Here is a 72,089-nt window from a genome sequence, read left to right as displayed (position 1 = left end):
GCTTTATTTTCTCCATTGTCAAATATCAAGTATTGATAGGTGTATGGGTTTATTTCCGGGTCTTTTATTCAATTCCATTGATCAATCTATCTGTTTCTATACCAAAACCATGAAGATTTTGTTATTTTTGCTCTGTAATACATCTGGAGGCCAGGGATGGTGATTCCTCCAGAAGTTCTTTCATTTTACAGGGCTGCTTTAAGTATCCTGTGTTTTCTGGTTTTTCCCCCATAGCATTGAGAATCATTATTTCAAGGTCTGTAAAAAACTGTGTTGAAATTTTGACAGAAATTATATTCAATCCTACTGATCAATGAGCATGGAATATCTTTCCATCCTCTGATATCATCTTTAATTTCTTTCTTCAGAGACATGAAGTTCTTGTCATACAAGTCTTTCACTTGCTTGGCTAGAATTACACCAAGATGCTTTATATTATTTATGTCTACTGTAAAATGTCTTGTCTCCCTAGCTTCTTTCTCAACTCCTTTATCATTGGTATAAAGGAGGACTAGTGATATTTTAAGTTAATTTTGTATCTAGCCACTTTGCTGAAGGTGTTTATCAACTATAGGGGTTTTCTTGTAGAGTTTTGGAGTGACTTATGTATACTATTTTATCATCTGCAAATAGTGATACCCTGACTCCTTCCTTTCCAATTTCTATTCACTTCATTTCCACAAGTTGTCTTATTGCTCTAGTTAGAACTTCAAGTACAGGATTGATAATAGATAAGGGAAAAGTGGACAGCGTTGTATTATCAAGGATTTTAGTAAGATTGCTTTAAGTTTTTCTTCATTTAATTTAATGTTGGCTATTGGCTTGCTATATGTTGCTTTCACTGTATTTAGGTATGTACGTTTCATCCGAGATCTCTGCAAGACTTTTAACATGAAGATCTGTTGGATTTTTGACAAAGGCTTTTCAACATGTAATGCGATGATTGTGTGATATTTTTTTTCCTTTCAGTTTGTTCATATGGTGGATTATATTGATGGGGAATGCTTCAGCATGGGCCTGCGGAGACACCCCTCCCCACAATCCCCCCTCCCCAGTACCTGACTACACCTCCACCAAATATTAATTCTATCCTTATCTTTTTATAAATACAACATTTGGTGCCATGACTCAGATTTCAAAACTCCGAAGGTTTGCATTCTCCCTTCTACAACATGGAGAACAAACATCTGCCCTTGTGCATGAAGGAGCTCTCTCTCTCTCTCTCTCGCTCACTCTGTTTGGGTCGCTGCCCCTGTACTCTGCCTGACATGGCTGCCACTGTCCCAGTGTGGCCACTGAAGCTCTGCCACAGCAAAGAAAAGTAGCTTTCCTGCGCTGTTTTCCTCTGCCCAACATGAGAAAACTCTCTCTCCTCCTGCACAAGACTGCTGTTCTCTCTTCCTGCACTTTACTCTCCTGACACAGCCAACTGCTCCAGTCTCAGCCCTGTACTGCCCCTGCCTTCTAACTCTTCCTTAAGTGGAGTTATTAGGATACAGAACGCTACTTGAGGTGTTTCCCTTCTCTGGTCCAATGTGGACTCCACCAGCAGTGTGGTGGCAAACCAGGCCCACAGCTGGAAGCACTGTCTTCCAGCTGCTAGGAGAAAACCTTGCCCCAGAACCCACCCTTGCTGCTCAGCAGTTCTGTGGTGTCACATTACCTAGGGCTCACACACTGTTCTGGCTCCTTAAGAGCTGTGCTCTTCAGGCACATCCCCCAGCCCCTTCCCTGCCAAGGTGCATGCCTGGTGCTTCAACCGCATGTGAGCACACTACTTTCCAAAAGCCCAAAGCCCATGTTCCATGTTCCCATGCCCCCAAGCCCCAAGGCCTCCCTGCCTGCTCACTTCCTGTAAGAGGCCTTTACCCACTTGGACACACTCACTTTCTGACACCACAGTCTAAAGCCACTACTGTCAAGTCTCTTATTTCTTCCATTTTGGTCCACACCAACTCTAAGCCAAGTATTTCTCTACTAATGTGAAATGCGTTTTTCTATACTATGCAATCTGTCAAAGTTACTTAACAATTAAGATTTTCATTCCTAGTATGCCTTGATAAATAATGAATTTTTGCTTATAGATATGACCAATAGATACAGCTTTTATTCTTGTCATCTCTTGTCATCTTGTCAGAAGTCTGTGTGTACAAACACACACACACACACACACACACACACACACACACATATATATATATATATATATATATATATATATATATATATACATACCTAATCTATATATATATATACCTAATCTAACCTAGCCCTCATATGTTTGAACAAGCCTTTGGGTTCCGGAGAATGGAATGTGGTGATTTGAGCATGTTTTTCCCAAGGAGTGCCAGACAAGTTTATGACAGACTGACATCCCCCTGTGGCTGGCTCTTCAGGGGAAAGGGATGCCTCAGCATGAGACCACAGAGGCAGAACCTTCCCCCATACCTGACTATACCTTCACCAAACATATTCCCTCTCTCCTTATCTTTTTATAAACAAAACATATAGCCAATTACTCGTATTGGAGTTTTACCTGTCCTAAAAGTGGAAGGTTGCTCAGAATATTAACAATTAAAGAGAGATTCCAGAAAACAAGAGGGTTGTGTTGGTAGTGGTGGTGGTTTTGTGTGTGTGTGTGTGTGTGTGTGTGTGTGTGTGTGTGTGTGTGTGTGTGTGTGCGTATTTGTGTGTGCCATCATACTGGATTCAAGGGAGCTTCAGCTCCTTCCTGTTGGTATCAGGACCTCTGAAACCTGTGATATCACATATGTGGGACAAGCACACCTGTTGCCAAGGCAACAGCCACCATATTCCCAAAATCCACTTGACTCACCTTCCACTCTTACCTGTGACTATGTCACCATCCATATATACAGGAAGACCCCGCTGATCTTTCTCTCTCTCTTTCCACCTTTTCTCTTTCCGTCACCACCTTGCCCTTGTCCTTCTCAATAAACCTCACGTGAAACTGTTTGGCCTGGTGTAATCTTTCTGGAATTGCCTGAAGATCACAATACTTCCCACCTGGTAGGTATGGAACAAGCCTGGGAGAAAAGCAGGAAACAGATGACAAACACTGTGTGGAGCACTAATGTTTGCTAGCACATCTTTCCTGTGGCAGGCAAGGAGATCATCAAAGTCATTTCCAAAGCAATGATTTCCTTAAAGAAATCACTGGGCTTTTAATGCTGGAATCTGGGTATATTCATATATAGGTTTTCCTTCTCCTATAAATGCTGAGTCAAATCCTCCCCTGAACATTGTAACAATTCTCACATATACAAAGGATAGGGAACACAAATTCAGAAAACATCAAGGAAAAGTCAGCTATCAAAACTCTGAAAACCTTTCTCAGAGGAACAGCTCTGCTGAGCTATTCTAACCTCACAGTAAAGCTACTTTGGCCTCTGAGCTGAGTGGTTCAGAAAAAGGACAACATAGCTGTTGACATGAAAGACTTGAAATATTTTAACTAGCTCTGAAAAGATCCAGGCCAGGCATGGTGGTGCAAGCCTTCAATCCCAGCAATTGGGAGGCAGAGACAGGCGGATTTCTGAGTTCAAGGCCAGCCTGGTCTACAAAGTGAGTTCCAGGACAGCCAGGGCTACACAGAGAAACCCTGTCTCAAAAAAAGGAAAAACCCAGAGAAAGAGAGAGAGAGAGAGAGAGAGAGAGAGAGAGAGAGAGAAAGAGAGAGAGAGAGATCCCAAGACCTAGGTGGCACAGGTCCTTCGAGTCGGAGAGACACGAACGACACAGACACCAAGTCGGGTTCATGCAATGGCTTCTTTACTTCAGGCTTTTTCCTTTACAGCTCTCTTCCCCAGCAGCTTCTTCTACTACCTCTGTCCTTCTCTTAGCAAGGGATAAACTCCTATTACAACAGCTTCTCTTACTACTACTTCTACTCACGGCAAGGGCTAAAAACTACTCTCCTCACTACTCATGCCGACTCACCTCCTTCTAGCTCCACCCCACCTCATCCAATCAGAATTCACACATGCTCCAGGCACGAGCTCAGGTCATTCACAGATAGGCTGACAGGTCCTGATCACGAGGAACAGTCCAGCCTGGCAGGCAGCCCACGAATGCAGCTTCACTGTGCTCAGGCAAAGCAGTAAACATCTTGGCCCATGTGGCCACACCCGCTTCCTGAACCTGTTACTGTCTCTGGCAAGCAGTTTCCCGGATTTGAGAAGGAGCTATGTTCCTTTTCCATACATGAGAGCTACATGGAAAGATTTGCTTGATTAGTGCAGCCCTAAAGACAACAGTGTTTTCAAATGGTTTACACCTGGTGTAGTCTTGTCCATGTGGCCGAACTTTGTTTTTCTCAAGAAGAAAATTGGAACTTTAGAGCACACCAAGCCTTAATATTGGTGGTTACCCTATAAAGTCCCATTGAGCATGTTGTTAGTGGCCTGCTCTTTGATATGAAGCTAGTGGCTACTTGTAAGTCAGAATTGCTACTTTGTTATGGCTCAGAGACAAGTTTCTGGTCTGCCTTGGTAAAAAAACATGTGTATCTCTGCTAGTATCCCAATCTCTAACAGAGTTATTAGCATACTACTTATCTGGCAGGTAATTCAGAGGCAGGCCTCACATAGCTACATTCTACTTGGGTATCACTTTCTATTTCCTAATCACTGATAAATCCTTTATCTCATCAGTTATACTCTTTTAGATGACATCTTAATATTGGATTTCTACCCAACACATGAGATGCCTTTTACATAATTTTGCCTCCACTAAATTAACTACAAATGGATCCTGCACCTATATGTTAAACGGTAAGAACAGAACTCATAGAAGACACTAGAGAAACAAGGACTCTCCAAGTTTGGTGTCTTTCCAAGTATGTTTCTACATACAAGCTCCTGCTCCAAATGACTTAGTCAGAAACAGGAACCATAGTAAGAAAAGCATAGTCCTGCTTAATCTCATTCATTTAAAATGTTTGAACTGTGTTTGTGTATATACACCTGTGCTATGGTGTCCATGTGCCAGAGAGAGGGCAACTTATTGCTGTCTAGTAGCTACTTCCCTTATGTGAGTTCGAGACATGAATCTCAGGGAATCATTTGGGTCAAGTGACCTCATTGACCCTTATTTGGTTTAAAAATCATGTTTGTGTGTGGTGGTGTGTGACTGTGCATATGCCACAGGCCAAGTGTTATAATCTAAAAAGAAGAAAAAATTCTGTACGAGTAAAATGGGTATCCTAGACATTAAGCTCAGATCATCAGGATTAGCAACAACAAACTTTCCCCACTGAGACAATTCTCTGGCCTTCATTTGTGGTTCTGAGAAATTGTTATGAACAAGTGTTTACTCCTGACAATAAACAAACACATTTCCCCCAAAAGATTGCACTATAGTGTTTTTTTTTAATTGTATTTTGTTTTTTTGGGTTTTTTTTTTGAAAATAGTATTTATTATTCAAATTGTCTTGTTTTCTCCATCCTTAGATGACAATGTTTATAATCTGAAAACAAGACAGTATTTTACTGATGTAATGATTCAACTAATCTTATTTGAGCATCAGTGAGATAGGTCAGTGGGATCTGTCTATTGTGTGCACAGCTGGTAATCTAACACTGATCATCATATAAAGAATCCAAAGTAGACCCCACAATGTTGTCTTCTAGCCATCAGATATCTGTTATGGCACTAAAAACCTACAATCAAGTTAAACACATAAACATAATAGATTTTTTTCCTTAAACTCTAGCTGCATATGTATCAAAAGATGGCCTAGTCAGTCATCACTGGAAAAAGAGGTCCATTGGACATGCAAACTTTATATGCCCCAGTACAGGGGAATGCCAGGGCCAAAAAGTGGGAGTGGGTCGGTAGGGGAGTGGGGGGGAGGGCATGGGGGACTTTTGGGCTAGCATTAGAAATGTAATTGAGGAAAATACGTAATAAAAAAAAAAAGAAGTCTCTCTGCTTTATATTGTGTAGCATTTCTAGGTATTTCACTTAGAAGGTAGGGCTTAAAAATGAAAGTCAATCATGGGTAAAAGCTGACAGCCATGTGTTCTGCTTCAGACAGCTTTCTAAAGATCACCATAAGAAAGCCAAGTCTTTTATTTGCATATAATATTGCCCACCCCAGGCTCCTTTTTGATTATCCTATGACCTTGGCCCCTTGAGTCTTAAAAAAAAAAAAGAAAAAAGAAAAAAAAAATAAACTACAAAAAGCATCAAGTAAGTTTTTAAACAAAGCTATTGAATTCAGAGCTCTGCCTGCCTTTACAAGTAGAGATAATTATATGTTCTGTGGGATGCCTCCAAAGATGATAATGGCATGCTTTACCATATTGGTTACATTCATAGGGTTTCTCTCCAGTATGTAAACTTGTATGTTCTGGTAGACAACTCATACTTACAAAGTCTTTGCCATACTGATTACCTCCATAGGGTTTCTCTTCACTATGTGTTCTTTTATGTTCTAGGAAATGATTCTGAATTACAAAGTCTTTACCTCATTGAGTATATCCATAGGGCTTTTGCCAATATAAGTTCTTTTATGTATTTGGAAACAGCTAAGACATGCAAAGACTTTACCACATTGGTTACAGTCATAGGATTTCTTTTAGTATGTCTTCTTTCATGTATTTGAAGATTACTATGGTATACAAAGGCTTTACCACAATGAGTACATTTATAGGGTTTTTCTCCAGTATGTATTCTTTTATATATTTTAATATTATTATACAAGGAGTGATAGAATCAAAATGAAGACTCCAACAACTTCATACATATAAAAACATACATGCAAATATACATATGTACAGACAGGCAGGCAGAACAATGGATGGATAGACATATACATATTCACCCACTGAATGGGTGGAGCAAAGTTCCAACAAACAGGATTGAAGCATTTCACAATACACATATATAGAGATATACAAATACACATATATATTCATATACACTCATGCCTTGTGGGTGGATGGAACAAAGTTCCAACTTGCACGCTCCAAGCATTTCACACACATGTATACACATATGTACTATGCACATTTACACACACACACACACACACACACACACACATATATATATACATATACATTTACATATACATATACATATTCACATATATATATATATATATATATACATATATATATATATATATATATATATATATGCATTCATACACAAGATGGTGGATGGAGCAAGTGCCAACAACCACAACTTCACATGTTCTACACATATACAAATATACATATTTGATGGATTGAACAAAGTTCAAATATTATTGTTTCTCCCATAGCTTATATGTCCAAGCAAAATCTTTCAAGCAGTGTGATATTACAATGTGATTATGTTTTAGCCTTCTTCTACTGCATGGCTATGAAAAAACAGTATGTTCCTTAATACTTTATGAGGTAAAGAAAACAAATTACTCCCAAGACTCGCATAGCTTCATAAATAGGTAACTTGTTATAGATTAACAAGGAATGAACAAGCAAAGTAGTTTTCTCAGCCAGTTTCCCTTTATGTTATAATTAAATAATATAAAATATATTAAAATATAATTATTTATCTTTAAAAGTAATCTTATAGGAGTCTTTCAAAAGGCACATATCTAAACTTTTATATAAAAAAATCAGTTATATCAACTTAAAATCCTCAGAATGCATATCTGCAATCAGCAATTCTTATTAAGTAATTTCAGGAAGATGAGGACAAAACTGGGTATAAGAAATCAGTCGTCCATAATACTACCAGAAGATCCAGTAATACGTTTCCTGGGCATATACCCAGAAGAAGTTCCAACTGGTAATAAGAAGAGATGCTCTACTATGTTCATAGCAGCCTTATTTATAATAGCCAGAAGCTGGAAAGAACCAAGATGTCATTCAACATAGGAATGGACACGGAAAATGTGGTACATTATAAAATGGAGTACTACTCAGCTATTAAAAACAATGAATTTATGAAATTCTTGGACAAATGGATGTATGTGGAAGATATCATCCTTAGTTAGGTAGCCCAATCACAAAAGAAGTTGTTAAATATGCATTCACTGGTAAGTGGATATTAGCCCAGAAACATAGCCAAGATGCAATTTGCATAACACAAGAAAATCAAGAATAGGGAAGACCAATGGGTGGATTCTTCATTCCTCCTTAGAATAGGGAACAAAATAACCCATGAAAGAAGTTATAGGACAAAGTTTGGAGCTAAGACAAAAGGATGGACTATTCAGAGACTACCACAACCGGGGATCCATCCCATAATCAGCCACCAAACCCAGACACTATTGCATATGCCAGAAAGATTTTGCTGAAGGGACCCTATTATAGCTGTCTCATATGAGGCTATGCCAGTCCCTGGGAAATACAGAAGTGGATGCTCACAGTCATCTATAAGATGGAACACAGGGTCCCCAATGGAGAAGCTAGAGAAAGCACACAAGCAGCTGAAGGGGTTTGTAATCCTATAGTTGGAACAACAATATGAACTAACTACTTCCCGCAGAGCTCGTGTATCTAACTGCATATGTAGCAGAAGATGGCCTAGTTGGCCATCACTTCTCGCCCGAGCTAGTTTCTCGCCGGCAAGAATTCACTCGGACATCGGGATCCTTCTACGGCAAAGCTTGTATTGCTTCAACATAAGGAAGACCCCGAACCCGGAAAATGGCGCTGCTTATATAGCCCGCAGCATGACGTTTCAACACCTGATGTCGCGTGACAGCACCTGATTAGTTGCTTGCCCATCACCCCATTACTACGCCCGGAGATGGGCAGTGACTGGGCGTGAATTCGCTCTTGCACTTACGCATAAGGCTTGTTTACTAGTTAGGTGCAGTGGAAGCCAGCGCCATCTTATAATAGTGATTGCTCACGGCACGGCTCTCCACATCTCCCCCTTTTTATTTTATTAAAATTTGAGGCTGGTCTAGGCCTCTGCAGTCAAGTCTTTCTGCTGTGGCTCCTGTCTTAGGTCATTCCTCCAATGTCACAGCCTTTTCTGTCATAGGGTAACCCTATCGCCACCGGGTCCCTTGTCTTAGGTTGGTCTGTACATGAGGAAAGTTGCCCATCTTTGGATACCACTGTACTGTGTGACAGTAACTGCCAGATGACCTAGGGCGAACTCTATAAAAGAGGTCAGCCAAAAAACGAATTAGTAAAACTCAGCGAAGTGCAAGTGCTGATCAATGAGCATTGAGTATCTTTCATCCCAGTGCAATGGATCCACAAATTCATGGGACGCAATAGCAGAGAACTCAGATGCCATTTAAGTCTTAAGCATGGATAGCCAAATTTCAGGGGAAGCCCCTTGTTCAATGGCTGCAAGTGCCTGAGTAACAACAACCTTGTCACGGTTTTGTTGGGTTCTGAGCTTACAAACCAACCAGAGCATGAACACAAGTCCACAGCAGATATCAGCAGCAAATAAAACTACCCCGACCCATTCCTTAAAATAAAAAAATGCAGATGAAATCCAGGAGGAGGGGCCCTCTCTAAATGACAGGTCCACTCGAGTTGAGTTGATCCTTAAAACTGCCACCCTCAGGGCCTCGAGAGTCTCATCGAACCCCTCGGACCAATTTCCTGCAAGATACAAGGAGAGCTATCTAGACAGATTAGCTGCATGAGTAAAATTTTCATATTGGACACTGGTAATGCACAGAGCACCCAATTTTCTTTCACAGCCCAACTGGGCCAACTGGTATAGAACTGGTATAGAACACTTATCTGTTCCTCAACCAGATCGAGGTGCTGATTCAAAATCATCAGCCCTCCCTTCAACTGTGTGCTAGCAGAAGTTTGAACATTGATGGCATCAGCCAGATCGACTGAAAGCTGATTTAATTTTGTGCCTGCTTGAACCGTATTAGCCATAGCGTACCCTGCAACTGTAGCAGCAGCAGCACTGGCTGAAATCGCTATGATCACAGTGGCAGTAATGCCAAAATCTCTTTTTTGTCTAACCAGGGATAAGGTGGAGGGTGTTTCCACCGGAATAGGGATCCAACATGGGATCCAGGCCACCATGGTGCGGGTGTCCTTTGCTACATCCCAACATTGAGAAATCCAACAAGAATCATTAGAACAGCCTTCAAATGAATCATTTGAAAGGATAAACAAGAAAGGGGGGTAAACACAGACTGGGGTAGGTGGATAATTAATCTGGTTTACCAAAGTTTTATTGAACCCAGTGATCTCTACACTGGTATTAGTATATCCATAAGAGTCCAGGGAGGCAGCATGCATTCCCCAATACTGAGCAGTTCTTGAGATGCCAGTAAAAGAAGCCTTTCCAACTCCTCCTCCCTGGATAAAGATCAAAGGATTGAGTTCTGTACAACTGCCATTGACTCCACAAAGCATCCACTTGTGAAAGGGATGCATTCTAATGTCCTGTATGAAAAGTCCCTTTTTCATAGCAAATTCCTTCTCTAGGTCAACCATCATGTTGGGAGAAAAGGAAAAGGTCTGATCTGCCCAACTAGTGATGGAGGATTGACAATCAGACCAGGGCAGGATCAGCCCTTCATCTTCCAAACTACAATGGGGGAATATTCTTGGTTGGTGGGGACGTTCTTTGTTTGAAAAGTTAGGTGGTAGAAATGTACAATTAACCCAAATTGCCTCCTGCCAGAAGGTCCAATTTGTAATGGTTATATCTGCATTGGAAGTATCTTGGGTTGTGCTCCCCAAGCCTCCTCGGTGCTTATTAAACATTCCAAAGGCTCAGGCTGTGAGGTTGATACATTTTCCTGGTCCATTAATTTGAAAACATAAAGAACCCTGTTGTAGTAAAGAGCGATTTTCTCCTAATGGTGCCCGGGTGGGATCATAGGGTAGATATGGCAAATCCACTGTTTTATTAGTAGTAAAGAATTTTGGAAAAACTGTAGCATCATGGCGAACTGGCATTGGTTTAGGGAAAGTCGAGAGAAGTCCCATCTCTTTTTGCTCATTATACTAGGAACCTGAGACAAGTTCAGCATTGTCAAGATCAGGAACAGTCCTCGGAAGGTCAGCATCTTCCACACCATCCTTGATGAATATCTTGCGGGTGAGTCGTTCCGGCAGCCAAAATGGGTTGTCTTCACTCTGTGGAAAAACACAAACAGCTCCCCTGGATCTTATCAAAATAGGATCCGGGCCTTTCCACAGACCAGTTAAAACATCCTTCCATTTGACCATTTCTTTTGTTGTATCAGGGTCTGTGCTATGTCGCTCAGCTGCAGAACGTCCTTGCTCGTCGAGATTCAAAAAATTAAGTGTGAAGAGTGCCATGGAGACAACTACTCTTGGCACTGAGGGCAGAGTCTCATCAACTCCCTCTTTTTTTTTTTTTTTATAAAATAAGACTTGAGTGTGCAGTGGGCACGTTCCACAATGCCTTGTCCTTGAGGATTATAAGGAAGGCCAGTCAGGTGAGCGACATCCATTTGATGATAACATTGTTGAAATTTAGCAGAAGTATACGCTGGCCCATTGTCCGTTTTTAGGATTGTGTGTTTGCCCCAAGCACTCCAGGCTTCTAGGCAATGCTGTATAACATGAGAGGCTTTTTCACCTGTTAAAGGTGTGGCAAACATTACACCAGAGCAGGTTTCAATAGAAACATGTAAATAATGATTTCTCCCAAAAGAGGAAATATTTGTGACATCCATTTGCCAGACTTGTAATGGCCTGACACCTTGGGGGTTTACCCCTATATGAGAGGTAGGTAAAAATTGACAACAGTTTTGACACTGGGTGACAGTATCACGAGCTTCTTTTCTGGTTAAAGTAAAACGGTGGCGTAAAGTTTCAGCCGTCACATGAAAGCGTTTATGAAATTCCCTTGCAGCTTCTGTCTGTGAGGACAGAGCAGCAGCCACGATTCTAGTGGCTTTATCTGCTAAGTCATTTCCATGAGACATAGGGCCAGGAAGGCCAGAATGAGCTCTGACATGAGTAATATAGACACGATGTCTTCTGTGTAACAAGGCTGACTGAATTTGTTGAAAAATGTGAGCAAGCTTACTAGATGATTTAATTAAGCCAGCAGCTTCAAGTGTATTCACTGCATTGACTACATATAAGGAATCAGATATAATATTAAGCGATCCTGGGAAAGTGTTAAGGACCTCTAGTACCACTAAACACTCTATAACCTGGGGTGATGTCTCATTTTATTGCTTGGATGTTACTTGGTCATTTATTACATATGCACCTATGCCAGATTTGGATCCGTCTGTATATACTACCACCCCGTCTGCAAGTGGGTGTTTGGCTGTAATTACTGGAAACACTATGGCTTGAGTTAAGGCAAAATGCAAAATTGGATGTTTAGGTAAATGATTATCAATTTTTCCTGAATAAGAGGTAACTAAGACTGCCCAATAATCAGTCGTTGCTGCCAGGGTTTGAACTTGAGCAGAGGTATAAGGCACAATTAGTATATGAGGTTCTTCTCCAAAATAAGTGATGGCAGCTTTTATTCCCCTAAGTGCAAGTTGAGCTACTGCATTAGGGTACCATTCAATGATTTTTGCAGGGGAAGCATTAGGGTGGACCCACAATAAGGGTCCATTTTGCCACAAGACTGCTGTTGGCAACTGTACGGTTTTTAATACGCACAATTCAAATGACTTCGACTTATCAATGCGTAATAATTGGGCACCTTGTAAGGCCTTTTCTATAGTTTGTAAAGCTTGACAGGCAGCTGGGATAAGTGCTCTATGGGAGGAGATGTGAGTATCTCCTTCTAAAATATCAAATAAAGGCTTTAACTCTGCTGATGGAATTTTCAAAAATGATCTCAGCCAATTAATATCTCCCAACAATTTTTGAAAATCATTTAAGGTATGTAATTGATCTTTGTGAATTTCTAATTTTTGAGGAAATATTTTGTCAGGATAAATGCGTGACCCAAGGAAGGTTCCCATTTGGATAACTTGCACCTTCTCGGTGGCTACCAGCAATCCCCATTGCCCTAATGTCTGTATTAATATAGGGTATGCATCTTGCAATAACTGTGGATCTCTATGGCAAATGAGAATGTCATCCATATAAAGAGCTAGCAGCAAGGATGGAAAATAATTTCTAACTGATTTAAGTGCCAATTGCACGTACAGTTGGCACATGGTAGGACTATTTGCCATCCCCTGAGGTAGAACCTTCCATTGGTACCGTTGATCAGGTTCCAAATGGTTAATGGCTGGGATGGTAAATGTGAATCTTTGCCTATCTTGAGGGCACAGAGGTATAGAGAAAAAAAAACAGTCTTTAATATTTATAATTATAATCTCCCAATTTTTTGGTAAGGCAGAAATCAATGGTAGCCCTTGCTGAACTGGCCCAAACAAGCATATTTGTGCATTAATTGCTCTGAGGTCATATAATAAGCACCATCTGCCAGATGTTTTCTTAATTACGAAAATAGGTGTATTCCAGGGTGAGGTAGAGGGTTCTAAATGACCTAAGCGTAGCTGTTCAGAAATGAAATTTGTGGCTGCTTCTAATTTTTCAGAGGAAAGAGGCCATTGAGGAACCCATACAGCTTACTCTGTAAGCCATGGTATGGGCATGGAACTCTCAACAGCCGCTTCTAGAAAAAACCCAAACCTTGTCTCCCAGTATTACCTTCTTGAGGGATAGGTTCAAGCTTACCCTGCTCTCCTTTCCCTAATTCTTTTCCTTCTGTATAGCCCATTTTTCTCATCATTTGAACAGCTTGTGGTGAGTATTCAATAGTCAAGGTCATTCTTATTGCCTGTAAAATATCTCTCCCCCAGAGATTAACTGGGAGTGGCAAGACATAAGGAGTGAATTGTCCCATTTGACCTTCAGGCGCTTGCCATCTCAAAGAACGGGAGCTAATAGCGGGGCAGGACTGGTAGCCTAACCCTTGTAAAGAGTGTGATGACTGAGTGACGGGCCAAGTTTTTAGCCACCAGTGGGAAGAAACAATACTTTTGTATGCTCCTGTATCTAAAATTCCCTTAAATTGTTCCCCTTCTATAACTAACTCCAAGGATGGCCTGGAATCTAAAGATATTATTAAGTAAGCAGAATCATTTCCAGTAGAACCAATCCCTCTGGGAGCTCGAGGAATACCAGAGGAGGGAAAACAGCCATGTGGGCTTGGCAAAATTATTAGTTGAGCTATTCTATCCCCTTTTGATATAGAAAAGACACCTTGAGGGCAGGAACAGAGAACCTGAAGTTCCCCTTTATAATCCTGATCTACAACTCCAGGGTGGACAATAAGGCCTTTTAAGGTGAGGGAAGCCCGACCCAAAGTTAGGCCGACACTTTCAGATGGCAAAGCCCCTTATAATCAGTAGGAATTGGCTGCACTCCCAGCTGAGGCATCAGCATGAATCGGGTGGAGGCACGGAGGTCCAATCTAGCCGAGCCTTCTGTTGCCCTGAGGACCGTTGTGTCCACTTGTTGCCCATCGGAGTCCCATATGCTTTGGGGCCCTGGGACTTGGGAGCCCGAAACTCGTTTTTTGAAACGCCTTCATTCTCATTTTCTACCACTTGAGGGGGCCCTGGCTGCAAGAGCCTGACTCGTATATCTCTAATTGAGCGACAATCTTTGGCCCAATGGTATCCTTTTCCACACTTAGTACACAACCCTGGTGCTGTCTTTTTTATGGGGGCTCTGCAGTCCTTTTTTAAATGCCCTGGTTTGCCACAATTAAAGCAAAGTTTGAGCTCCGCTGATTGTGAGTGCCTCCGCCCCTGCAGAATGGTGGCTGCCAATCCAGCATTAGTAAGTGGCCCTCCAAGCTCACGGCAAACCTTTAACCAGTCCTGTAACCACTTACTCTTTCTAGGAGTGATTGCTGATCTGCATTCCTGCGTAGCTTGTTCATAAACCAACTGTTCAATTAAAAGCATAGCTGCCTCTGGGTCTCAAAATATCCTCCCAGCTGCCTCCGTCATTCTGTCCACAAAGTCTGAGAATGACTCCTGTGCGCCCTGGGTAATTCTTGTCAAATGTCCACTCGCCTCCCTCTTCCTAGAGAGTGCTTTCCACACCTTAACAGAGGCAGCTGAGATCTGAGTGTACGCCCCCCAATGATAATTTGTCTAGTTAATAGCGTGCTGTCCCTGAACTGTAAGTAATTCAAAAGTCCACGTTCTTTGGTCCCCTTCCATGGTGGCATTAGCCCTTGCCTGCAACTGGCAGAAATCCTGCCATAATGCTTTCCACTCAAGATATACGCAGGGTGGGGGCTCTGCATAGGGCAGAGGTGCACTATGACCTTGAAGCCGACTGCCTGGAGGCCGAGCAGCAAGCTGGCCTTCACCAGCCGCTTTTGGCTTTTTTCTTGACTGATTAGCTCGCATTTTATCTGGCTGGTACTTTTCTCTCTCATAACGAGCTGCTTCCTCTTCCAAGTCTGTTTCCTCAGAGGGGCTAAGTTCTTCATCTGATTCTGAGCTAAGAGTTAACTCCTTAAACTCATTTAGTGGCAGGTATAGGCTCCCTCCTGTAGGGAGGGAGCAAAACACAGCAAAACACACTCGGACAACCAGATCCTTCTACGGCAAAGCTTTATTGCTTACTTATCAGGAAGCCCCGAACCCGGAAAATGGAGCTGCTAAATACCCTTCTGTGTGACGTGTCAGCTCCTGATTAACTGCTCTCTATCAGCCCAGATGATGCCACGGGACAGGCAGGGCACAAGGAATGGAAAAATACCCTAGCACATGTGCAGACTATTTGTTTACCAGTTAGAACACGGGATATCAGCACCATCTTGTAATGGCGATTGCAAGGGCGGCTCCTCACATCTCCCCCTTTTCTTTTATTTAAAAGGCAACAGGCCACCCAGTACTGAGAGTGGAGATAGAGGTCAAATCCCCAGTGTGCAAAAATAGGGGCATTACACAAAACCTTCTCCCAGGCTGATCACCTGAAGGGGTCTTGGTCTGCTCCCATGTCGTTTTTCCTGGGGGAAGGACACTTGGACACTCAACCTTCATACAAGATGACATGTCTCCCTAGAATAGGCTCATTTTATGCCGCAGAGCCTTTCTACTGCAGTGCTTAGCCGTGCAACTCTCTCGGGCTGCTGAAGCACGCTCACTCTATCCTGTACAATGAGACTAGCCTCGTGGGGTGCAAGAGCTGAGCGGCCAGTGACCTATTGCTTAAGTATAGATAACCATATATCAGGGGAAGCACCGTGTTCTAATGCTGCAAGTGCTTGGGCTATCACCATCTTGTCCCTTTTTGTTTGGGCTTTAAGTTTACAGACCATCCAGAGCAAAAGCAACGCTCTACCGCATAGGATCATGGCAAACAACTCACTCCTTAAAGTAGGAAAATGCAGAGGAAATCCAGGTGGAGAAGCCCTTATTCAGCGAAAGGTCGAGACGCACAGAATTCACTTGTAGAATAGCAACTCTCAACTCTAGAAGTGTTTGATCTAATTCCATGGTCCAATTCTGTAACATAAAATGAGACAAAGTTTTTGACAAATTTGCTGCTCTTGTAGAATTTTCAAACTGAAAAGAAGTAACACAAAGGCCAGGCATCTTGTATTCACAGCCCAATTGAGCCAACTGCCAAAGAATATCCACTTGTTCTTGGACTAGGTCGATGCGTTGATTTAGCAACATCAACCCTCCTTGTATCTGTGAGTTGGCTGTGGCCTGTTTATCTAAGGCCGTTGTGACCGTCATAGAAAGCTCGTTATTAGTTTGTGTTGTTTGAACAGTAGTAGATAGAGCGAGTGCCGAGGCCCTGATAGAGGCTGCAACCGCTGCTGTAGCCACCAGTTCAACTATGATAGCAGAAATATCAAAATCTCTTTTCCCTCGAAAGAAAGTCAAGCTATTAGGGGCATCTACAGAAACAGGAATAAATCTAGGCATACGGGTAACCAAAGCAAAAGGATATTTCTTAGCATCCCAGCATAAGGCATAAAAACATTTTTCTTGTGAGCAATCTATCTCTATCTGATTCTGATTTAAGCTTGTGTTATTTAACACCCACAAAAACGGAGGCCATACACATACCGGGGTGGTGGTAAAATTTACCTCTTTCTGTTTCTTATATCTAACATTGGAGGTGGTCCATTTAAAAGAATTTGGACTCTGCTTATCAGACCGACCGGTCTTCAAGGTACCTTTCCAATCAAAGGCCAATTCTCCTTTCTCACTAGAACCTCCTCCAATCATTGTCATGGGGGTGAGATCAGTACAGCTTCCATTAACCCCACAAAGCAACCACTGATCAAAAGGGTTAGTATTAGTTCGGAGGGGGTCCATAGTACTAAAATCATATCCAGCAAAAGTATCATTATACTCTCTACTAATATATGGGGAAAAGGAAAAATATTTCTCTACTGCCCAAGTATATTTTTTAGCTTGGCAACCTGTCCAAGGTAACATTACATCTTCCATGGACCCTTCCTTGCAAAAGGGTGCCATTCTAGGTTGTGAAGGCGGCTTATTTCCAGGTTTTCGGCTAGGCCACCATCCTCTAATAATTATGGTATCAGCCTTCATGTCAAAAGCCGCTCCACCAAAAGAGGCCCTTTTTAACCAGGCTGCTGTTTGATAATACAAGGGTATACATTGGCTCTTATCTTTAACGAGGAAATTAACATAAAGCACAGGCTTCCCTGTAGGAAGAAGGTTCTATTTTCTAATAAAGCCTGAATCTGTTCATCTAAGGGTAAATAAGCAAGTCCTAGTTCTTTATCTGTAGTGAAAAAAGTGTGGAAATATTTGTGCATTATGCATAACTGGCATAGGAAGAGGGATAGTTGACATAATTCCCCATCTTAACTCTCCAGATATACTAGGAACCAGAATGTCCAGCATGAGGAGTATGATCCATCGATGTCTTGGGATCTTGTTCCTGTGACTCATTGTCCAAGAGCTGGATCCTTCGAGTGAAGTGCTCTGGAATCCAAAAGGGATTATCTTCCTCCTGTGGAAAAACACATATAGCTCCCCCTGGATCTTATTAAAATAGGATCCGGGCCATACCATTTATTATCAAGGACATTCTTCCACTTGACCATTTCATTGAGCGATTGAGGCCATTGTCTGTGCCTTTCAGCTGGTGATCTCCCAGCATTATCCAATTTTAAGACATTAAGAGTAAACATTATAAGGGATAGAGCCATCTTTGGCATCATAGCCTTTATCCCCCACGCCTTTTTTTTAAATTAAATAGGATTTGAGAGTGCAATGGGCACATTCGACAATGCCTTGTCCTTGAGGATTATAAGGAAGGCCAGTCAGATGAGTCACATTCATCTGATGGCAAAACTGTCATGAATGTTTTTGACTAACAAGAACAGAACATTTGTTTCTAGGGTGGCTATTCAGCCCAGTCATATATACTGTTTAGATTTACAAAATAAACATCTAGGACTTATCTGTTTAGTCTTCCTTGTCAGTGGCTAACTTCAGCTTAGGAATTTTTCCCTTGAATAGGAGCCAGGTAATGATGAATGTGCTCTAATATGTTGAATATAAAAAGGGTGCTCACGCATCAAAATACAATCTTGTATTTTCATCAAAATTTTAGATACTGAACTGTTAGTCAGGTTTAATATAACATGAACAGTGACTAATTACACTCTTAATTGTTTCTCTTGAAGAGAGATTGTAACTAGAATGCTTGAAATGTCATTATAGTCACTTGTGTATAATTTATTTATTTATTAATCAGAAATTAGAGAAAGTCTTTAAGTTGTCTCTACAAATTAGCTATCTTTTAAAACCCAAATAAATGTAAGAATCCTGAGTTTGTATCTTTTTAGGAGCTATCTGTAATCTTTATCAGTTAAAGCTTTATGTAAACCTCTATAACACAAAAGCAAATCCTGGGGGTCTTTTCCAGGCAACTTAGGACAATTTCTTAACTGCCCAAAAACAATTTTCTTAAAGAAACAGTATTTTTTCTTATAAGTTGCATAAGCAATTGCAAGCTCTGAGATATAATATTGACTATTATTATACAACTTAAAGTTTAATTGTTTAACATTTTTAAACACCATCTTCAGCACACAATTTAATTATCTGTGCTGAAACAGGAGGAAACTCAAAAGGATAATCATGTGATTCAATTCACATATACTTTTTTCTCATATAAAGGCTATTTTTTAAACACAGTAAATGGGATGCATGCATACATGAACTTATACATTTTTAACTTATCTTAGGATAATGATTAACAATTTTACTTCATATGATGGTATGTAATAGATCAAACATCAACATTCTGCAATAACCAAATTAATGGCTGTTTGGAACAAGGAATTCTTAATTCTTAATTAGCACCACAGCAGCCTTATAATAGGATGTTAAAACTTTGAGGTGAAGAAGGATGATTTTACATTAATGTATTATTTTTGCCAAAAAATAGCTGTGGACACATTTAATAAAAATAACTAGAATATGTAACTAATATTTGATTACCACCAATTACAATTGATACCAATAGATTACAGAAGTTTCTTCTACTTTCTGTTAAAGCCTTTTTGGTTCTCACCAGTAAATTGGAATCTCACTTGATAGCACCTAACAAAGGCTTAGGTTCTCCTGTGGCGAGTTTAAGGTGAGGTCTTAGCCAATTAACATATCCTGTAAGCTTTTGAAAATAAAATTTTGAAGTAAATTTGTACCAATTTTCCAGTATAACTGAAACCCTAATTATTAAAAAAAGATATTGCCTCTGAATCTTATGAAGCAACAACTATTCCCCAGAACTTTAAACTTCCCTTTAGAGACTTTAGCTAATAAAATACTTTTCACTTAGGAAACAATATATACTGAAAGATTTAAACCTTTTGCTTCTTGTATTGAAGCTGATAATGAAAATTTCTTACATATTGTTAAGCTATGTTAGCCATACCTAGGGGTAAAAACCTTTAATGGTCACCAGTTCACTAGAAGTAACCTCTTTACAAATGGAAAAAAACTTTTAAATCTATAATAATTTTATATGAAGTAGGCAAGTTATTTTGAAATGCCTTTATAAGTTTGATAGCCTGATTGACATTTTATAAACTTTTTTAATTTAAATTTTATTTAGAACAACATCTGGCTAGGTCTGTAATAAGGCTCTAAGAAGTGCCATACAAGCCGAGCTGAGGCTGCTCCCCTCCGAGCTCAGCCTTAACCCAAATGCAAACTTTTTTTTTTCAATCTAAACACTCTGCCAGAGTCTTTGCTCAAAGATTATCCCTATGTTGAAGTATCCTTAAAGACCTGTTTTCTTGTGTTTGTTCATGATGTTTAGAAAGATTCTAACCTTAAGTTTCCAATTTTAAGCTAACTTTCTGTTACAAGCAAAAGGCTGCCTGCCCCTTTAAAAGCTCCGCTTGTAATTGGCCCTCAGCAAGGCTTATCCAGCTGTACTTGACTCCCAGCCACAGTGCAGCTAATTTTCAGCTTGTACTTGTGCAAATTGAAACTACTTTTAAAACAAGTTTTAACCATTTATATTTTTCAACATGAAACACAGAACAATAACCATTCAAACCACAAAACAAAAACAAACATGAATTGGCAGACATATGGACAATTTGTTGTGGTGCACCAAAAACAGAAAATAGACAGACAGGGAATAGAACTTGGTGTCTCAAAGGGACACAGATATTTTAACCAGAGCTAAGAAAATCTCTATAGGAGCCAGAGAGAAAAACAGGACGTCTCCCATTTTTCTTCTGTTCCCCAGGAGCGCTCTGAAATAGCGCTCATTTTTTCATTTTTCTCTCTCTCTCTTTTTTTTTTTTTAAAGATCCCAAACACGGGACAACTGCTTTTCTAAAACTCATCCTCTCTCTCTCATGTTCAGACTCTAACTTCCTTAACTCTTTCTTCTGGCAATACTGCCAGAGAATGGAGAGGAGGTACAGTGACCCTGAGAGCTATCTTTAAGCCTTTAATGAAAGCTGCCTCTTTAGTCAAAGTCCTCGAGAAGAGGGTAAATTGACTTAATTTATATTATCCTTTGTATCTTTATAATTTATATTATCTTTTGTATCTTTATATTTTATATTATCTTTTGTTTTTATCTTTTCTTCTTTTTCACTCCATGGTAGCATTAGCCCTTGCTTGCGTCTGGCAGAAACCTTGCCACAATGCTTTCTATTCAAGATACATTCCCATATTTGGAGCCACAGCTTTTATTACCGTTGTCCAGTCCCCATGAGTCATTGCTAAGGCAGCAAGCCTTTCGACCTGTGCCACAATGAAATTAGCACTGACTCCATAGGTACGGACCAACTCAGCAAGCTCATTAATCTGTATATACTCTACCGGAGCGTGGACATGTCTACCCTCAGCTCCTTCAAAGACCGGAAATGCCTGTTGCATTTTCCTTTGTTCCTCTCTTGGAATGAACAAGTCTGCGCACTGCCTCTCTGAGCAGGGCTGACGCACTACACAGGGTGGGGGCTCCGCATAGGGCGGAGGTGCACTATGACCTTGAAACCGACTGCACGGACCAGCAGCAAGCTGGCCTTCGCCAGCCGCTTTTGGCTTTTTTCTTGACTGATTAGCTCGCATTTTATCTGGCCGGTACTTTTCTCTCTCATAAGGAGCTGCTTCCTCCTCCAAGTCTGTTTCCTCAGAGGGGCTAAGTTCTTCATCTGATTCTGAGCTGCTAAGAGCTAACTCCTTAAACTCATCTAGCAGCGAGTATAGGCTCCCTCCTATAGGGACCTCCGCTGATTGATCTTTTTTCTTTTGGTTTTTCTCCTCCTTTCTTCTTATCTCTGCCTGGGTATCCTTCCCCGACATTATCTTCTCCTCAGGTTCAAGACCCATGGAGAGGCCTGTATGCTTATTTGGTGCACCATGTTTCCTTTTGCTCCTACTATCTTTCCCCGCTCTACCTCTGATAGGCTTTCTTGAATTTCGTCCAGAATTTTCTGCCCTGCTTGTTGACATTCCTCATTCTTTAAGCACGATCTAATGAGCTTCCACAACGGCATGGTTCCTTCTTTAAGTTTGCCGTTCTCCTGCTCCCCAACTAAATCTCCCCTAAGTTTCTCCCAAGAGGGGATAGTTAAGGACTCTGAGCACACAAACTACGGTGCTATGTGATATATCTCTTTTACAAAGCCTTCTAGTGTCTTGGTGGAGACTTTCAAGCCACACTGCCTCAGGACCGACTGTAAGGCGGTCACCACAGAGTGGGAGGCTCCCATGCTATCTTCTTGCCTTTGTTCTAACCTTGCCTGACCTCGACTGAACACTAGTTAGCAATTCCTCCTGTGGAAACTGTACGCAATCTAAAGAAAAAAAAAAAAAAAACGAGCCATGTGAAAAGGAACAGAAAGGCTTCTAACACTGGAGAAAGTTCAAGGCCATACCTTGTAGAGCTGTATTGTCCCGTAATTCTGAATCTGCCCCGTGAAACGGGGGGTCTCCTATCAGTGCCTGGTGATGATATAGTTCCCGGGTTATCAGCGCCACTTCTTGTAATGGCAATTGCAAGGGCGGTTCCTTACAAAGATACATCCCCATATTTGGAAACACAGCTTTCACCACCGTTGTCCAATCTGCAGGAGTCATTGCCGAAGCTGCAAGCCTTTCAACTTGTGCTATAGTGAAATTGGCGCTGACTCCATAGTTACGGACTGACTCGGCAAGCTCCTTAATCTGTATATACTCCACCGGAGCGTGAACTCGCCCTCCCTCGGCTCCTTCAAAAACTGGAAATGCCTGTTGCATTTTCCTCTGTTCTTCTTTTGGAATGAATGAGTCTGAATGATACCTCCGCACATAAGGCAGAGGTGCACTAGGACCCTGAAGCCGACAGTCCGGAGGCCGAGCAACAAGCTGGCTTTGGCCAGCCGCTTTTGGCCTTTTTCTGGACTGATTAGCTTGCATTTTATCTTGGTGGTACCTTTCTCCTTCATAACGAGCTGCTTCCTCCTCCAAGTCTGTTTCCTCAGAGGGGCTAAGTCCCTCATCTGATTCTGAGCTACTAAGAGCTAGGTCCTTAAACGCATCTAGTGGTGGGTATAGGTTCCTTCTCCTAGGGACCTCCGCTGATTGATCTTTCTTCTTCTCATTTTCCTTCTCCTTCCTTCCAAACTCACCCCAGGTATTCTTTCCCAACATTATCTTTTCCTCGGGCTCAAGGTCCGTGGAAAGGCCTGTATGCTTAATTGATGCACCATGTGTCTGTTTTGCTCCTAATCTCTCTCCCCACTCTACCTCTGATAGACTGTCTTGAATTTCATCCAGAATTTTCTGCCCTGCCTTAACCACTTATTGGCATTCCTCATCCTTTAAGCACGGTCTTATCAGCTTCCACAATGGCATGGTTCCTGCTTTATGTTTGCCGTTCCCCAGTTCCCTAGCTAAATCTCCCTTGATTTTCTCCCAAGAGGGGATAGTTAAGGACCCTGAGCATGCAAACCACGGTGCTATGTGATCTACCTTTTTTACAAAGCCTTCTAGTGTCTTGGTGGCGACTTTCAAGCCACGCTGCTTCAGGACCGACCGTAAGGCGGTCACCACAGAGTGGGAGGCCCCCATACTGGTCGCTGTCCAGGCCTGACCGCGACTGAGTCAGCAATACTGGTCGCTGTCCTTGCCTGACTGGGACTGAGAACCAGTCAGCAGTTCCAGCGGTAGAAGCAAAACGAAACCGAAAGGGAAGGAATAATTGCCGTGAAAACAACCAAAAGGGTGTCTAACTCTGGAGAAATTTCAAGACTGTATGTACCTTGCAGAGCTGTAAAGTGTCCAGTAGTTCTGAACCTGCCCCGTGAAACGGGGGGTCTCCTATCAGCGCCTGGTGATGATAAATTCCCGGGTTTCTCGGTGCCACTTCTCACCCGTGCTAGTATCTCACTGGCAAGAATTCACTCGGACAACCGGATCCTTTTACAGCAAAGCTTTTATTGCTTCAACATAAGGAAGACCCTGAACCCGGAAAATGGCGCTGCTTATATAGCCCGCAACGTGACATTTCAGCACCTGATGTGGCGTGACAGCACCTGATTAGTTGATTGCCCATCACCCCATTACTATGCCACGAGATGGGCAGTGACTGGGCATGAATTCACTCTTGCACTTGCGCATAAGGCTTGTTTACTAGTTAGGCGCAGTGGAAGCCAGTGCCATCTTATAATGGCGATTGCTCATGGCACAGCTCTCCACAATCACTGGGAAAAGAGGCCCCTTGGTATTGCAAACTTTATACGCCTGAAGAAAGGGGAATGCCAGGGTCAAGAAGTGGGAGTGGGTGGGTAGGGGAGCAGGGTGGACGGAGGCTATAGGGAACTTTAAGGATAGCATTTGAAATGTATATAAAGAATATATCTAATAAAAAAATAAATGAAAAGAAATCTGTCATCATCAGTCCAGCTTCAGTGGCAGTCACATCAGCCAGTGCTGCCATTGTTCTTGATCCCTCATCTTAAAAAGTCCCTGTCTGTCTACTGTCTAGACTCTAAATTCTTCCCTAACAATATATATATATATATATATAATCAGAGCCAGTAGTAAAAACACCTTGCTTCACTAACAAATTTATTTTTCAAATGTTTTTTTTTTTTTTTTTTTTTTTTTTGGTTTTTGGAGACAGGGTTTCTCTGTATAGCCCAGACTCCCCTGACACTCACTTTGTAGACCAGGCTGGCCTTGAACTCAGAAATCTGCCTGTCTCTGCCTCCCAAGTGCTGGGATTAAAGCCGTGTGCCACCATCACCTGGCTCCAAATGTTTTTTAAGAGTAATGGTTATTGCTGCCAATTTCACATCTCTATTTTCTTTCCTAGGCTGATTATTGAAGCATTAATCTGCTCCAGCAGCAACTCCTAAAGGAGATCAACCATTACTATTGCAAGTGCCAATGATGCTGACCACTGAAGGGTTGGAAGCCCCCTGAGAATTTTCATACACTTCTTATATTAAGAGAGATATGAGGGCAAAAACAGAACAAAACTCTATAACACCATTAAGTCCTCACACACCTGTTCCTCAAGGTCATGCCTTACCAAGATGCAACATGGTTGTGCTAATGAGTGGGCCGTATTCCAGGAGTTTTAAAGCAATGTGTCATTCCTCCTTCGCAGCCCTTGGTAATACTCGATGACAAAAACTCATTTGAACCATACATTTACCTTGGATAGAGTTTCAATACTATATTGAATAGAGAGAGTGGGCAGGCTTGTCTTGTCCCTGATTTTAATGTAATTGCTTTAAGTTTCTCTCCACTTAGCTTAATGTTGGTTACTGGCTTGCTGTTTGATTATGTAAATGTATGTGCCTTGTATCCCTGATCTCTCTCATGCTTTTAAAATGAAAGGGTGTTGGATTTTTTCTTTTTTGCAGGCTTTTTCATCATCTAATGAGATGATCATGTGATTTTTGTTCTTTCAGTTTCATTATATGGTAGATTATATTGATGAAATTTTAGATACTGACCCATCCCTGCATCCCACAAGAAATTAATAATTACACAGCAAAACAAAAAGAAGAGATTTCACACACACACACACACACACACACGCACGCACACTCAAAATACAAACAAACAAACAAACAATCCCACCACCAACATAAAAATAACAGAACTAAAATCCATTGCCAATTAATACCTTTAAACATCAATGAACTCTATAAAACAATATAAGGACAGAGGCTAATAAAATGGATGTGAAAATAGGATTCATGTTTCTGCTGCATGCAAGAAACACACTTCAGCAACAAAGGTAGATATGACCTCAGAGTAAAGGGCCGAAAATAAGATTTTTTTCCAAGGAAAGAGACTCAAGAAACAAGCTGGCATAGCCATTCCAGCTAATTTCTAATTAAATAGACGTTTAACCAAAAGAAATCAAAAGAGATGGGGAAGGAGACTTCATGTGCATCAGAGGGAGAATCCACCAAAATGATCTCTCAATTCTGAACATTTATGCTCCAAAGACAAGGACAATCACATTGGTAAGAAAAAATATTGCTGAAACTTAAATATCACTTTGAACCCCACACATTAATATTGGGAGACATCAGCACCCCACTCTCACCAAGGAAGGTCATTACACTAGAAACTAAAAATAGAAAGGGTGTAACTAACACAGGTTTTGGTTCAAGTGGATTGAACAGATATCTAAAAAAATATTTCACCTAAATATAAAAATAATATACTTTCTTTTCTTCATGGAACCTTACTCTAAATTGACCATGTACTCCTTCATTAAATAAGAACCATTGGATCTTACCAGATCACCATGGATTACCACTGGACTTCAACAACAACAAAAACAACAGAATGTCTATAAATTCATGAATTCTCAACAGCTCTCTACTCAATGACCACTGGGTCAAAAAAGAGATAAAGAAATTAAAGGCATTCTAAAAAGTCAATGAAAATTGACCCTTACAATATATCCATACTTATGTAGAAACAGGAGAGATCCTATACTAGCAACTTCACATGTTTGAAAGTTCTAGAATAAAAAGAAGCAAACACACACTAGAGGAGTAGACAGCAGAAAATAATTAAACTTAGGCTGCAATTAATCAATCAGAAGCAAAGAGAGCAATGCAAAAATCAATAAAACTAAGAGCTGGTTCTTTTAGAAAACCAACAAGATAGACAAACCCTTAGAAAAATAACATAAAATGCAGAGAGACAGTACTTAAATGAACAAAATTAGAAATTAAAAAGGAGACATAACCAAAGACATTGAGGAAATTCAAAGAATCATTAGGTCTTACTTCAAAAATCTGTTCTCCACAAAATTAGAAGCTCTAAACAAAATGAATTATTCTGTAGATAGATTACACTTACCATCGTTAAATCAAGATAAGGTGAACTATGTAAATAGTGGTTTAACCCTTAAAGAAATACAGTCATTAAAAGTTTTCCAACAACAACAACAACAAAAAAAAAAAAAAAAAACAAGGCCAGATTGTTTGAGCACAGAATTCTACCAGAATTTGAAAGAAGAGTTAAGACCAATACTCAATCTATTTCACAAAATAGACACAGGAGGAAAATTGCCAAACTAATTCTATGAGGCCACTGTCACCCTTATACCTAAAGAACAAAGAAAGAATTTTAAACTAATATATGTTATGAAAATTGGTGGAACAATACTCAGTAAAATGCTCGAAAATTGAATCCAAGAACATAGCAAAAACATCAACTATAACATAGTAATCTTTATCCCAGAGATGTAGGAGTGGTTCAATATATGAAAATCCATCCAAGTAATCCACAATATGAACAAACTAAACTAAAACAAACAAACAAAAACAAACAAACAAACAAAAAACAAACCCACATGATCATCTCAAATGCTGAAAAAGCCTTTCACAAATATCTATTGCCTCTTCCTGTTAAAAGTCTTGGAGAGATCAGGGATGTAGTCACATACCTAAGTGCAATAAAGTCAATAAGAGGAGAGAAAGTTAAAGCAATTCCACTAAAATGGAGGACAAGACAAGGATGTCCACTCTCCCCATATCTTTTCAATATAGTACTGAAAGTTCTAGCTAGATCAATCAGACAACCAAAGGAGATCAAGTGGATACATATTGGAAAAGAAGAACTCAATGTATCACTATTCACAGATAATAAGATAGTATACATAAGTGACACCACACTTTTACCAGAGACCTCCTACAGCTGAAAAAACCTTCAGTCAAGTGGCTAGAAAAAATTAAATCAAAATAATCAGTAGCCATGCTTTATACAAACAGGCTGAGGAAGAAATCAGGGAAACAATACCCTTCCCAATAGGCACATGTAATATTAAATACCTTGGTGTAACTCTAACCAAGCAAGTGAAAGGAATGTATGATAAGAACTCCATGTCTCTGAAGAAAGATATTGTGGAAGATATCAGAAGATAAAACGATCTTCCATGCGCATGGATTGGTAGGATTAACATGGTAAAAATGGCCATCTTGCTGTCAGGTGTGATATGGGTGACAATGAGCCTGCATGATAGTATTGGCTGTGGGAGCAATGTCAACCTGAAACATGCATCTCTGGTGTTCTGGTGTATGGATGGTGTTACACATTAGTCCTCAAATATAATCTTGGTAAAAATCGTTGGGATAGGGATAGAGGCCATCACTAGAGAAGGAAATGGCTTTGATGTCTATGAGGACAAACTATTTGGTCATGGACATTCAAACAGTCAATCCAGGCATAATGGGAGAAGGGGTGGAGGCTGAATGTTTTCATTGTTCTTTGGGAATTTTAGTTAACTCATAATGGTTAAGTTGTGTCAGGAAATATTTGAGTAAGAAATGTTTTTGAGAAACCTGAAATTTTAGTAGGTAAGACCATTGAAGGCATCAAGGAAAAGGAACACTGGGCCGGGGACACCAAGGACATGGATGTCCATAGAAAATTCAAAAGATAAGAAGGAGGAAAAAAAATATCTGTGTCTACAATAATAGTGAGCAATGGTGAGAGCCCCCTGGGAGGGGAGATATCTATTAATGGAAAATTTGATAAACAAGTAATCTTGGGGAATTTCCAACCCCTATAAGGCCATATAAAAAGCACACAATCCAGTTATAATGATAATTTATAAGCATAGATAGGAAAGATTTAATGCCATACTGACTTATTCCCCAGATATAAAATGCTTTGCTACCTGCTGTTTCTCCTGGCCACGTGATTCTGACTCATCATGGCTTCTTCCTCCTCTTGTTCAGTCCTGTCTTTTTCCCTTCTCATCCTCTTCTACCTCTCTACCTGCCTCCACTGTCAAACCTCCAGTCCCAACTTTCCCTTCCACTGCCTAATCACAGCCTCTAGGCTTTATTGAGCAGATAAACTGAGATCACATGAGTACATGATGGCATGCTAATCAGGGGCACTCTCTTTTGAAGAAGCAGATAAACATCAGAAGACAAACAGCATCAGGACAAACCACAACGGAAAACTGAAAGATATATAACGAATTTGGAGCCTGTGATGTGGGTCCTTGGATTAGTGATTTGTCCTCCCTGGAAAGAGTGGAACATATTTATTTGACCACCTGACATTGCATACGTAAGGAAATTAGGGTACAAAATCTAAGAGAGATAATTTGGGCTTGTAAAGGAGTCCTGGTGGAAACTACAAGAGGAATTAATATAGCGTTTGGAAAAAAGTTTAAAAAGCATTGTAGAAATGGATTACTTGGATGATCTTAAAAGAGAGATTTTGCAAACTTAGACAAGTTAAAAATAATTAACATTACCCTGATCTGTTTAGCATCTTTATGTTCTCATGATCATGCTATAACCACAAGTTTATGTCCAGATGACCTGTGATTTGGAGCTTTTTCTGAGAATTAAATGTTATAATTTGCTTTACCAGACACTGTAGTGTGACTTTAGGTGTGCATTATGTTTTCTAGTGACACAGTTACATAGAATGTTTCATGAAAAATAATGTACTTAAGGAAAATTATAAACATGCTTTAGTTTATGTATTATTGTATTACAAAAGAGTCTAACCAATAAAAGACTGAGGTGAACTCAGAGACAAAAAACCTGAGAGAGTTAGAAAGAAACCACCAGTTGTCTCTAATAGCAGTTCCAGTACAGCAATGGACCACCTGTCAGCTTGCACCTGCATCAATGCCTTAGACTCTGATTTCAAACCTATCCAATCCTCCTATTCTTAAGAACCCCAAAATAACTGAAGCTGGTTGTTAGTATCTTACCAAACCAATTTATATATTCAATGCAAATCCCTTCAGAATTCCAATACAATTCTTTACAGATCTTCAAAGAACATTTCTCCACTTGAAATGAAAAAAAAAAAAAAACCACCTCAAAAACAAAATACAAAATACAAAACAGGATATTTAAAAACAATTCTGTATGATTAACTTTGTGCTATTGGAATACATGCAGACAGGTTGATCAATGGAATCTAAACAAAGATCCTGAAATAAACCCCACAACTATGAACTTGATCTTTCAAAAAGAATGCAAAATCATACAATGCATAAAAAGGAAGTGTCTTCAACAAACGTTTCTGGTCTAACTGGAGATTTGGATGTAGAAGGAAGCAAACAGATACATATTCATCGCTCCACACAAAATTCAAATCCAAGTGTATCATAGACTGTACTATAAATCCAGATACATAAAATCAAATAGATGATAAACATGTAAAGTAGCTTTGAATGCTTTGTTTGATTTCAAACCCTGGGAGTGAGGTGCATATTTTGCATATTGAAGCTAAGCTAGCTTCCAGGTACTCCAGCATCCCTCAGTCCCTACCTGGGATAGCCTGCCCCCTACCCTAAACATTCCAGCCCAGGGGTTGCCCTTCCCCCAGAGGCTTTTCCCTATATAAGCTGGGCATTTTGGTCTCCCCACTATCTCTTCTATTCTTTCTCTTCTCTCTCTACTCACATGTGCTTTCTCATCCCTTCACCTCTCGCTCCTTTCCCATGACAACTTTCTGGTCTTGGTCATTGGGACAAGTGAACTCATCTGACAATAGCTTCCAAATAAACCTTCCTTTATATAATCTAATAAAGTGGTTTAAATTGGATCATTTTACTGGTGAAAATATAACTTATCAATGGGTAAAGGCCACAACATCCTGAATAGAACAACAATGGATAAGTGCTGGGAACCATGGCTTTGTGGATATTTTCTAGCTTACACAAACAATCCTGAGAGAACATTCGTGGTCATAACAGTAAGAATGTTTGTGGTTAAAGAGGACACTGTGACCGTCCAGGAGTTGAAGACTGCTACCTGACCTTCAGAGAGGCCCTGGGATCTTCACCCCTCCCTTGGAGCATCCTCTTGTTTATGCTTATATTGCCACTCCTGAATAAACTTTTTCAGAGCTTTATCAGTATGATTGACTTGCACTAATTCTTTGTGTCTCTTTCCCTCCCACTCTCTCACTCCTTTTCCCTGGATCCCCGCTGATTATCCCTGCAGTTCAGGGCAAACTGGAGCCCAACTTGTGCCTCTGGGTCTGGGGTCTGTGAGAGAACACTCTTCTCACTGATCCACCGTTTTGCCAAGAAGTGAGTGAAAGTTCACACTGTATCGCCACTTGGTCAAGAGGTGAGTGAAAGTTCACACTGGGTCACCTCTTAGTCAAGAGGTGAGTGAAGACCCACACTAAGCCTCTGCTTTGTCAAAAAGTGAGCAAAGGCTCACACTGGATCACTGCTTCTCCAAGAAGTGAGTGAAGGTGTGCACTGGATTGCCACTTCATTAGGAAGTGAGTGAAGATCCGCACAGAGATCACTGCAGTGTCACTTGCACTGTGAGACTAATCTGAGGAATGTAGGAAGAGTGGCTAGACTATGGGACAAGCATTAAGTAAACATAAATTGTTTTTTAAAAGGATCTCAAGGAATCCCTCAAGACACGAGGAATATGGATTAAGAAAATTTTTCACAGTTAAGACCTACTCCAGATGGGAAGAATAGGGTTTAAAATAAAATAAAATAAAATAAATAAAAAGAATTAAAAAAAAACTACAGAAACAAAATAAGAAATGTTAGAAAAATTCTTAGCTCAAGTACATTTATGTTGTTCTTAATTCCCAGAAGTAGGAATGGTAAATACGTAAATGAAAGAAGTAGACAAATTGAGGAGTAATTAGGAAAGTTAGAAAAGCAGGGCACTAGGGAACAACTATCAGGAGCTACCACTGTGCCTCCTCTCCCTTCTCTGGCAGAATTCCCAGAAGAAGGAGATAAAGAATTTGACTTTGAACATGAGAGAGAATGAGAGAGAATAGGTTTCAGAAAAGCAGATATTCCCCTGTTCAGGACCTTTTAGCAAAAGAGAAGAAAAGTGGAAATAAGCTATTTCAGAGCTCTCTTAGGCACAGGAGGAAATTGGGAGATGTCCTGCTTCCTCTCTGGCTCCTATGGAGATATTCTTAATTTTGGTTAGGATATCTGGGTTCCTTTGAGACATCAAGTTCTCTTCCCTCTCTGTCTATTGTTTGTCCTTGATGCACCAATTTGTCCATATGTCTGTCAATTTATGTTTGTTTTGTTTTGTTGTTTGAATGATTGTTGTTCTGTGTTTCATGTTGAAAGAAAATGTTTAAAACTTTATCTGCTGGCTGTCCATCCTTTTAGTTTATCTTGTTTGAAAGGAAGTCTCAATTTTCACAGCAGAAACTGATAAGTTACACTGCACTGTGGCTGGGAGTCAAGTACAGCTGGAAAAGCCCTGCTAGAGACTGATTATCTAAGCGAGCAGCTCTTAAAGTGGCCAACAGATTTTTGCTTGTAACAGAAAGTTAGCTTAAAATTTGTAACTCAGAGTTGGAGTCATTCTAAACAACACATGGCATGAGCCAACTCAGGAAAACAGGTCTTTAGAGATACTTCTAAATTGGGATAATATTTTGTGTAATTATTATTCTAGAAACTAGATTTATAATGGATAGAATTTAAAACAATGTCTCTTCAATGAGGTATTAAAAGCTGCACTGTCATGCATTCATATATAAGAGCTGGCATCCAATCTTCATAATGTGAAACTGATGATTTTGGTATTGATTTTTAAAGAAAATATATTGTTTAAAATTGGGTTTTGCTTTCCAAAAGTTATAAATATATTCTAATTTTGCAAAAGAAACTTAAAAATTATGATTAAAATTGCCAGTGTTCCATTGACTGCAGTTTGCAGTTTGATTGCAAGCTCACGATTTTTAACTCACCAATATATTGTAATTAAGATGATTATAAGAGTTTATCTTATAAGGACACTAATGCATTTCCCTGCAGCCATCTGGCCATACAAAGCAAAGACAGACTTATCTGGATATATTCATCTCTGTGCAGAAATTGGACCCTCATACAATCAGTTTGGCTGTGGTTGCTGCCTTGCAGGGGACTAAAGTACAAGCAATGCTTCCAGCACTAAGGTTATAAGGAAGGTTTTAAGAATAAATCATTATAAGAAAGACTGTCCAAAAATGGGAGGCATAAACAGACAGTCAAATTGTTTATGAATGAATAGAAATCGGGGACTGGCAAGGTTGGGTGCCATCTCTAGGACTTGTCAGAGATTTGGGATGGATGAGGTTACCCAGGAGTCTATGGGGGTGACTTCAGCTGAGATTTGTAGCAATGGGGATATGGATACTAAAATGGTCACTTTCTGTAGCTAGGCAGCACCCACAGTGGAGTGAAAGGGATGCCAATCCACCCTCAGATCTTTTGACACACAGTTTGTCCTGTCTACAAGAAATGCAGTGACAGAGATGCAGCAGAGACTAAGAAAATGGCCCCACAATAACTGGCCCAACTTGAGACTTGTCCCATGGGCAAGAACCAAATCATGACACAATTTGTGATATTTTCTTATGCTTGCAGACATACAGCTAGCTAGCTAGCCAAAGTAGCTTGGATCAGATCCAGCTACCAGGCCGCACTTCCTGCACACTCATTCAATATCCCATCCCTGTCTGACCGAGATCAGTGTTTATGTGGGTTTTGGGGTAACTCTTGGACTCCGACAGTTTGATTATGTTTTCTATTTTTCAACTTATTCATATGAGTTCTATATACTTATTGTTGTTTTGTAATAGTGGCTATTATCCTTTTGTTTTTTGTGCAGGTGGGATTTTCCTGGTTTTTTTGTTTGTTTGTATTTGTATTTGTATTTTTTTTTTTTTGGTCTGAACAATTTTTTATTGCCCTTTCAATTCTGAAGGATAGACTTCCTGTATATAATATTATTAGTTTGTAGCTGTTTTCCTATCAGGATTTTGAACACTTTATCCTCTTCTTTTCTATTCTCTATTATAATGTAAATTTATGCTAAGAAAACTGACTTCATTATAATGAAGATCCCCTTATGCTATGGCTTGATATAATCCTATGACCCATTTGACTGGATATTTGTGACACAGTTGATGTTATACTTTTGGGAAGTAGAACTATTGGTGGGTAGGGCCTAGATGGAGAAAGTGGGTCGCTGGGAGATGATCCTTGAGGACGAAAGTTCCTTTCTTTAATTCCCTCTCTTCTCCTCTGTCTTGTTTTCTCTCTCTTTCCTGGACAGATCAATGTAACAAAGAGCAGACACATGCTCCACAAAAATGCCTTATTAAATAACAAAGTTTCAACATCAAATTAATAAGCTTTCTTTCATGGACTGTAAAGAATTTTATATGATAGTTTTAGGTTTGAGTGTACAGAATTGGCAACTAAGTTATAGAAATTTCAATTTGTAATGGAATATATTTTGAATATCATTGCCTTTAAAATAAGCTTCATCAAAATACAATCATTTTTATTAATGTAATTCATTTCTTTCCCATGAGAAAAATGTTTTTTTTTTCTCTATTGATTCATGTCAAATTTCAAAGGCACATCTAAAGGTCCCAGTTTAGTTTCAGAAATGTTTCCAGACTGTTCTTCATTAGTAATGTCACTTCCCTTTTTTCAGTGATTCAAGACTTATACTAGCTATGTTTTAAAAAGAATTGAATATTTGCACATAGTTTTTGTCTATTTGTATATTTTAATATATCATTACAAATTCTTTATGTAAAGGTCATACACTTCATCTGAATTCAAGAACAAAACTCACAATGCTGTAATACTAGAAATGAGAAAAGTCTTGCAAGAATGCTATACTCTGTGGACCTGGAATATTTGATCATTATAAGAGAAGCCAGTATAAAATCACTACAATTAGTAATTTTAATATCAAAGAAATTTCATTTTGAACTGAAAATGCTTCTCAGGAGTTTTTTTAAGGCACCCTTTACATCCTTGTTTCTTAGGGTATAGATGAATGGATTCAGTGTAGGAGTTATCACTGCATAAAAGAGAGCCATGAACTTGGGTTGGTCCCTTGTAATGGATGAAGAAGGCTGAAGGTACATGCTAATGGCTGGACCATAGAATAAAGAAACTACAACAAGATGGGAAGAACATGTCCCAAAGGCTTTTTTCCTTCCTTCAGAAGATTTAATTCTAAGTACTGCACACCCAATATTAACATAAGAAGCAAGAATTAAGCACAGAGGAACAGCCAGTATAAAAATGCATACCACAGAAAGTGCTAGCTCATTAGACTCCTTTTCACCACAGGCAGTTTTTATGAGAACTGGGATTTCACACAATAAATGATCCAGTTTATGTATGCCACACAATGGCAATTGTAATGTAAGTGTAGCCTCTGAAAAAGCAAAGATCACGCCAGTCAGCCACATAATAGACACTAACAAAATGCACACTCTTTGGTTCATGATGAGGGTGTAGTGGAGAGGTTTGCAGATAGCCACATATCGATCAAAGGACATAATAGCCAAAAGTAGACATTCTGTGCCTCCCATTATGTGGAAGACATAAAGTTGAACAACACATCCAATGTAAGTAATAGTTTTTCTGGAGCTCCCCAGGTTAAACAGCATCTGAGGCACAATGCTTGTGGTGTAGCACATGTCCAGAAAGGAGAGATTTGTGAGGAAAAAGTACATGGGGCTGTGGAGACGAGGGTCTAAGGTTGACACCAGAATGATGGCGATGTTCCCCATCAAAGCCATGGGATATGTTATCAGAAGAGTAACAAAAAGAGGGAGTTCCAGCCAAGGATGGTTAGCAAAGCCCAGTAGGATGAATTCTTTTGGGTGGCTTTCATTGGTTACAGCCATTCTCTTGATTTATTTTATCTACAGTTTAGAAGTGCCATGTTAACATAAACAATAGATAAATAAAATAAAGAAAAATTATGGAAAACCAAGAGAAGTGCAAGTCACATACAAAGATAAATCCATAAAATAACAGCAGTTGGTTGTTGTTGGGATCTGGAGAGCTTACACAGTGCTTAAAAGTACTTATTGTTTTTCTTGGAAACCAAGTATGTATTCCCAGTACCATGATGAGTGTAGCACAAGTACCCTCATCTACAGCTCCAGAGAATAAAATGCCCATTTCTGTCCTTGTATGGACACACCCCCACAAGCACATATAGGCATAAATAAATAATAAGAAAAATTAAAAGTCAAACCCTACCTTTAATAAAAACCCTAAATGCCAAGAGTATGGCATTCTGTACTTTAATTCCTTAACAAAAAATTTTGCCATATTACATTACTGTGTCCAGACTAGATAATTATTTTCCATAAGTAAAGTACAAAAAAAATCCATGATAAACACTAAATAAATATCTGATCATGAAGCCACTGCTACAGAAGATTATTTCAAGAATTCTACCCACAGATTAAAACAAACCCACTAATCAACAAACAAAAACTAAATCCCCAAGACTGTGAATGTACAGAAAAGAATGCAGCTCAGTGGTCTGGTAATAAATACTAGTATAAAGACTACAGAAGAACCAAACATAAATAATTGAAAACATAATAGGAAGTCATACATACCTTTCAGAATTAAGTAATAGTTAATAGTCTCAATCTTCCCATTAAAAGCCAGAGACTGCCAGACTGGAATGAGATACAGGAAGGAATTATTCATAGCAAGCAAATAACAAACAAACATTTGCAAATGAATAAAAGTGAAATTACATGAAAAAATGGATTCAAAAAGCAAATAGTATTAGTTAAAAAAAAAGGTTACCTTTGTACTGATAAAAGAAACTATCCAACAGGAGCGCCAAAATTCATGAGGAATGAATCATAGAGGAAATGTTAGCATATCCAATTTCAGTAAGGAGTACTAAACCAAAAGTAATGAACAAATTCTAACATAACTTTAGATGACTACGTTATGAATAATAGATGACTATTCAGCCAAACAAAAAAAACAAAGAAACTGCAAACTAACCAGCAAACAACCCAATAAAGATGCATAGTAATTAAATCAAATAGAAAAAAAGTTCATGATTTTTTTTGTTGTTGTTTGCTTGTTTATTTTTTTGCTTCCCCTTATCCCTCTAAAACTGGGTTTCTCCATGTAAACCTGGATGTTCTGGAACTTTCTTTTTAGATCTGGCTGGCATTAAACTCAGAGATCTGCCTGCTTCTGCCCCATGAGTACCAGGACTAAGACATGCACCTCCACTATCCAGCAGCATAAATTTAAAAATGAATTAATCTCTTGTATCTTATAAAATTATAATGGACTATAATATAGATCAACAGATATAGAATCTGCAGAAATTATATTAAACATGGTAACTAAACAATGTATCTTTAAATGATGAGTGTTATTGGTGAATTTTGGAAGTAAATTAATTTTTCCTTAAAATTACATGAAAGTACAAATACAATATAACATTAGCCAAAGGAACAGAATGAAAGCTGTTATGAGATTATAGCTGTTGTTGGTCTGCATTTAAACAAATAGAAATGTGCTCTCAATAAATTACATATTAAGGTACATAAAGGGTCTAAGAAAAGAAGAACTAGAAATATCAAAATTATTAGAAGAAAAAGAGTAATAAAACATAGGCAGAAATGTAATATCCTATAAATTTGAAAATTCTACGAGAAATCCAAAGCACATCTATGAATAAGTATATCTGTACAATGTTCAAAATGAAAAACTAAAGTGGTCAAGGAACGTGAGAGTAAAACAGGAAATCTGCCAGCATAACAAAGATCAAAACTAAATTGATTTATTGATAAATTCCTACAGATCTTAAGAGACAAACCACTATCAATGTTGTTCAAAGTATTTAACTAACGAGAAATGAAGGAAGAGTCAAACATGTATTATGTGAATCTAGCAATACCCTAATAGTCAAGCAGGCTCAGAACAAACCAAAGAGAAAATAAAACAGCATGTTCAAGTAGGATTCATTGTAGAAAAATTAAGATGGTTCAACATATAAACCAATCAATATAATATGACACAGAAATCAAAGAAATTAAATACCTTTATAATAGAAACTTCAAGAAGTGAAGAAAGAAACTTCAGGATATAGTAAAAGGTAGAAAGAATTTTCATGTTTGTCAGATCAGCTGTATTTATGGTATTAAAGTGGTGCATTGCCAAAAGCAATATACAAAATCAATACAATACCCATTAAGTTCCAATGACATTCTTCATAGGAATAGAAATAGCAGTCTCCAAATTCATGTGGAAAATTAGATAATTTGAATAGCGAAAGCATTCCTAAGCAAAAGGAGCAACAATAGAGATGTCACAATACCTGCTTTAAACTACCAGAATAATTTATAATGGCAAAAACTGAATAACACTGCCTCAAAGGCAAAAATATACACCAATAGAGAATAGAAAATTTATACAAAAATTTTCCCTAGTATCAAAAAAAAAGAACATTATATCATCATAGGAAATGCATGGATATAGACATATTTGTGTTGAGTGAAATAAGTTGGTTTTAAAGATACAAACACTGTATAATTTTTAAAATATGGACAATATAGTAAAAGAGTATATGACAGTAAAAAGAGAAGAACTAGTTATACAGGAGGGAGAAGGCAAAGGTAAGGAAACTAATAGAGAGCATGTATATAACCAAAGGTGGAATGTCATTTGAAATGTCTAATTTACGAGGTAATGAATGTTAATGAATAAGGAGTTAGCACAGTTTCCAGTGACCAATTCAACAAACTTCAAAAACATTTTTAAACTGTAGTTAGGCATCAGGAAAATCATCAGTATCTCAATTAAGCACCAAGAACTTCTGAAAACCAACATGTTTTCTATGTACTTGTGAAATTAAAAATATATACTTTCAATATCTTACCATGTCATTTAAGACATTAATTATTTTAATATTTAGGCTTTATAATAATTAGAAGATCATAGTAATAAATTTTTAGCTATCTAAATATGTCATCTAAAATTTCATTTTGAGATAGATGGAAAATGAATTAAGGAGATCAAAAGTTTGTGTCTTCAGCACACTGGGTGATTAGTAATTAGGTAAAATTACTGTCACTCTTCATAGTCTTGATAGGCTAGCACACAACTAAAAGAAACCATTCATAGTTTAGTTATCAACAGCTTTGTGTTGACAATTCTGAAAATTTCATGAAGAAGAGAAAGTAAAAACTGTCTTTTGGTACCTTAAGAATGTGATGGGGTAGTATAAGACCACCACTTGATTAGTAAATTAATATTTTAGTAATTTTAGTAGGCAAGTTACTAAATTGTTTTGTCACTTCCATACCATCTCAAATCTTTACTTGAATAGTTCCACCTGATAGGAGATTTAGACTATTATGAAATGTGCTTCACACCTGAAAGAGAATAACAATACACAAACAAATTTTATTATCTAATCTATGTCCCAACACTCTGTGTTACTATGCCAGATGGTTCTAATATTTGTAATGTCCTTTGTAGATAAAAACTTAATACAATTATCTTGGATTGTAAAATAACAGCACTAGTAGCCTAGGTGTGTTTCATGAATGAGGATGACACCTGGATACTTCATTTAGCTGACTTAATTCATGATTCTATTTTTTAAAAGATTTGAATTTAGAATCAAATCTTGATCTAATTTCTTTAACAATTGAAAATGGGATGTGAAATAAATTACAATGGGCTGGGGAGATAGCTCATTGAGAGCTTTCATGAAAGCAGAGCTAGGATTCAGGTTCAGTACTCAGTATATGTGTTCAAATATACTGGGTGTGATGGTGCGTACTTATAATCTTGACAGTGGGGTAGTAAAAAATCACAGATCCCTGCTACTTTCTGGCCAGCCACACCAGGATAATTGTTGAACCCCAGGTCAGTGAGAGACCCTACCTCATAAAGCAAGGTATACAGCTTTTAAAGAACATTAGACATTGTCATTTGTCTTCCACGTATGAATACACATAGTCTCTCTCTTTCTTTCACTGCCCCCGCCCCCCACAAATCTACTCATAGAATTTTACTTTATTTAAACAAAATTTTAATAATTGCAGTTTTCACATATTATCAATTACAATGTAAGATTTATATTGTCTATTTATCTAGCATTTTATATTCACATTTAATTTGATCAGCCATTGACTGTTCTTAAAGCTTTTAAAAGAGTATTTAATATTACAAATTCTCCTAGAGTTTACTATAATGGAATACAAGAGTGGTGATCCCCTCTCCTTTTTTTATATCATAATCTCCCATTCTTTAAATTTCATGCTCATATTCACTTAATTTAGCTTGTTATCTCTTTAGTATCTTCTGCTTTATGTAAATTTCTATTGTATTTCACTACAGAGATCTGTTTTCTTACAAAATTTAGTCATCTTAATGATATGTAGACTGCATTCATCTTAGGATCTTTGAGTATCAGCTCATCTGTTTATTCTGGTATTTCTCAGTTATACTTAGTTTTAATCAAATGCTATTTAATTTAATTTGACTTATGGCATTTATTAGATATATACATAGTTAAAGACCAAAACATTAATAATTTTTGTCTGACCCTAAAACCTATATATGAAATCTGTCTGTCTGTCTGTCTCTCTCACACACACACCTGCACCTAACCCCCCCCATATGAATAATATATCACAGAAACTTTGAATGTTTACTCAAAACTGATTCCTATGGTATATTTTAACAATTAAATAAAGACAACACTTTGTTTAAATATTCAGTATATGTCAAAAACTCTACTTGCTCAAGTTTATACAAATTTAAGATAAACAGACTGAGAAAAACATCAAATAGGATGCTAATTGTTTCTAAAACTCCTGAACAAAATATTTCTAATTCTAGAGATTTCATGAGGTAAAATATTGTATGACATTCATGTATACAATCGGTACCAGTATCCAAACATGTTTCTACCTTCCCTGAAACCTCATGGCATTTGAAACACTTTCTCATGTAACTTGTTTTTACATCTTCCACTGAAGTGAAATTCTGAAAAGATTCACTTAAATCTTTCAGATTTTAGAGAAAAGAAAAACTGTTGCCCACAGGTACATAATCAATCATAAATCTCATAACTTACTTTTGTATTTGGCACAAGTGACATAGAACCTACACCAGGCAGCCAGTAGTAGAATGTATCAACCAAGGTTTGTGAATATAGTGCTGTATGCTTGCTAAATGTAGCCTCTAATATTGGAGGCATTGTTTTAAACCAGACCATTCATTTATCACTCTCCCAGGTGTGTTAGCACAGAAAATTCCTTGGGAGAGAGCACTCAGTGGAAATGTTTCTTATGTACAATTAGCAGTTGCTAAACAGAGGTTGGGAGATATCTGCTGCTTTCAGACATTTTTTTTTTTTTTTTTGAGACAGGATTTCTCTGTATAGCCCTGGCAGTCCTGGAACTCACTTTGTAGGCCAGGCTGGCCTGGAACTCAGAAATCCACCTACTTCTGTCTCCTGAGTGCTGGGATTAAAGTTGTTGACCACCACACCCGGCTACCCAGACATGCTTTAAAGTAAACACATCGAAACTCACAAAACACTTTATATAAGTATTACATTGAAGGTAATTAAAATAAGTAAATTAAGCAATATATAAGTAAATGAGTGTTTGGAATTTCTATAAGAGTTTAAGTATCTTCATTCATTCTTACAGTAATTCATATAGTTTTGAAACAATTGAAGTTATAATTCAGGCTGTTGCCAAGACTAAGAGAAATGTAAACACGAAACCAGACAGAAATCTTTCATCTACAATTGTTTACTGTTGCAAGATATAGGGCAATGGTGTCACAAAGCTTGTGGGAGTAACCAACAAATGACTGATTTGACTTAAGGGTCACTTCATGAGATGTATCCCATACCCAACACTGCTTGGGTGACTAAGAAACTGAGACAAGATCACCCAGAGACTTTAGATAAAATCAAATAACACTAGTATCAAAAAAGAAAAAAAATAGAGAACAAGAAAATTATTTCTAAGGATATTTTTCTACACTCATAAATGAGTGTCCTGCTCAATCATCATCAGAGAATGTTCTTGCTACAGTAGATGGGACCACATATAGAGACAGACAGACATTATTTACAGAGTGAAAGACCTTGCAACACTAAGCCTTAAATGTGAGTCCTTTATCAATTTGCTCACCTCAGAGCTCAGGGAACACCATGGAAGTTGAGGCAGAAAGAGATCAAGAGCTAGAGGAATGGAAGATACCAAGATAACAAGGCCCTGGAAATCAGCACAAGCAAAGCTTTGAGACAGATGCAGTATGGAGAAGCCTCAAACAGATCTGCAGTAAACCATTTTTTTTTTGAGATTCCTCTGTGTTTGAACAAGTAGGTCCCTGCTTATCATGCTTTCTCTTGGGCTATTTTCTTTCTGTAGTTTGACTTGCTCAAATTCAATGCGAGTTTTTGTTTTAATTTTATTATTCTTTATTTTGGTTCATTAAAATCTGAAAGAGTAAATGAATGAATGAATGAAAACCTAATTGTGATCAGACCTGCTTAGAAGGTTAGATTTCCTCCATGCAGACATTCACCTGCACCCACCCTGAGTCTTCTGGTGCATACCAAACTTTCTTGGATAGACTGCTGTCCCCCAGACCTTCACTGTCCATCCAACTCTCCAACTACCTTCATCAGACCTTCGTATACAGAATATACATAGAGGTTATATTTTTACCCTGCTCCCATTCCCCTGTCCCGTGCCCACAGTCCTCTGGGGTATGCTCAGTTGTACAGAGCGACATCTTATCACCTGGAGCTCCATTGTTCTATGACCTCTTTGCCTGCCTTCTCCACCCCAACCTTTTTACAACCTTGTCTTCAGGAGCACACTTAACTGCTGGAAGACTTGTAATGCCCCCTGAGTTCCATTGTCCTGCCCAAAGATATCCAACAGAGGCCTGCCCCATCAGGATCATCAAGGTTAGCATTGGCAACCCCCCCCCTCACACACACACACACACACACACACACACACACCTGCCACAACGGAAACATCCAAGGACAAATATATAGCTAAAGATGAGCATAGGAAAATAATTCAAAAAAGCAAGGGCAATATAACACCTTCAGAGCACAGTTATCTTACTACACCAAGCCCTGGATATCCTAACAACCAAAGCACAAGAAAATAATTATAAACCCATTTTATAAAGATGATCAAGGTTTTTAAAGAAGGAAATGAATAAATTGTTTAAAGAAATGTAGGAAAAAATCAATCAAACAGACAGAAGCCTTTAGAGAGAATAAACATAAATCTCTGAAATAAATACAGAAAATACTATTAAACATATGAAGGAAATAAATAAAGCTGTACAAGACCTGAAAATGAAAATAGAAGCAATAAAGAAAAGACAAACTGAGAGAATCTTCGAGATGGAAAACCTAGAGAAGAGAACAAGAATAACAGATACAAGCATCACCAACAGAATACAAGAGACAGAAGATGGAATCTCAGGTATAGAAGATATAATATAAGAAACTAAACACCAGTCAAAAATGTTAAATCAAAAATTTCTGTGATAATACATCCAGGAAACCTGGGTTATCATGATAAGCATTAACCTAAGAATGATAAAAAAAATAGAAGTTGGGGAAGAGTCCCAGCTCCAAGGAACAGAAAAATATTTTCAATAAATTCTTAGAAGAAAACTTTTTCAACCTAAATAAGAGGTACCTATAAACATACAAGAAACATACAGGAAACCAATTAGATTGGACGAGAAAAGAAAACCACCCATCACATAGTAATTAAAACTCTAAATGTACAGAACATAGAAAGAATATTAAAAGCTGCAAGGGAAAAATTCAGTTATCATACAAAGATAGACTGTGGAGAGCCGTGCCATGAGCAATCGCGTGCATGCTGTGAGCAATCGCCATTATAAGATGGTGCTGGCTTCCACTGCGCCTAACTAGTAAACAAGCCTTATGCACAAGTGCAAGTGTGAACTCATGCCTAGTCACTGCCCATCTCGCGGCATAGTAATGGGATGATGGGCAAGCAACGAATCAGGAGCTGTCACGCCACATCAGGTGCTGAAACGTCACTCTGTGTGCTATATAAGCAGCGCCATTTTCCAGGTTCGGGGTCTTCCCTCCTGATAAGTAAGCAATAAAGGCTTTGCTGCAGAAGATTCTGGTTGTCCTGAGTGTGGTCTTGCCAGCGGGGACAAAAGCTCGGGATAAGTGGCACCGAGAAACCTGGGAACTACCATCACACCGGTGCAAGGGAGATTCCTCGTTCGCGGGGCAGAACCAGAACTGCAGGACACATTACAGCTTTACGAGGTATGTCTGGCCTTGAACTATCTCCAGTGTTAGAAGCCTTTTTGTTCCTTTTCACATGTCAACAAGTGGTTAAGGCAGGGCAGAGAATTCTGGACGAAATTCAAGACAGTCTATCAGAGGTAAAGCGGGGAGAGAGAGTAGGAGCAAAGAGGAAACATGGTGCACCAATTAAGCATACAGGCCTTTCCACGGGTCTTGAAGCTGAGAAAAAGTTAATGTCAGGGAAGAATACCTGGGGAGAGATTGGAAGGAAGGAGAAGAAAAAAAGAAAAGAAAAAAGATCAATCAGCAGAGGTTTCTAGGAGAAGGAACTTATACCCGCCACTAGATGAGTTTAAGTGGCTAGCTCTTAGTAGCTCATAATCAGATGAAGAACTTAGCTCCTCTGAAGAAATGGACTTGGAGGAGGAAGCAGTTCGTTATAAGGGAGAAAGGTACCAGCAAGATAAAAAGCAAGCTACTCAGTCCAGAAAAAGTCAAAAAGCAGCTGGCGAAAGCCAGTTTGCTGCTCAGCCTCCGGACTGTCGGCTTCAGGGTCCTAGTGCACCTCAGCCCTATGTGCAGAGGTACCATTCAGAGCCTTATGTGCAGAGGTACCATTCAGAGCCTTATGTGCAAAGCCTTATATTCAGATTCAATCATTCCAAAAGAGGAACAGAGAAAAGTGCAGCAAGCGTTCCCAGTTTTTGAAGGAGCTGAGGGAGGGAATGTTCATGGTCCTGTAGAGTATATACAAATTAAGGAGCTCACAGAAGCAGTTCTCAATTATGGAGTCAGCGCTAATTTCACTATAGCACAAGTCGAAAGGCTTGCGAATCACGCTATGACTCCTGGTGATTGGCAGACTGTAGTAAAAGCTGCAGCCCCCAGTAAGGGAATGTATCTTGAGTGGAAAGCCTTGTGGCAGGACTCCTGCCAGAAGCAGGCAAGGGCCAATGCCACCATGGAAGGGGACCAAAGAACGTGGACGTTTGAATTACTTACAGGTCAGGGACAGCATGCTGCTAACCAAACAGATTATGATTGGGGAGCATATGCTCAGATCTCAGCTGCCGCTATTAAGGCATGGAAGGCACTCTCTAAGAAGGGAGAGGCAAGTGGGCATTTGACCAAGATTACTCAAGGTGCACAGGAGTCCTTCTCAGACTTTGTGACCAGACTGACGGAGGCAGCAGGGAGGATATTTGGAGACCCAGAAGCAGCTATGCCTTTATTGAACAATTGGTTTATGAACAAGCTACGCAGGAATGCAGATCAGCAATTACACCTAGAAAGAGTAAGGGGTTACAGGACTGGATAAAGGTTGCCATGAGCTTGGAGGGCCGCTTACTAATGCTGGATTGGCAGCAGCCATTCTGCAGGGGAGGAGGCACTCAGATTCAACTGAGCTCAAACTTTGCTTTAATTGTGGCAAACCAGGACATTTAAAAAAGGACTGCAGAGCCCCCTATAAAAAGGACAGCACCAGGATTGTGTACTATATGTGGGAAAGGATATCTGTACTGTCTAGTTTTGTGTCAACTTGACACAGCTGGAGTTCTCACAGAGAAAGGAGCTTCAGTTGAAGAAATGCCTCCATGAGATCCAACTGTAAGGCATTTTCTCAATTAGTGATCAAGGGGGAAAGGCGCCTTGTGGGTGGGACCATCTCAGGGCTGGTAGTCTTGGTTCTATAAGAAAGCAGGCTGAGCAAGCCAGGTGAGGCAAGCCAGTAAAGAACATCCCTCCATGGCCTCTGCATCAGCTCCTGCTTCCTGACCTGCTTGAGTTCCAGTCCTGATTTCCTTGGTGATGAACAGCAGTATGGAAGTGTAAGCCGAATAAACCCTTTCTTCCCCAACTTGCTTCTTGGTCATGATGTTTGTGCAGGAATAGAAACCTTGACTAAGACAATATCATTGGGCTAAGGACTATCGTTCAATTAGAGATATACAAGGCAGGCTCTTGCAGCCTACAAGGTCTTATTGTCCACCCTGGAGTTGTAGATCAGGATTATAAAGGGGAACTTCAGGTTCTCTGTTCTTGTCCTCAAGGTATTTTTTCTATATCACAAGGGGACAGAATAGCTCAACTAATAATTTTGCCAAGCTTACATGGCTGTTTTCCTTCCTCTGGTATTCCTTGAGCTGCCAGAGGGATTGGTTCTACTGGAAATGACTCTGCTTACTTAATAATGCCTTTATATTCCAGGCCATCTTTGGAGTTAGTTATAGAAGGGAAGCAATTTAAGGGAATTTTAGATACAAGAGCAGACAAAAGTATTATTTCTTCTCACTGGTGGCCAAAAACCTGGCCTGTAACTCAGTCATCACACTCTTTACAAGGGCTAGGCTATCAGTCCTGCTCCACTATTAGCTCCTGTTCTTTGAGCTGGCAAATGGATGTCACACATATTTCCTCCTTTGAGAAAAATCAATATTTACATGTTTGCTCATCTGTCTAGGCAGATTTCTTTGTATCTTGCAGGAAATTGGTCTGAAAGAATCGATGAGACCCTTGAGGCACTGAGAGAGGCTGTTCTCAGAATCAACTCGACACCAGTGGACCTGTCATTGACAGAGGGTCTATCCTCCTGGATTTCACCTCCTTTTTCTTATTTTAAAGAATGGGTGGGGGTAGGTTTATTTGGTGTTGCCACCTGCTGTGGACTTGTGTTTATGCTCTGGTTAGTTTGCAAGCTCAGAACCCAACAAACTAATGACAAGGTTGTGATTGCTCAAGTACTTGCAGCCAATGAACAAGGGGCCTCCCCTGAAATTTGGCTGTCTATGCTTAATACCTAAATGGCATCTGAGTTCTCTGCTATTGCGTCCCACAGATTTGTGGATACATTGCACTGGGATGTAAGAGACTCAACACTCATTGATCAGCACTTACACCTCGCTGAGGTTTACTAATTCATTTTTTGGCTGGCCTCTTTTATAGAGTTCGCCCTAGGTCATTTAGCAGTTACTGTCACACAGTACTGTGGTATCCAGAGATGGGCAACTTTCCTCATGCACAGACCAACCTAAGATACGGGACCTGGTGGCGATAGGGTTACCTATGACAGGAAAGGCTGTGACATTGGAGGAATGACCTAAGACAGGAGCCATAGCAGATGGACATGACTGCAGAGGCCTAGACCAGCCTCAAATTTTAATAAAATAAAAAGGGGGAGATGTGGAGAGCCGTGCCACGAGCAATTGCGTGCGTGCAGTGAGCAATCGCCATTATAAGATGACGCTGGCTTCCACTGCGCCTAACTAGTAAACAAGCCTTATGCACAAGTGCAAGAGTGAACTCATGCCTAGTCACTACCCACATCGTGGTGTAGTAATGGGATGATGGGCAAGCAATGAATCAGGAGCAGTCACGCCACATCAGATGCTGTAATGTCACGCTGTGGGCTATATAAGCAGCACCATTTTCCAGGTTCGGGGTCTTTCCTCCTGATAAGCAAGCAATAAAAGCTTTGCCGCAGAAGATTCCGGTTGTCCTGAGTGTGTTCTTGCCGGCAGGGAAAAAAGCTCGAGATAGTATACCAATTAAAATTCCACCCAATGTGTCTCAGGAGAGACTATAAAAGGCACAAGGGCCTGGACAGATTTCTTCCAGCATCCAAAAACGTACACATGCCAACCTAGACTACTAAACCCAGCAAAATTCTAAATCACCATAGAGGGAGGAACTAAAATATCTCAAGACAAAACCAAATTTAAATAAGATCTATCCAGAAATCTAAAAAAAAAAAAAAAAAAATACTAGAATGAAAACTGCATTCCCAAGGAATATAATACCATAAAAATCACAAGAAATAAATAATTACATACCAGCAAAACAAAAGAATTACACACACACACACACACACACACACACACACACACACAAGCACACTAACTAAATCCACCATCTTAAAAATAACAAGAGTTAACAGTCACTCTTTATTAATATCTATCAACATTAATGGACTCAATTACCCTATTAAAAGACACAGGCTGACAAAATGGGTGTGAAAACTGCACCCACCATTCAGATGCATACAAGAAACACACCTCAACAATAAAGATAGAAAAGTCCTCAGAATAAAAGGTTTTCCAGGATAACTGACTCAAGAAACAAGCTGGAGCAGCCATTCTAATATATAATAAAATAGACTTTCAACCAAAACTAAGGAAAGGAGACAGAGAAGGACACTTCATACTCACCAAAGGAAAAATCCACCAAGAGGACATCTCAGTTCTGAACATCTATGCCCCAAAGCATGGGCAACCACATTTATAAAGGAAACATTGCTAAAGCTTAAATTTTACACTGAACCCCACAGATTAATAGTGGTGGATTTTAATAGTGCACTCTCATCAATCAACAGGTCATCCAGACAAAAAATAAACAGAAAAATAATAAACCTACCTGATATTTTGAATCAAATGAACTGAGCTGATATCCACAGGACATTTCATCAAAACACAAATGAACATACCTTCTCAATACCCCATGAACCTTCACCAAAATTGATCATAATGTTGGTTAGTAACCAATCATCCACAGATATAAGAAATTTGAAATAATACCTTTTATCTTTTCAGACTACCTTGGATTAATGCTGGACTTAACAACAACAGAAACAACAAAAATCCTACACAATCATGGAAACTGAACAACTGTATATTCAGTGATCTCTGGGTCACTGAGTAAAGAAATAAGAAACAAAAAAAATTAAATTCTTGATCTTACAGCACAAGCCATTGCTATTCTATTCATGAATTTTTCCCCTGTGCCCATATCTTCAAGGCTTTTCCCCACTTTCTCCTCTATAAGTTTCACTGTCTCTGGTTTTATGTGCATATATATCAGAAGATGGCCTAGTCAGCCAACATTGGGAAGAGAGGCCCTTTGATCTTGCAAACTTTATATGCCTCAGTACAGGGGAACGCCAGGGCCAAGAAGTGGGAGTGGGTGGGTTGGGGAGTGGGGGGTGGAAGGTCTGGGGGACTTTTGGGATAGCATTTGAAATGTAAATGAAGAAAATACCTAATTAAAAAAAAGAAATTAAAGAATTCAGACTTCAGTGAAAATGAAGGCAGAACATACCCAAATTTATGGGAAACAAAGAAAGCCGTGCTAAGAAGAAAGTTATAGTAGTAAGTGCCTCTGGAAAGAAATTAGAGAGTTGTCTTACCAACAATTTAAAAGTACATCTGAACACTCTAAGAAAGTGTAAACACACAGAAGAGGATAAGATGGCAGGAAATAATCAGAATCTGGGCAGAAATCATACTAAGTTTTAAAAAAACAAAACAAAACAAAATGGTAACACTACAAAGAATCAACAAAGGTAAGACCTGGATTTCTGAGAAATTTAATAAGATAAACAAAGATAAACAAAGCCTTGAATTTCCACCGCACTCTGGTAGAGTCAGCTTGACGGGCAGTGATGCCTAAAAACCACTCATGAGGCAAAGAGTTTTAAGGAAGCTCTCCTCCTGGAGTTTTGGCATTCTCATTCTCATTTTGTTGTTTTCCTTGGAAGGCCTTCTATTTTCTCATAAAGAAACACAATATATCATGAATAATACTGTCGCCTTTACAATGTTTACAAAGAAGTAATTGAAAGATGCTTGAAATTTAATGTTAAGTATTCTGACAAAGCTGGAATTAAATAATTCTACTAAAAAATCCAACTAACTAAAGCGAAAATAAAAACAGACTAACAAAACCAGTTCTTTCCATTAGTTTATGTTCCCACACATGTCCATCAACAGCTTATGTAGTTCACATTCTTAAAACATTTTCTCATCATTTTTTTTTTAAATAAAATTGCATTAACTTTTCTTTCTAGTTTAAGAGTACATAGTCCGAGATTTGAAAATATAAAAACATTCATAGATTTGAAAGTACTCTGGCACTTTATTACCATGGATTAATTCATCCAAATCAATTAAAAATGAACTCTGAATACATAATGTAAGCTTCCAAAAGAAGTAGTCAAGTAACAGCCCTACCATATTTTGATGCCTATGAATCAATGATTAATGTGGTAGAATAGCCCTAAAGGTGCAGTAGTGGCCAGATATCTTGGTGGTAACAATCAGCTCTCTAATTGGATTTAAGGCTCACTCAACTAGAAAAAAAAATCACACTTGATACTTGAAATCTAGCTAATTACTCAGTGAGAGAGAAAGGTAATTAAATAAATTTCTTTTCATAATGTATAAAAATTGTACTTGGGGATTTTTGGTTAGTTGATTCTTTCTCTTTCCCATATGCTCTGAGAAAAGTAAGAATTTACTTTTTAACTGTTTGATTAGCTTGGTTCTGGAGAAGTAGGAAGCAATGACACTGGAGTTGTAGCTGGTTTATTAATACTGGTCTTCACTATTTTATAAGGAATTAATGACTTGTTTCTTTATCTAAAACACTATCTTAGATGAAAGTAGCCAATCATTACAGACAGGGTAAAGAACAACTGCCATTTCCAAATTAAATCATAGTTAGGAAGCCTTTTAAAAAACTCAGTTATTTCTAGAAAGATGGACTCTTCGGAGCTCATTAGTGAGCTTATTATGTTCAGGGAGTAATAACAATGAGCTCATTTATCTGCGTCCATTGGGAGTCTTTCTTAGTCTTAGCAGTATAGAATAGTAGAAATATATTTTATCCACATTCTCAAATAAACTATTTTAAAGTTTCCAATACTGAATTTTAGTACATATTCCAAAATAATGGTGATGAGTGAGATAACTGTGGAAAGTGAAAGTGATTCATGAAGTTGTCCTTTAAAGTACCACCCAGAAATACAATGCATCACTGGACCATCACTCATTAGCTTTCTGCTTTGTGGTTGTGTCTCAAGATAAAAGATCTAAGTTACTGATCAAGCCCCACTCCTGACTGCAGGCTGCCATTCTCCCAATCATCGTGGTCATGGACCTCTGAAACAGTAAGTTGCTTTGGTCATGGTGTCTTAACAAATATTCATATTCTAAATACCTCCCAAACATTATTGAATTTCATGTCAGCATATGTTAATATAAAAAATAAATATTAAAGACAAAATTTACCACAGTGAACACCTTAAGGAAATAAGGAAAACCATAAGGTAAAAGCAAGCATTGCAATTTAACTATGTTAATAATTCTGCCCATGATGCTCACAGTCAACTATTGGATGGATCCCAGGGCCCCCAATGGAGGAGCTAGAGAAAGTACCCAAGAAGCTAAAGGGATCTGCAACCCTATAGGTGGAACAACATTATGAACTAACCAGTACCCCTGAGCTCTTGATTCTAGCTGCATATGTATCAAAAGATGGCCTAGTCGGCCATCACTGGAAAGAAAGGCCCATTGGACTTACAAACTTTATATGCCCCAGTACAGGGGGATACCAAGGCCAAAAAGTGGGAGTGGGTGGGTAGGGGAGTGGGGGGGAGGGTACAGGGGGACTTTTGGGATAGCATTAGAAATGTAAATGAGGAAAATACCTAATAAAAATATTTTTTAAAAAATCTGCCCATGGTCATATGTTTACCAAGGCATCCACTGTGCTTGATACTTTCTGCTTACTAGGTACAATTTGAACACAGTGCGTCTAAGAAATTTGGGAAATTGTGTTGTAAAGGATCAAAGATGTACTGAGAGATATAAAGTGTTCAGTGTCCTAACCTGGAGAGTTGAACCAATTGTGTGATAAAACACTGAAAGTATGTTTGTGACTTTGTCAAATAAAGTAATAGTTCTTCTAATTATATTTTCCAAGAAACATTGGGAATAGAATGCTTTCAGAGAAATCCTTTCCTTCTTCATCTGGTTGAACTAAAATGGAATTATTTCTAGGGATCTAGAAGTAATGAGAGACTGCAATGTTGGGTGGTGAAGACAATCTTCATTTCTTTGTGAACTGTAGATGGAGTTTTTAAAGCTATTTCATTCCTTTAAGATTAACCGGTTATTTATTAGTCAAAGATCTTTTTCCATTAAAAAATAATAATTGACAGAGACTGTATTATAAGAATTTTAAGTATTATTTTTTTTCCAAATGATGCCTTCACATTTGAAAGTATTTTTGATAAGAAATCAAAATATTATACTAAACTAGCTTTCAATTTTATTAATTTCATCAATAGGCCTTTCTTGGTATTTAGCCATAACTATGTTACAAGTTTATCAAGAAAATGACTTCTTTATGCTGCCATTTTCACATGGCTTTAGAAATCCAAAATTTAGAGAATTCTGCAAAGCAATAAATAATATGCTTGAAATTTTAATAATATAGAACAATATGTTATAATTGAAAGACCAATATGAAGTTTTTCATTCATTACACCCTTTAACCACATGCTTAACACACACACATTATATCTAGATGTGATACTGCTTTATTGATCTGTTTTGGTCTTTTCTGGTTTTTACCATCTACATTCTTCTAGAGATTGGAGGTCATTATTTGACAAGAATGAGCTCAACATGATTTAATTGATCCTTATAGCTGAAATAAGCTTGCTCAACTTTAGTAAAAATGCTGTGGAATGATAATATAACCTTCTTGTCTCTCATTGTGTGGTACATAGGATGACTAGCTTTGCCAATATAATGGCCAAACATGACCATAATGAAAAAGGATAAACAAACAGATTTTAAGTTCTTCTAAACATATTATAGTGCTACGTATATAAAGTATAATGGTACACAAGTTAGTATAATAGATAAAATAGTCCAAAAAGAACATATGTGTGCCACAGAAAACAACAAACAATTCCAGCAATTATTGACCTCTTCTTTAACTGATATAGATAAAGGAAAATGAAAGGATTTGTTGTATATAATTAAAGGGGGATATATATATATATATATATATATATATATATATATATGTGTGTATATATATATATATATGTGTGTGTATATATATATATACACACACACACACACACACACACACACACACACACATATATATATATATATATATATATATATATATGACATAAGCTGTCTTATGTGAACCATATGTACACCATAAAGTTCACTTTTTTAAAACATTAATTATTGTATACAGTATTGTGTTTCATTCTCACAGTTTCAAACATTACATTGTTTTATTGATTTTACTCTCTGCCATTTTTCCCTATCTATTGACTCCCTCCTAACCCTGCCACCATAATTGCCTCCTTTCTGCTTTCACATTAATTGCATTCTATTGTGATCCTTCCCTTCTTCAACATTTCTCCTTTATAGTGTGCTTTGTAGTTTCAGTATCTTTATCCATGTACATTCCCACTTACACATAAAAATATTATAAGTTAATATCTATGTATGAAAACATGCAATTTTTCTTAGTTTTAAAAACTTTCAAAGTTCACTTTTAAACATTCTTATTTATTTATTTTTATGTGTATAGGTGTTTTGCTTGCATGGATGTCTGTGGAGCACAGGTGTTCAGTGCACTCAGAGGCCAGAAGAGTGATTAGAGTTTTGGAACTTGAACCTGGGTTGTCTGGAAAACCAGTTGGTACTCTTTCTTAACTCCTTAGCTTTCTCTGTAGGCTCCAGCTACATTTTTGAAGTTTAAAATTCAGTCATCTTCTATGATTTCTCCAGCACTAATTGTGCACTTATTGTCACTAATAAATTATAGAATATATTTTTTTTATCCTAAAAGGCAAATCTTGCATTTTTTGTCATTATTACTTGTTTTCTTTTGTGGTGCTTGAAATACCTAATTCCCCTTTTATACCTCTAGACATGCCTTCCTAAATTTCCATACAAATGAAATAAAGTGTAGCCTATTCAACTGACCTTTTCTCTTAACATCTTTAATTTTACTTTATTTTGAGCTTATATCAAAACTTGTTTATATCTATCTTGATTTTTATTCATGAGTTTGTGACTGTGGCTGTGAGAGTATATGTCATGTGTATGTAGGTACCTGGGGCATCCAGAAGATAATATCAGATCTTTTGGAACTGGTGTTACAGACAGTTGTTCATCACCTGATGTGGGTTTTGAGAAACAAACTCAGGACCTCTGTAAGAGAAGCAAATACATTTAAACACTAATCCATCCCTTCAGCCTCAAACACTCATTTTTATTTCCAGTTTTGCCACATTTTATCATTCCTTCAACTAATAAACTGTCATGCATAATGTTTTACAGAGTTTTGTTTAGGCATATAGTTTTACTTTTGCTTGATGTTTACTATGAAAGGAATTGCTAGACTATTTTGTAACCATGTCCTATTTGTAATTTTCAAAGTATAGAGAATCAAATAAAAATTTATAATTAATTATTCTTACCTAAAAAAATAAAATAAAAAAACATAATTTTTCTTTGAATTAGAAGGTGAGAAATGACTTTGAATACTTGATGGACGTAAAAACAACTTATTTAAAGATTAAATAACCATGACAAGGCACAAAGGCTTTGTATTTCCAGTTGGCTGTTTGCACTTTTAATTTTAGCACTTTAAGGCCAAAGACAGGAAGATCATTGTGAGTTTATGGTCAGCTTGTCTACATAGCAAGTTCCAGGCAAACTACAACTTCATAGTAAGACTCTGTCTCAAAATAAAATACAGTATGTATAATTGGTATAACATTTAGATTGCTCTTGGTTTCCTTTTTAGAACTTGGAGACAGGATCTATTACTGAAGACAACACACTTTGGAGATAAGCATTTTAAAAATAGAGCTGAATAAAAACTCAATCAGAAGCTTATTCCCTGTGTATTATCTCTCACAATATCAGAAGGTGCTATGCCAGCTACCAGTGAGAGAAACAATCAGCAATTCTACACATTTGAAAGCCTACAAACCACTATGACTGGTTGAACAAGGCAAGTCTGATGAAGCAATAGTGGCACTTATATCCTAGGAGTAACCATTAGCTGTGTAATTGAACTTAAATCCTGCTTACTAGGAAGGAATTCATGCCTAGTACTGTAAATATAGCCATTTGCTCATAGTAATGGAAGTCATGGACACAAGCATGGATTCATTACTTCCATGTTTCCTAAACCAATATAATTTCTAACTGAATTCTTAATACTTATCTTTATAAGCACTGTGGTGGTTTGAATAGGAATGGCACCCACAGACTCATATGTTTGAATTCTTGAAAATAGGGAGTGGCACTCATAGGAAATGTGGCATTGTTGGAGGAAGTGTGTGACTGTGGAGGTAGCTTTGAGGTCATATATCCTCAAACTATGCCCAGTGTGGTACATACTCTCCTTTTACTGCATGTAAATCAAGATGTAGAACTCTTAGCTCCTTCTCCAACATCATGTCTGCCTGAATACTGCCATGTTTTCTGCCATGATGATAATGGACAACAAGGCCATGTTTGAATCCATTGCAAGCAGTAGAACTTGATAGCTTCACCAATGTGGTTCTGGACTTAGAGTCAAGGATAGGAGTTACAGAATTGCCCTATGTAATGAAGGAAAGAAAATGAGGCCAGCTCTGTAGCAGGGGTGTTCGTGTATGAAGGACCAGAGAGGCCATTGTATGAAGCTGAGAAGGTGAAACCTGTATTGTCTCAGAGATCCCAAGAGATTGGAGTTGCCAGAACCATGGTATACTTTCTGAAGAAAGTATTGAGAAGCAGCATTTATTTAACTTAGTATACTTAAAAGTATCAAAATCAGGACACTGTATAAAGTTTATTTGATTTTTTTTTCCTTTTAAGGTACAGGCGAAAATGAGTGATAATGAGAAAATTAATGAAAGTTCTGAAGTATATTTTATTCTTCTGGGTTTTTCTAAATGACCTCATCTATAAGTTGTTTTCTTTGTGGTGATATTGATATTCTACATAACAACCTGTAGGCAGCCGGGTGCCTAAAAGATGGCGCCGGCCTCCAGTCCACTGTCTCTGTAAACAAAGCCACTGAACAGGCGCTAGCCCAATCTGGTGCAAACCCCTCCCGAGCGCGTGCATACAAATCAAAGTGCCGGCAGACTGACCAATCCCAGGAGGACACATAGCTCTCCCCAGTGCTGGGGTGTATATAAGCAGTCCTCCCTTGGTTCCCAGGGTTCCGGTAGCATCGAGGCATTCCAGGAATAAAGCTGTTGAGAAGAATCCGACCGTGTTATGTTTTTCCTTGCCGGACGAAGTGGGTGCAACAATAACCCTGACAGGGAATCTTTTCATCATCATCTTGTCACGCCTAGATTCCCACCGGCACACCCCTATGTACCTCTTCTTCTCAGATTTCTCTGCTCTGCATCTCTGCTATATCACTAACTCTGTCCCTCAGGTGCTGTTCAACCTCTAGGTTGATATTTTATGCTGGTTATATTGTCCAACTTTATTTGGTCCTCACTCTGGATACCAAAGAGTGTGTTCTGTTGGTGGTGATGTCCTATGACTGCCATGCAACTGTGTGTAAACCCTTGCATTACTCTGTCCTCATAAATCCTCATTTTTGCCACCTGCTGGCTGCAGCATCTGGATATGTGGCTTTATCATCTCAACAGTTTGTTTTAGTAGTGTGTATTTAATCTCAGTTGTGGATGTCTGCCCCATGCTAGATAGATAATTCAGTTCCCAGATAAAAGACACACAACTTTTATATTTATAGTAAACCTTAATCAGTACTAGAGCTGGTCAGATATCTATCCTCTATGCTATTATATTTAATAATAAATATAATAAATAAATCCCTGCCAATAATCCCAAGTTGTAACTTGCCACATTCTATCTGGATGACTTGTAACTCCAATTAGCAAGCACTTGTGGCCCTATTTTCATGATGTGCCCACCCAATGGCTTGTTCTCCTTTCTGTACGTCTTTTTGGCCTCCAAAACTGTAAACAGAAACTCTACCTCTTTTGCCCAGCTAAGCTGTTGGCATTTTTCAACCAATAGTTTTAAATTAAGAAGCAAGGTTATGTAGTATTTCTTCCTTGTTCGTGGGAACAACTAGATATTGGTGGCCAGTATTTAGCATTCTGATACATAGCAACAGGCCAAACTTCAACACTTCATAAATCCTTTACTTTCCAGGAAGCTCTGTATGGACATTTCCAAGTAGACCACTTCTGTGAAGTGCCAGCATTGTTGTGGTTTTCCTGTCTTTACATTCATGCAAATGAGCTGACCCTCATGGACATGCGTGCTGATTTTGTAGTTGTACCACTTATTCTCATTCTGAGCTCCTATGGTGCCATTGCATGGGCTGTCCTGAGTAGGTAACCAACTACTTGACTTCAGAAAGTTTGAGGACCTGTGAAGCCCATTTTACTGTTGTTTCTCTCTTTTTCATTCCAATCATGTGCATTTATCGTCACCCTTCAACCAAAAAAATCTCATGGTTAAGCCAAATTCACTGCCCTCTCCTATACTGTTGTTACATCTAGCCCCAACCCTCTCATCTATACTCCATGAAACAAAGATATGAGAGAAGCCTCTCACTGTGCAGTCTTTGATAAGACTCCTGTCCATTATGAACGACACTTTGATTTGTTGAGATATCTGTTGGCAGTAGATCATAAAACATAGAATAGTTAAACTTTCAGTGTTCTGTTCTTTAAATTGATTAATTCTGAAATAATATCTAGATAATAGATATTATTAATTTCTATTCTTTAATTTCTTTATTTATTTTTGGTTGACTGTAGTGCAGTCTCCGTGTATATGAATTGGGGAACTTAGAAAAGTGTCCAATGAAGGTTACACAAAGTAGAAATTGTTACAAAAACATTCGAAATTTTAAAATGTAGCTTAAATAAATTAATATGATAATTAATGTATTCATCGTATTTAGAGAAGTACAATATGAGAAAGATATTGGCTGAAGAAATTTTTATTTGTGGAATTTCTATTAAATTTGGTTTGTCAAGGGATACATGCAAATAAACTATTATCTCTTCAAAAATAACTCCCTAGGATTTAGAAAAAAATAAAAGGGGGCTGGTGAGATAGCTCAGAGGGTAACAGCACTGACTGCTCTTCTGAAGGTCCTGAGTTCAAAACCCAGCAACCACATGGTGGCTCACAACCACCTGTAATGGGATATGATGCCCTCTTCTGGTGCATCTAAAGACATCTACAGTGTATTTGTTTATAATAAGAAATAAATCTTTGCACCAGAGCAAGCAGAGCCAGGCAGAGCAAGCAGAGGTCCTAAAATTCAAGTCCCAAAAACCAGATGAAGGCTCACAACTATCTGTATGGCTACAGTGTGAACTCATATACATAAAATAAATAAATAAATCTTTTTCAAAATAAATAATAAGGAAACATAAACTTCTACTTCTGAGTTGAGAGATAGATTGTATTAGTAAATAGAATATTTTTTGCTAAAGTGAGCTTAATTAGCAACATGCTGATTACATTAAATCTATTGCTTTTAATATTTACTAATACAGAACAAGCACATGCACTTATTGTATTAATTATTATAGTTCACAGTCTGTATGCAATATGTATGAATTAAATCATGGAAAGTTATATTCTCATCTCTTTTTCAGTACTGTATTTTCTGAAACATATAGCTACAAATCATCACAGTTCATTTAGTGACATATATATATATATGAGTATATATATATATATATATATATATACATACGCATAGACACATAAATATGTGTCCTTGGGTAGTGGGTGTTTTTTTAAACAAATTTTATCTTTAAGCCTGTAGGTTTTTTGTTATTTTTAAGATGTTTTTACCCATTTATTTTTAAGATGTTATTTTTTTGTCTTTATTTGTTTATCTAAGCATTTATTTCTTTTACATTAAAATATTTTTCATTAATTTACTTATTTATTCACTTCACTTCAGGATTGCATTCACCCTCTCCTCTCAGTTTCCCCCATACATAGCCCTACTCTCATCCTGCTCTCTTTCTCTTACAATAAGGGAGGAATCACCTACAAGGTAAGCCTGTAAGCTTTTTGTTCTTTAAAAAATACTGTTTTTCAATAAAACAAAATTTTAGCTTCATAGAAATACAAACTGGGTTTGGCTTGGTTTGGTTTTCACAAAAATTAGTCTCCTAGAGTTTGCATGAAGATTGGCTTAAATTTATAGGACAATTCAGGAAAAATTAGCAATCCGAAGAACTTGATTCAAAAACATATTTTGCATTCACTGATTCAAATCATATTTTTTCTTGGGGACATTGTAACTGTTTTCTGTATGTGTTTTATTAACTTGACCATCGAGTATTTTATTGTTTTGAATACAATTCTGATGCCAATGCTGCTTTTGGTAAGTGACCTTGCATTCTATAATTTTGCTGATTGCACAGTTCAGTTTTGGCAAGGTTATGATGTCTCAGGATTTTCTAAATATGTCTATGGGGAAACCCTTCTAATTAAAGTTGAAGTCTGCCATGTCCAGATGACTCTCTGAGCTTGACTCAAAATGGAAGTCTCCTTTTGAAAGAAAGATGAAATTTCAAGACCTGTAAGTCATATAAAGTACTCAGAAATTGCTGGTTGTTTGTGAGCCTAGAGGCTGCCTGGGGCTGAGAAAAGAGAGAAACAAACCTGGGTATGCCCCGTAGTTAAAACATTCCTGGGAACATCTTGACCATAAGATAAAGGGAATGTGAAGACATAACAGGGCTATCTGAACTGAGTCAACAACTCACAGAATTCTGACACCCTGCACGTACATGTAATTTTTCTATTAACGTTTGAATAAGCCAATAGTGTGTCGCTATGCTGAATTCCATACCCCTAAGCCCCTTACCCCATAAAAACCCCTAACTTTCGAGCCTCGTGGCCAACATCCTTTTACTCCTGTGTGGGATGCATGTTGGTCCGGAACTCCGTAATTAAACGTCCTCGTGTTTCTTTGGGTGCTCTCACACTCCTGAGACTAGAGTGGGGGTCCCCGAAAGGGGGTCTTACATTTTAACCACGAGGGCTTTTCCAACTTGTAATAAAGACACATGCTCCAGTATGTTTGTAGCAGCCTTATTTATAATATCCAGAAGCTGGAAAGAACCCAGATGTACCTCTATAGAGGAGTGGATACAGAAAATGTGGTATATTTACACAATGGAGTACTACTCCGAAATTAAAAACAATGAATTCATGAAATTCTTAGGCAAATGGATGCATCTGGAGGATATCATCCTGAGTGTGGTAACCCAATCACAAAAGAACTCACTTGATATGCACTCACTGATAAGTAGATATTAGCCCAGAAACTTAGAATATCCAAGATACAATTTGCAAAACACAAGAAAATCAAGAAGGAAGACCAAATCATGGATACTACACCCCCCCCCTTAAGATGTAACAAAATACCCATGGAAGGAGTTACAGAGACAAATTTCTGAGCTGAGATAAAATGATGGACCATCCATAGACTGCCACATCTGGGGATCCATCCCATAATCAGCAACCAAACCCAGACACTATTGCATATGCCCGCAAGATTTTCTGATGGGACCCTGATATAGCTGTCTCTGGTGAGGCTATGCCAGTGTCTGGCAAATACAGAAGTGGATGTTTACAGTCATCTTTTGGACGGAACACAGGGTCCCCAATGGAGGAGCTAGAGAAAGTACCCAAGGAGCTGAAGGGGTCTGCAACCCTATAAGTGGTTCAACAATATGAACTAACTAGTACCCCCAGAGCTCGTGTCTCTAGCTGCATATGTAGCAGAAGATGGCCTAGTCGGCCATCATTGGGAAGAGAGGCCCCTTGCTCTTGTGAAGATAATATGCCCCAGTACAGGGGAACGCCAGGGCCAAGTAGTGAGAGTGGGTGGGTAGGGACGCAGGGCAGCGGGAGGGTATAGGCGAATTTGGGGATAGCATTTGAAATATAAATGAAGAAAATATCTAATAAAGAATTTAAAAAAAACTTCTACGAATATCACCACTCCAGATTTCAAGCTGTCCTACAGAACAATAGTAATTAAACCCACATGATATTGGCATAAAAACAGACAGATTGATCAATGGAAAAAGAGAAGAAAGACCCAGAAGTAAACCACACACCTATGGACACTTGAATTTTGACAAAGAAACTAAAATATGCAATGGAAAAGAAAGTATCTATAACAAATGTTTCTAATCTAACTGAATGTTTTCTTGTAGATAAAAGCAAATACACTCACATCTATCATTCTCTACAAAATTCAATTCCAAGTGGATCAAAGACTTTAACATAAAATCAGACATACTAAATTTGATAGAAGAGAAAGTGGATAAGAATCTTGAATGTATTGGTATATCTTTAATTTGTAATTAGAATAGTTTCAAATTTTCTATTTTATCCTTCATATAGAACCCAGAATAAGTTTCTTTTCAGATCGTTAATACTACATCTTTTTATCTTGGTAAGAAAACAAAAATATTTTAATAATAAAGTAAATAAATAAAACTAGTAACTTGGTTGACTTTATTGTATGTATCAAATCCATATGTGGACACAATAAACTTGTGTTTGAAAACACAATGTTTTATAAATCATTGGGCTTTTTCACTTCTTTTACTTTGAAGATTATTTTGATAGATATACTTAATTGAATCTATTATATTCAGTATGATATTTAACATTTATCTTGACAAAATGAGAATAAGCAGCTCCTACCACTGTGTCAGTATCCTCAGTGGTGCCACTATATCATGCTATAGTGGAATGTATAGTTTCCAGAAAGCTAATGCAAATGAGAGTGGATAAAAATAATGTATTAAACAAGAACTAAACCTCACTTTTTACAATACAACCCTCAGTAATCCATATATCATGTTCTCACAGTTTTTCATATACTTCAGTGTATTCTCTCTCTCAAGAGTCTTGGGTATAAAATAATACAATGCTGCTTTAAAAATAATATTCATCAACTAAAACATGTTATATGCCCTTCTCAAAAAAGGAATATTAAAATATCTACATATGCTGGCACTGTATAGATTGAGGAACACTAAAATGTGTTTATCAAGTGTTGTGAAAAATACTTCCCATATAAAATAGATACACTCTGCTTTGGCCCAAAATATTAGACTTTTTTCAGGTCCTGAAAAGAGGTGAATTCTTATGGTATTCACAAAATTAGTGTCACCCTTTAAATTTCTTCATAGAAAATTGGAGACATTTAAAACTGTTAAATATCCACATAATGATATTTCTCTTGGATTAAAGTATTTATTATTAAATGATGCATACATTATAGTAAAGGGAAATGATGAATAGCTGCGCAGAGTGGTGGTTTTGTGTATGTGTGAGGTATTGGTACATTCAGTGATAGTTGAGGATGATAAAAGTTTATCTATGAAATTTGTGCACTAAAAGGAACGGAAATAGATATAATATAAATTTTAGTTAATATTTTAAGAAAAAAGAAAAGGAATTATTGATATGTAATACATTGGTTGTAATTAAAATATATTATAATAGCAGTAACAGGTAACGTGTAGTGAACTTATTTTTACACACATGAAAATTTACACATAAAACTTTATCCAAAGAATAATTCAATTTAAATGGAGCAAAAATAATTTCATTTTGATAAAATATTGGATGTCCTTTCATACACTGAAACAAGATTATCTTTTAAAATATCAATGAGGAAAAATAATCCAGTGTCTGGAGAGAGATAGATCAGCCATGACTGCTCTTCCAGAGGTCCTGAGTTCAATTCCCAGCAACCACATGGTGGCACACAACCATCTGTAATGGGATCAGGTGCCCTCTTCTGGTGTGTCTGAAGAGAGTGATAGTGTACTCATATTAAATAAATAGATAGATAGGTAGGTAGGTAGGTAGATAGGTAGGTAGGTAGGTTGGTAGATAGATAGGCAGACAGACAGACAGACAGACAGATAGATTTTTTAAAAAAAAAAGAAAAAATCATTCAAATAACTTGGGACAACTCATCCTCTCTGTAAACACACCATAGAGTAGATTTTCTCAGTTGTTAATCTACAGATTCCTTGTCACAGTGATGTGCTGTCATGGGGAATCTATTTCTGGAAAAGGACTAAAGAAAACAATTCCTTATGGAGCATTAATTGACTCTTTGGGATTTATGTGCCTATTATCCAGTCACAGAAATCAAATCAGATTTGTCATTATTTCCACAAACCTCATTTGATCTTAGACAAGGGCCATTCCTTAATACACTGATTGCTCTTATTTTTCTCTTTTGGCCACAAACAAATCCTTTATTAGCTACAGCAATATTATGTGATTATCACAAAGGCTCTACTCTCTTTGCATGATGTAGTAAGTCAGGAAGAGAGGGAGGACTGCTTATGCTGGTGCCTTCAAAGAGAATATATCCAGCCAGCCAGTCGGCCTTACAGGTGAAGAATTGCAGAATGACAGCACATAGAATATGTTCAGACAAGGGATGGGAGTGAATGAGCACTGCTTGAACATTAACTAGTTAGTGTAAGAGATAAGTCCTAGGCTTCTGATGGCTAGTGCTGAGGGTAGGGAATAACCATCATTTAATAATTCTGGCTTTCAACAAGAAAAGAGAATTTATCCCCAGGTGATAAATGCAATTTTTGATAAAACCTCTATTTCCCTTACTTCTAATAATAAGAAAATAAAATCACAAGTTCTTATGTTTTCTTTTTTTGTGTCTAATAAGTTTTTTTTTCCTTATCCCATAGATTCTAGGAAACATCTCTTGATGAAAATGCTAAAGTTGTCTCATGCAATATAGAGTCCTCGTAACTGCCACTTGGCTACTTAGTTCATGAAGTTCCAGAGGCGACTGCCTATAATGCTCTCTTCAAAAGAATTTCACAAAGACCTTTTACAAAATTCTGAATGACCCTCAAATGGCAGTGATCTCTCCCTAAAGGGATCTTCTTGGCTTACTACATTACTGGTAGTATTTGGGTATGACTTTCAAGAAAATTCTTCTTACCATGTGCTGATTTATAGTCCTGAATGGTTACTGTATTATAGAAAGTAACTGTTTACATTACTGATACTCTTAAGTATTAAACCATGTTTCATTATCAGGACCAAATTTAATGTTTCCAATGTTTTGTAGTCCCTAGGCAGTATTTAAGCAAACTTTCTACTCAGTTTTGTCGTTTAAATATTATTCAGGAATTAATGAGTTTATGGGATTTTTTGTTCATATTTCCATTAAGTTCTGTTTCTTGGTTATAAATAATCTTTAGTGCAAATAAACAGATCAGCAAATAAACTTATTTCTGTACCACATCTAACTTGATTAGCACATTTTACTTTGCATAAGTCACTAGAAATTACTGCTCAATATGACATGTTCCCTCCACATGTATTATTGCCTGTACAGTTACCAAGAAAATAATTATTATGTTTTCTATCATCACGTAAATACAAATAATCTGGGAACACTGGAAACAAATTTAAAGACATTTACTTGTTAGCCATAAGTTACCTACCAAATCCAGTTTAGGCATTTATTCAATTATCATTTACTCAGTTGTTACCCTAAGATGAATGAGAAGTTCATACTTATTAAGATATTTTTCTGTAAAAGGATAAACATCCATATAGAACATAAAATTATTTTGTACTTTTTGTGGATAGCATTTTATTGAAGAATACTCCAAACTTACAAAATAATTATAAAGCACTAAAAAACAACTTACCTTTATCAGTACAGTACCTTAGCATAAATTTTTTAATTAACAGCTATGATTTCTCTATTACCATTCTATCACATCTACCATGTATTAATATATCTGCTCAACATCTATCAAGATCAGGGCAGAAATATCACTTCAGTGACATGGTGTCTTTTCAAAATGTTCTAAAGCCACCTACATAGTATTAGTTTGTCAAAAAACTGGTGAGATTCTCTTGAATAACATGACTATAAAGGATTCCACTAGCTCTTTATCATACAATTCCCTAATTTTTAATTTGTAATTAATAACTGACTTGTGATAGGATGTTATAAATTGTGTAAATATATTGTCCCTTAGAAAACTTACTAGCTAGATTTGCATCATTTTTTTCAGTTATGCTATTTAATTTATCAATAATTTTGCTTCTAGTAAATAGAAATTGTTTGCTTTCACCACTCATCAGCTTTTCATATAAATATATAATTAATAATTTTAATAATTAATAATATAATTTTCTATATTAAGCATATACTTCATATGTATGAAAAGTCAATGCAATATGAATATGAGAGATATTCATGAGCATATGAATATCTCTATATATGTATATATAAGTATATATAAGTTTGTTAATTATTTAATTAATCATTTACTGTAACGCCATCTCTTCATGTTTTCTAGAGCTGAGGATAAAACAAAAGAGAAAATGAGAAATGGTGGAAAATTTCAATGCAAGTTGGGAAGGGTACTTTATTTTTCTGGGTTTTTCTAAATGGCCTCATCTGGAAGTTGTTCTCTTTGTGGTGATATTGATATTCTACATGATGACACTGATGGGCAATCTCTTCATCATAATTTTGTCACACCTAGATTCCCACCTGCATACCCCTATGTACTTCTTCCTCTCAAATCTCTCTGCTTTGGATCTCTGTTATACCACTAGCTCTGTCCCCCAGCTGCTATTTAACCTCTGGGGCCCAAAGAAAACAATATCTTATGCTGGTTGCATGCTTCAGCTCTATTTTGTCCTTGCTCTGGGTACCACAGAGTGTGTTCTGTTGGTGGTGATGTCCTATGACCGCTATGTAGCTGTGTGTAAACCCTTGCATTACTCTGTACTTATGAATCCTCGTTTTTGCCAACTGCTGGCTGCAGCATCCTGGGTATGTGGCTTTACCACTTCAGCCCTTCACTCTTCCTTTACCTTCTGGGTACCCCTGTGTGGCCATCGCAAAGTAGACCACTTCTTCTGTGAAGTGCCTGCACTGTTGCAGTTGTCCTGTGTTGATATCCATGCAAATGAGATGACTCTCATGGTCATGAGTGCTATTTTTGTTGTCATACCACTTATTCTCATCCTGAGCTCCTATGCTGCCATTGCATGGACTGTCCTGGAAATGCAATCAACCACTCGACTTCAGAAAGTTTTCGGGACCTGTGGAGCCCATCTTACTGTTGTTTCTCTCTTTTTCATTCCAATCATGTGCATTTATCTTCAGCCTTCAACAAAAAGTTCTCAAGATCATGCCAAGTTCATTGCTCTCTTCTACACCGTTGTCACACCTAGCCTCAACCCTCTCATTTATACTCTAAGAAACAAAGATGTGAGAGGGGCAATAAGGAGGCTGAGTAGGTATGAGAGGGAGAAATGAGATAAGCCTCCCACTGTGCAGTCTTTGATAAGAAGGTACGAACCATCATTAAGGGCACTTTACTCTTTACAATATTTTTTGAACACTGAATCATAAAACATAAAACACAGAGTTTAAATTGTTTTAGAAGAAGCACTTTTTAGAAAATATGCTATTATATAAAAGGCTTAGCCAGTAATCTTATAACTTTCCATTTTGAACAGTACACATAGAAATCTGTTCTGGATGTTTCTTTTGCTCATATGTCTATTTTACTCAGGAACATATTCCTTTCCCTAATGACTTTACTTCTGAATCTTAGTGTTTGCTTATTTTTAGATGTTGGGATTCTTAGTACTTTCGATGGATGTGACATTCCCATTGACCTAATAGACCTCTTTTACGGATGGAATTGTAATCTAAGATAAGAAAGGAAATATGTGTATGAAAGTTGATTTGTCATGTTGCATGTGCTAATAAATTAAAGTCAATTCTAAAATAATCCCATAAAGTTTGGCAATAAATCTTGAATATAAATGTTTACTGTCAAGTGGCAAATAATGTTAATAAATAAAATAAAGCAAAAAAAATCGCTAAACATCCTTTAGTGAGCATAGTGGCATTGAAAATTCGATTGAATGAATTAATCAGAGTAAATTACATTTCTCTCTACCTCTCAATATAATTTTTTAAAATACCATTATATTGTAGTTCGTCATTATATTTTAAATAATAATATTAAAATGCCTAGAACTATTGCTGTATAATACACACAGAAGTGCATGTAAACAAGGGGTATTTTGTGGTTTTAGGTACATATACATGCTATGGTTATAAAATGTAAGATATATTATATTATACTAAAATGTATGCATTATCCTATACACATACACAGAGAGACAGACAGACAGACAGACAGACAGAGACAGACAGAGACAGAGAGACAGAGAGACAGAGAGACAGAGAGAATATGTCCTTGATCAAATCAATGCCTTATAAATTTTCCTTCCAGTCTTATGAATGTCTCCTTCACGTCTCTAGATTTTCTGCTCATTTAAAAATATTTCCAGAAAGACCAATTTTTTTGTTTGTTTGTTTTAGGGAAAATAAGACTTTTTTTTTAAATTTTGTTGAGTTTTTTAAACAAAATTGGACTCCTGGAGTTTTTATGGATATTATATTAAATTTATGGAGCAATTTGGGAAGAACTGGCCACCCAAAGTACTTTACGATTCTGATAAAGAAACAAAATATTTTTAATTCATTTCAAGTGTTCTCTGTATATATTTAGCTAAATTGACCTTTGAGTGTTGTATGGTCTTGAATGCCACTGTCAGTACAACTGGCTTTTTATAAAATGACCTTTATCCTATGACAGTGTTGTTTACATAGTTCAGTTCATTTGTTGTCTGAGTAAATGTATTTGTATATGCATTTGTGGGAAATGCATGCATGTCTATGTGTGTGTTCACTTTTGTGCAGAAGCATGTGTGTGCACATAAATGTGAAGGCCCAAGGTTGATTTTCAGTGTCTTCTTCAATTCATTTCTATTTTCATTAATTGAGTAATTGAGGCAAGATCTCTCATTGCATATATATATATATATATATATATATATATATATATATATATATATATATATATCACTGATTTTGAATAGTCTAGATGGCCAGCTTGCTCTAACCACAAATATAGACTGATGTTTTACTAGTATATATTAAAAGTAATATGATATGTTCATTGAATACTGTAATTAATTACTTCTCTTGGGACCAGCTTTAAAACCTAACCTACTGTTAACCTCCCACTCTATCAGTCATTTGTTGTCTAACTCTGTGTCAGAACTAAAATCCTGTGATATGACTAGTTGATAAAAATCTATTTTAATCTATTAAATATGAGACTACTAGTAATGTCAGCAGATAGCATCTTCGTACTATAGAACATCTGGCATCTTATCATAAGTTCATCTCTGATGGTCCCAAGGATGTATTTTAATATTGCCTTGATTTGTGAATTTCTTTGATCTGTAAAGGTATAAAGCCTTCATGAATTTGTTTCCATGTTGAAACATGGAATTTGGAATAACTCAAATATTTGTTCATGAGCCATGGTCACTAAAAATAGCTCCAGAATAAACTATCTCTTAGTCCTATTGAGATTTGAGCTATGTTTCTTGTGCCCAGTGTGGTACTCCAAGAATGATCCTTTCCACTGAAGGAATCACTGAATAGAAACCAGATATAGGCACAAACCTACTGCTTTCAGGTCATCTGATGTTATTTCCTCGGGTATCTTGCTAGTGAGTTATTTCCAGGGCTAGACTTCCTTTAATTTGACCAACTGTCTATATTTTTATCTTGCCTGTGTAATTAAGGATCATAATTTTATAGATACCTCTTTTGATCTACCTTGAAAGATCTTGGTTTAAGGTATGTAGCGTGTTTATTTTGAAAGCATTTTGGTCTAGACATTTTTTAATTTGTGTATTTGATTGCATTTGATACTCTAAAAGCTTAGATTTTGTTTCCTCTTGAAACTTTTAGAGTGCATTGGCTGTCTTTATATTTAAAATAATTTAATTTAGTATTTGATGTTTTTCTCCTGACAAGTAACTACAAATGTCTAACTCTTCACTTCTTAGCTACTTATCCTGTGCCCTTGCTTAGGAATATTATGAGCACCTGATTATAAAGAAATCAAACAATAGAGACACTTGCTGCCTCCCATCCAAATTATGGGAGTATCAGGTGGATCACCACACCCAACAATGTACAACTGCCTCGTTAAGAAATGCAACTAAAGGGCTAATGACCCAAAAGCCTCAGGTGAACTGAGAAACTCCAGTTTGGAAAATTGATATTATCTAGGAAACTCTTGATAAGGTCAACATACCAACTATCCTGTGGTGGTTTGAGTAAAATGGCCTTTTATAGAGTATTGGATTTGAATACTGGTAAGTAGGGCACTATTTGAAAAGATTAAAGGATGTGGCTTTGTTAGAGAAACTATGCTATTGAAGGTGGACTTTGAAGTTTCAAAGGCCCATACAAAGCCCAAGGTCTCTTTCTTCCTGTGCCCTGCAGGTCTAGATGTAGAACTTTCAACTACTTCTTTAGCAACTTGTCTGCCTGCCTGCCTGCCTGCCTGCTGTCATGCTCCTCACCATGATGATAATTTAACTATAAGCAAGTGCCAACTAAATCCTTTATTTATAAGAGTTGTGATGGCTATCATTTCTTTACTGTAATAGAATACTGACTGTGACAGAATTGCCTCCTTGGCAAACTCAAATGAATGGTAAATGACCTAAAAGACTCAGGTACTGAGGAACCCCAGACAAGAAAGTTGATACAGTGATACCTGCATGTGATTAGGATCTGGGAAGCTCTTGATAAGAAAATCAACATAGCAACCCTCCAGTGATATTTACAGCCTTGAGATTGAAGAGGACCAATCTACAGTGGAATTATTCATTCCAAAAGTTCCCCTCTCTGCCCTATAAAACCCCAAGTCTTTAGACTCTTAGTGCAGTTCCCACTCCTGCATAAAGGCTGTTGTTTTTAATTGTTCAAGGACAATCTGTTCTGTAGAGGTTGTTCTCCTCTTTCTATTATTCCATGTATCTAGAATTGCGGGCTTTTGTGGATTCTGTTTACAGTCTAATTAAAACATACAGGCATCTGATATAGCTGACTCCTGAGAGACTCTGCCAGAGCCTGGCAAATACAGAGATGGATGCTTGCAGCCAACCATTGAACTGAGCATGTAGTCCCCAGTGGAGAAGTTAGAGAAAGGACTAAAGGAGCTGAAGGGGTTTGCAACCCATAGGAAGAACGGCAATCTTAACCAGATCTCCCAGAGTTCCCAGGAACTAAACTCCCAACAAAAGACTACACATGGAGGGACCCATAACTCCAGCTGCATGTGTAGCAGAGGATAGCCTTTTCAGACATCAATGGTAGGAGAGGCCCTTGGTCCTGTGAAGAGATGCCCCAGTGTGGGGGAATGCCAGGGTCAGGAGGCAGGAGTGTGTAAGTGAGTGAGCACCCTCATAGAACCAAGGGGATGGAGGGGAAACTAGGAAAGGGAATAACATTTGAAATGCAAATAAATAAAATATCAACAACAAATAAACACACACAAAACAAACAAACAATAGAGGAGGCATCTATGTAGAGTAATACTGTTGATCTTTTGCTGGGGTGATCTTGTTGTGCCAGGGAAAAGTTAGTGATCCCCCCCCCAAAAAAAACAAATAGGAGCTGATCTGATGCAACTCATTGCAGGGTCTTTATTCTATTCAAGCTAGCTCACTGCCCTCCCTTACCCCCAAACATGTGGGTTGAAATGATAACTCAGGCTGCTGGGCAAGGTAGGACATCAGAAAGTTTGTGCACATCTGTGAGAAGCCTCGGGACCCCACTCCAGGGTTGGGGAACACAGACTGAGGTCCTTGGGAACTGCTAGAATTGGCTCAGGGGTCCTGTATTGGTCTCAAGATTCTTGGACACCCCAGATTCCCCTGGATGCTGCAGAATAGCTGAGAACAGAGTGGTGGCTGATGGGCTGGCTCTAGCCTGGGCCAAAAGGGAAAAGAGGTGGGGGGTATAGCAAGGCCTTAGCTGAATCCCTCGGGGACACCAGGATGTTGGAAATATTCAACATTAAATTCCCATCTCCACATGGTAACATCTTATGGCCAGGAGATGTTATAGAAGAATAATGAAGATAGAGAGCTCCAGCTGAGGTTGGTTGACAAAGAATAGAAGAACAAACTCTTTGAGGGTGGGTTACATTTACAACTACCATTCTCTTCAATTTGATTCACCTGAAATAAGAAAGTGGAAGAAAGAGAGAGAGAGAGAGAGAGAGAGAGAGAGAGAGAGAGAGAGAGATTTGAGAAATGAATGAAAATGACAACACATTATTTTGTATCATGTAGTGTTTTTCCAGTGATTTAAACAGAAAAAAACAAACAAACAAAAAAAAAGGAAAAACAGATTGTCATAAATTTAATGGGGTAAAGAAGATAAAGAATCTTCAACAGCTTATCCATTCTTTTAATGATATAATAAGGAAAAAAATGTGGTATGGCTACTGAACTTCAGTGAAGTAGCTGGATATAACATTAACTCAAACAAATCAGTGGCCTAGGGAAACAACACAATTGAAAATAGTCACAAATAATATAAAATACCTTGGTGTGATTCTAATTAAGAAAGTGAAAGATCTGTATGATAAGAACTTCAAGTCTTTGAAAAAAGAAATCAAAGAAGATCTCAGAAGATGGAAAGATCTCCCTTGCTCATGGATTGGCAGGATTAATATAGTAAAAATGGCTATCTTGCCGGGCAGTGGTGGCACATGCCTTTAATCCCAGCACTTGGGAGGCAGAGACAGGCAGATTTCTGAGTTTGAGGCCAGCCTGTTCTACAAAGTGAGTTCCAGGACAGTCAAGACTATACAGAGAAACCCTGTCTCAAAAAAAAAAAAAAAAAAAAAAAAAAAAAAGCTATCTTGCCAAAAGCAATCTACAGATTCAATGCAATCTCCATCAAAATTCCAACTAAATCCTTCACAGAGTTAGAAAATGTGATTTGCAAATTGGTCTGGAATAACAAAAAACCTAGAATAGCAAAAAATATTCTCAACCATAAAAGAATCTTTGGTGGATTCTCCATGCCTGACCTCAAGCTGTACTACAGAGAAATTGTGATAAAAACTGCATGGAACTGGTACAGTGGCAGGTAGATTACTGGACCAAAATTGAAGACCACGAAATGAACCCACATACATATGTTCATTTTGAACTTTGACAATGGAGCTAAAACCATCCAGTGGAAACAGGTCACCATCTTCAACAAATGGTGCTGGA

General features: G+C 38.0%; 2 protein-coding genes and 1 pseudogene across 2 annotated transcripts; 2 read left to right on the top strand and 1 right to left on the bottom strand.

The window, feature by feature from the left end:
• Window positions 1-34,654: 34,654 nt before the first annotated feature.
• Window positions 34,655-35,593, bottom strand: Olfr136 (olfactory receptor 136). Its single transcript, NM_146807.1, has one exon. It carries the CDS (start codon window positions 35,591-35,593, stop codon window positions 34,655-34,657), a length of 939 nt encoding a protein of 312 aa, NP_667018.1.
• Window positions 56,050-57,422, top strand: Olfr762-ps1 (olfactory receptor 762, pseudogene 1; annotated as a pseudogene).
• Window positions 65,293-66,231, top strand: Olfr137 (olfactory receptor 137). Its single transcript, NM_146488.1, has one exon. The coding sequence runs from the start codon at window positions 65,293-65,295 to the stop codon at window positions 66,229-66,231; it is 939 nt and encodes a 312-aa protein (NP_666699.1).
• The last annotated feature ends 5,858 nt before the right edge of the window (window positions 66,232-72,089 follow it).

This window comes from Mus musculus, chromosome 17 (genome assembly GCF_000001635.26).
Source record: "Mus musculus strain C57BL/6J chromosome 17, GRCm38.p6 C57BL/6J".
NCBI classification, from domain to species: domain Eukaryota; kingdom Metazoa; phylum Chordata; class Mammalia; order Rodentia; family Muridae; genus Mus; species Mus musculus.
Note: the sequence above shows the minus strand (reverse complement) of the source record. Positions and strands in the feature narration are given on the sequence as shown.

Bases quoted from the DNA above. Each gene is read 5' to 3' on its own strand.
- Olfr136 (NM_146807.1), bottom strand. From the start codon at position 35,593: ATGGCTGTAACCAATGAAAGCCACCCAAAAGAATTCATCCTACTGGGC.
- Olfr137 (NM_146488.1), top strand. From the start codon at position 65,293: ATGGTGGAAAATTTCAATGCAAGTTGGGAAGGGTACTTTATTTTTCTG.